Source organism: Vanellus vanellus (assembly GCF_965231255.1).
Source record: "Vanellus vanellus genome assembly, chromosome: 2".
In the NCBI taxonomy this organism is placed as follows: Eukaryota; Metazoa; Chordata; class Aves; order Charadriiformes; family Charadriidae; genus Vanellus; species Vanellus vanellus.
The window spans coordinates 141,934,474-142,006,562 of record NC_138906.1 but is presented as its reverse complement, the minus strand read 5'-3'; positions in this window follow the sequence as shown (position 1 = coordinate 142,006,562).

Here is a 72,089-nt window from a genome sequence, read left to right as displayed (position 1 = left end):
GTCTTGGGGAAAAGAAATACACACTCATGAGTGCAGATGCTGGTTTATTGTCAGCTGTTATTGACTCTGCTGTGGGCTTTGTCAGTGACCAGTCACCTCCTCCAGAGAACCCGTTAGTGACAGCTCAGTGAAATTTAGACTGTCTGGAATTTCCAGCGTCATAGCACAAGTCAGTAGGAGAAAATCTTGCTGTTACTAAACATGTAAGTTACCCCGCTTTTAGTTTAAGCTATCTAAAGAAAGGAAAGAAGTGTACAATGAACCCCCAAGAATAAGTCTGCTGAAAGTGGCTTTCTGATCTCTGTTTCTGGCTTGTCAGGGCCAATCCTTCCTTTTGCATTCTCAGCATGGTTCCATACTTTGCAATTTTAACATGTTTAAGTTATGCTTATTGCGTCTACTGACTGAGCAACAGACCATGCATATATGTACTCATAGGCAGTGGACAGAAATGAGTCTGGCTCCTTCACACTTGCCAGACAACTGGGAAAAGAGAAGAATATGCGCTCCTCTCTGACAAAGCATTTCATGTATCTCCTCCCTGGGATAGTTACAGAGAAACTGCTATACAACACCCAGGTAATATCTTTATTTTTTCCCCTACAAACTAACAAGGTGCAATGATAATACAGCCCATGACCTGCGATGAAGCTTGGTGCAGAGGAAAACAAAACGCTTCCAGCATGAGGGCAGAGTTTCATCACAGTTAGCAGAGATATTGCTGTCTGACTGGGAGCAGTGACACCGAAATAACATGGCTACATTTCCCTGAACTGCCTTGGGATAATACAACTTGGAGAGTCTTGAAACACAACAGACATTACATTGACTAAGAAAGAAAAAAAAAGGTCTCAGGACCTCTGCATCACACTTGTGATGGCCCACTACTGCAAAGATCCGTATCCACTCTATAGACCAGCTTCGTAAGCTTCATTCTCCACTATCCACTGGACCTGTCGAATCTGTGGGGCTGACATTTCCTGAATGCACGCTGTGACAGGACCCAAGTATCAGAGCCTCTCTCCTAGAGTCTGTTTCCCCTCGAAAGAAAACCTGGTAGCTTTGGCAGGGAGAGAATTAACACAACTGGGAGTCAAGGCTGCAGGGTGCTTCACGGATTATACCCGTGCTGCATTTCAGATAACATCGTTGACTCTCCAAATGCCAACACTGCTTGGAACACTATTGTTCAGAATGAGCCTACGAAAACCAGTGGCAGACAGAGACTGACCAGTTTAGGTTGGCGGGTGATTATGCTTTGACATTAATTCAATATTTGGAATTCAGTTTTGGCTACTGTATATCTCCTAGACAGTTACATGTAGTCCTTTTTGAGCTACATTTTTCCCCATCAAAATGTTTCAGCTTTTCTCATGTGACCTCTGGTTTGATATTTAGTACCAACTCTTTCATCATGGAACTACTTTTCTGTTTGGTCTAAATGCTGATTACTCATTTCTTATTTGTCCATGTTTTTGCACTTGCTAAGAAACTGTTCATTATAATGCACAGCAACACCTTTCACACTACAGGATTGATTTGTTTGTAACTGAGGCTGTTGGATGGAGCTGGTATTAGTACTTGTGTTTTGGTGTATGCCCACTAGCCCTGAATCTTGAAAGATCTTTTAATGGACACACACTGAGATCCTTTCCATTTCAATTGGCATGACTCTTGGGCACCACTTCTCAGTACTTGCCGTACCTCAAACATAAAGCGAACAAAAATCCCCAAAGCAATATCAGAACAGTAAAATTCTGGGAAATAAGCAGCAGTGTGAGACAGTGATAGGAAAATAGATCGACTATTTCAGCTGAGGGTACCTTTGTTGGTATTACACTGGAGATCAGTCTGGAATGATTTTTTTAAAATCAGGCTGATTTCATATTCTGCTCCAACATTCCTCTTAGGATACATAAAAGTAGACTGAGCACTTGTGCTTGCTTTTCAGAATGATGACTTTTTTTTTTTTTTTTTTTTTTTTTTTTGTAACTATCTATGGCTTTGTCAGTTTACAGAAATGCCCGAGGTGGAATATACCGGGGAGTCACATCTTCCTCAGATCACACCAGATTCTCACATGATTTATTTAAGTGTAGATCTAGTCCCGTACTTCTGCCAAGCATTAGGCATTTAGCATCATAAAAGTTTCGTTCCTGATTCTTTTGATCAGTGACTGTCGGCATAACTCATCTGAATAGCGCCTACTTAGCAAAACCTCCCCACAGCTCGAAGTATCAGAAAATACCATGTCTAATTCTCTTGTGTTTTTGTATTTCCTTTCATGCAGTCTGAGATCCCACCAATTTTGGAGCTATCATGAATCTTATATCTATCCCCTTCAGCTTATTATTTTATGGCATTAATGATTCCCCATAAGCTGAAGAGAAAAAAAGAAAAGAGAGAAAAAAAGATGTATTGATTCTCTAAATCATCACAAGAGAGTATTATTTCCTCTCTTTTTTTTTTTGCTTTTCTGTCCTTAAGTAATATATAAATTACTTATAAATTAGTATAACTGTGTCATTCTATACTAATCAGCAACAGTAAAACATATGCATTCCTTTAGAAACAAAAACGATTCTACAGGGTTTACACAGCATAAAGAAGAGGTTTATTTTCATTTTTTATCATTATTATTATCTCCAGATAGAATTGTAGACTTGTGTGATTCTCAGCTTATTCTTCATTAAATTCCTTTGCAAATGGTTCTATTAAGCTCATCTGCAATTGTGCTGGCATTTAGGTTCAAGAGAGGGCTAAACAAATCAGACTGCCTAGCGTTTAAGCTTTACAGACTTTGGACAGGAATAGGAACAATGTGAGCAATAGGTTTTCTATAAAAGACTCATTATGACCCCAAGTGTATTTGGGACCAGTACTAATGCCAGAGCAGAAGACGGTCCCTGCTTCCATGTATTTTTAAGTAAGCTATTGCATAAAAGCTAAAAAAAAAAAAAAGTAGATACACTGAATAGGAGTCATCGCAGCAGAAACAGTGAGTCTATACTTGTCCGTGTCATAAACATTGCTCCAGTCCACCAGTGTTCTAACACCAGAAATACTGACGAATTGTCTAAATTTCAGCAGAAAACCTCCATTTAGTAGAAGTATTAGACACAGTCTCCCACAGCATCCTCATAGGGAAGCTTAGGAAGAGTGGGTTAGATGAATGGACAGTAAGGTGGATAGAAAACTGGTTGCAAGACAGAGCTCAGAGGGTTGTGGTTAGGGGCGCAGAGTCTAGTTGGAGGTCAGTGATGAGTGGTGTTCCCCAGGGGTCAGTACTGGGTCCAGTCCTGTTCAATATATTCATCGACGACTTGTATGAGGGGATAGAGTGCACCCTCAGCAAGTTTGCTGATGATACAAAGCTGGGAGGGGTGGCTGACACACCAGAAGGCTGTGCCACCATACAGAGAGACCTGGACAGGCTGGAGAGTTGGGCGGAGAGGAATCTTATGAAATTCAATAAGGGCAAGTGTAGGGTGCTGCACCTGGGGAGGAATAACCCCATGCAGCAGTACAGGCTGGGGGCTGACCTGCTGGAGAGCAGCTCTGTAGAAAGAGACCCGGGAGTCCTGGTGGACAACAGGATGACCATGAGCCAGCAATGTGCCCTTGTGGCCAAGAAGGCCAATGGCATCCTGGGGTGCATCAAGAAGAGTGTGGCCAGCAGGTCAGGGGAAGTCATCCTCCCCCTCTACTCTGCCCTGGTGAGGCCGCACCTGGAGTACTGTGTCCAGTTCTGGGCTCCCCAGCTCAAGAAGGACAGGGAACTGCTGGAGAGGGTGCAGCATAGGGCTACCAAGATGATTAGGGGACTGGAACACCTCTCTTATGAAGAAAGACTGAGGGAATTGGGTCTCTTTAGTCTGGAAAAAAAGACGGTTGAGGGGAGACCTGATCTATGCTTATAAATACTTAAAGGGTAGGTGCCAGGAGGATGGGGCCAGGCTCTTTTCGGTGGTGCCCAGTGACAGGACAGGAGGTAACGGGCACAAACTTGAGTATAGGAAGTTCCACCTAAACATGAGGAGGAACTTCTTTACCTTGAGGGTGGTAGAGCACTGGAACAGGCTGCCCAGGGAGGTGGTGGAGTCTCCATCCCTGGAGGCATTCAAAACCCGCCTGGACGTGTTCCTGTGCAACCTGCTCTGAGGTGTCCCTGCTCTGGCAGGGTGGTTGGACTAGACGATCTCCAGAGGTCCCTTCCAGCCCTATGATTCTATGATTCTATAATTCTATGATTAGTTAAGAAGTCAAAGGAATAAAGAGGACGACGTTTAACTACAACAGTTGTTGATCCCTCCAACAAAATCTCAAGTGAGAAAGACTTTCCCTTGGGTTAGCTGTGCCATAGGTATGGGTAGCCATCTTCTGTTTGATCTGCTGAACCCTTAGAAGATTGGTTACATTGCAAGCTGATTTCTGTTTGCAATGTAGAAAGGAAGAATGTCCAATAGACCATCCTGAATTAATACTTGTGCTGTAAAGTCCCAGGACATTAACTTTTTGAAAAAATCTCTTGGAATTCATTGACTCTACTATTATAAAATACATTTTTTAAAGATGAAGTATTCAATTATGATATTGCAATCATTTTTGTTTTTCATCAGAATGTATGTGTGTTATAATGACAGAAATGGATAATTTTTGGTTAGGTTTTAGAGTTTGTTGTGTTTGGTTTTGGGTTTGTTTTGTTTTGTTTTGTTTTGTTTTCTTTTCCCACTGAAAAGCATTTTTGGAGGAAAATTTGACTGCACTTTTTTTTCAGATGGGAGCTGCACATCTTGGCCACCAAATGAACAGGACTTCTGACATGGTAGACCACATTGCAAATTTTCTTTCTAATGAGTTTTTAATCTCTGTCATTACAAAAATACAGTTATTAACTGATACCATCTACTGTTTTGTTTTTTCTTTAAACAATATAACTTGCAATTTGAGAAATAAAAATAACAAACCATGGATTATTTTACCACAGGATTATAGGAGAAAAGGAAGAGTTATGCCTTTCAACAAAGCTACTAATTTTGGTTTCTTTTTAGTAAATGCAACTTGATTTTAAGATTAATTATATTTTTAATAGAAAAGAAAATAATAGCACATTTTAATGTATTTTTTTCCTTCAGCCCATATATATCATTCCATATATGGATCTGATTTGTTGTTTTCAGAACATACAACCACCTCATATTCTTTCAAGTGAGTACAGTCAACCTATATGTAGAAAAATGTTTTCACTATTCCAGAAAGTGCAATTGATAACTTCCATTATTTTAAAACAATAAGTATACAGGTGCAGAAAATATTTTTTCTTAAGTAGGAGGGATCAGGATTTTTGTTTCTTTAAATATGAGGAAAAGTTATTTTAAAACTGCAGTTTTCATTGCACTGTCACTTGTGATTTGAAGTGACACAACTTTCTAATATAAATCTGTTTAAAATGCTGCAAAACAGCAAGTGTCATTTCCTGAGTAACATGGCATTTAAAATGCCTCTAAATAATGTGTTGTATACACTTAAAAATGCATCCAAACTTAGCAGTTAATCCTGTTAATAGTTTTGAGAAGCAGTATGAGTCTGAGCTTCAGATGAAGCTCAGGGAGCTGATGCTAGAAGGAGGCAAAATTTTCTGTTGTGTTTATATGTACAATTTATTCTTGTCTAAGCTGAATAGACAGGACAAACAAACAACCTAGACAAAAGACTTTCCTAAATTCCCTTGAAGCCAGAAATTTGGAGAAAATTTCATGCCAGAAAATGCTGATACACTGTTTCAGAAATGACTATTGCTGTGTGCCTGCTCACTGAAATTGAAATTCTTGTCAGTTGCCCATTTCTGCTATTTGTAGAGTTAAACTTGACAAGAAGAGTGATCTCACTAAGTGGTAGCCTGAGATCATGCAGTTTGTGGCCCTAGTTAAAGCCTGACTCCATGGTAGAGCAGCTGAGACCTCTGGCATGGCTAAGTGCACCCATACCATCGATGCTGGGACTCCGGCACCCTGATCCTGGGCCAACCTGGACAGGCTGGATTGCCCTGAGCTAAGGGGTCGGAAACATCTGGATCCTGGCCTTGAAGAAATCTATATGGAAGTCTGACTGAAAAACACCAGAGTAATGAGGGGAGAGAAAGGACATCAAGATCTCCAGGTCTCTAACCTGAATACAGACAGCTCACCAGATATACGGGGAGCGTGGCTACAAGAAGATGGCTTGGAAATGGGAAAACTGGAAGTACCATGCCTTTATCTCAGTGCACTGTTTTTCTGGCAGGTCTGTGTCAAAAGCTGGGATACTGAGGCAGTCCAGGAATACGTGGGAAAACTGCCTTGCCCTGTATCAATTTTTGTCAAACCCAAGATATCTATGACAAAGCGTGCTGGACTCAGTAGCATTTTCCCCATGGAATAAATTTAATCAGAAAACAGATAACCATCTGTAGTTGTTACGTATATAAAAAAAACGTTTATGAAATGGAAAAGTACCAAGGGCTAGTCAATAAAAAATGCTTACTGCATTACCAAACACCACAATTCTCAACACTTAGGGCAACAATTTCGAAATTCTGCAGTTGTGTGAAGATATAATTCTTATTTAAACAGGTGGAAACCAGGAGCAAAAATCTGACCTTGAAAGTCCAGGTACCTACAACTCAGTCATCCTGCTGTGAATGCATAGGTTTGTAAACAATGTGGAGAACTTGCAGCTTAAATCTGCTTTAAAAATGCCAGAACACAGCCGCTCAGGTTTATCAGTCAGAACTGAGGAAGAGGTATGTGTCTCCCAGGCCCAGTTTCTCTGAGAGAATTAGAAATGAAATCAGGCCACAGAACGAGATTTGACTTTACTTAGCAAACACAGCCCTTAATACTTTCCTGGAGCTGGCTATACCAACCAAAGTAAGAGCTGGTAAAAAGGCCTTCCAGGGGCTTACGGACAGACAGTGCTCTCAGGCTATGTGAGATTTGGCTTTAATTCCTTCCTCTCCCGTTTGAATTTCATCACTGATTTCCTAGGTGACTTCTGAGATATGGTTTCCTTTTCTTCAGCACCTCCTGGTAAAACTGACAGAATGACCAAGGGACCACAGCCCTCCAGCTGGGTGGTGTGAGTAATCACAGCCAAGATGGGACACCTGGATTACAGTCAGCATAGAATAAAAGACTGGCAGTAGCAAGAGTGTCCACTTGAGTAACAGGAAATTTAGGAATCAGGAGTGGAACCTGTCTTCTGCACTTGTGGCAATGATGTAACCGCTGAATGCTTGATAATATTAGGGGAAGGAGAAATACCACCTCTTTCCAGCATTTTGGAGAGGCTGCTCCTCAGTATTTGTGGCCTGCAACACCTATTACATTGGGTTCTGCAGGTGAGGTGAGTAAGAATCCTAGCAATTTTTTGAGTATCCTGGCAGGTGTACGGAGGTTTGGGCTACCCGCTTAATAATGTAAAGGATCAGGAAGTTCTAAGTGTATCCAGAAGTATGCCTAGATTACCTAGAGGAGTTTATCAGTGAAAACTTGTGTCTTCCTAGCCTTTAGGTGGACACAAGGAGGATCTACAAAGAAGGATCCAGGAAATTATAGGCCCATTAGTCTTACTTCAGTCTGCAGGAAAGTTATGGAATAAGTCTTCCTGGGGGCTATCACAAATCAAATGAAGCACGTAACTGGCAAAAGCTAGCACAGATTCACCAAGGGCGAACCATGATTGACAAACCTGATTACCTTCTACAACAAAGTAACCTGCTTGGTTGATGAGGGGTGAGCAGTGGACATTGTCTTACCTGGATTTTTCCAAGGCTTTTGATATGGTATCCCACGTCCTCCTCCTAAAATAAATGGTGAATTACAGTCTAGACAAGCGGTCTATGCAGTGGGTGGAGAACTGGCTGACAGGCTGCAGCCAGAAGGTGGTGGTAAGTAGCTGCTTTTCAACCTGGCAACTCGTCATAATTAGGGTCCCCCTGGGATTGATGTTGGGCCCAACACTGTTTAACATTTTCATAAGTGATTTGGATGATGGAATTAAGCTTACCCTGATGAAGTTTGCTCATGTTACCAAACTGAGTGGGGAACTGGGCACTTTGGAAGGGAGAGCCACCCTGCAGGAAGACCTGGGTAGGCTGGAAGAGTGGGTTAACAAGAGGTTCAACAAGGACAAGCGTAAAGTCTTGCACCTGGGAAAACATAATCCAGGAGTGCAGCACAGGCTGGGGTCTACCTGGCTGGGGAGCTGCTCTGTGGAAAGGGACCTGGGGGTCCTGGCAGACAATAACCTCAATATGAGTGAACAGTCAGCTGCTGCTGCAACAAAGAAAACCAACAGGATGCTGGGTTGCATCAACAAGGGTATCAGCAGCAGAAACAAAGAAGTCATTATCCCACTGTATTCAGACCTTGTCAGGCCACACCTGGAATACTGTGTTTGGTCCCTGCTATACAAAAAAAGATGTGGACAGGCTGGAGAGGGTCCAGAGAAGGGCCACCAACATGATCAAAGGACTGGGAAGCCTGCCATATATGAGAAGGCTGAGAGAATTGGGTTTGTTCAGCCTTGAGAAAAGAAGGCTTAGGGGAGACCTTTTCCCCATGTTCCAGTATTTAAAAGGAAGATGGAGACTCCCTTTTTACAAGGAGTCACATGAAAAGACAAGGGGTGATGGGTATAAACTGCTGCTGAAGAGATTCTGATGGGACACAAGAGGACAATTTTTCACGACGAGAACAATCAGCCATTGGAATAATCTCACCAGGAAAGTGGTAGATTCCCCAATATTGGACACTTTTAAGATTCAGCTAGACAGATTGCTGGGCGAATGTCCTGGTTTGAGGTAAAACAGAACCAATTTTGTTCAGTAACTTCGCTTCTTAGCTGGGCCTCTTCTAACAACTGAAATTAACTGCATATTGTGCAGACAGTGTTCACTCTCTCAGAGTGATAAGGCCAATTGTTTATAGCTGATGCCCAGGCATGGTATGCAGAGAGGCTCCTGCTTACACTTATTGCCATAACAGCCAAGGCCAACCAACTTTGTTATTTGCCACGTTGGAGGGTCGGAAGCAGAAAAGCATAGTGGGGTCCCACCTGCAGGGAGGAGCGGACAGGACAGGTGACCCAAAACTGACCAACAGGGTATTCCATCCCATCTGCCTCATGCTCAGTATAAAAGCTGAGGGATCAAAGGGTCATGGGCTCTTCCTTCAATGGCCGACGTCTGAGGAGGACTCTCTCTGCCTGTGATCCCAATCCTGACTCCAGATCCGGAATCCAGTTCCCGTCCGCCACTGAGTCCAGCCTGGGACTGCCCCAGTGCCAGCCGGTGACGTGATTGTCATCTCGGGAGCTTGATACAGTTTTGTATATATTTTTCATTATTTCTTTTTATTTTATTATTAATATTTCATTAAAGTAGTTTAGTTTCTTCTAAACTCGTAAGTCTCTTTTTCCTCCTCTGCCTCTCTCTTTGTAGAGGGGTAGAGGGGAGCATCTGTCGGTCCCGTCTGGGGTCCCTCGGGTCCCCAGTGGTGGATTTGGCCTAAACCACGACAGCGATCTTGCCTAGACCATGCTTTTGCCAAGAAAGTTGGGACCAGATGATCCTTGAAGTCCCTTACAACCTTCACCTTCTGTGATTCTATAATTTAGATTTTAGAAATTTCTGAGCAGCAGCTAATGGTCTCCTGAACTTGCATGTTTCTATTATGGTTTTGTATCATTATTTGAGATGGACTTTGCCTGCACAGTTTCTACACAGCTAGTTCCGCAAGGAATGGATGAGTCCCATGGTTTGGTTCAGATGTATATTTTTCTGTGATGAAGATGCTATATCATCTGGGCTAGTTATTACAGTGACTGATTGCGAAGTGTCAAAGCAAATGATGTCTGCATCCAGAAATGAGTTAAACTACCAGCCAACTTAACTCTGCATTGAAGCTGTTGTTGAGATACAACAGTTGTTATCACAAGCTATTATTTAAAGAATTCAGACTTCAAGATAAGCCACTTCCAGCCACCAAATCTACAGGTTCTTTTGCTCAGTGACACTTTGTTTAGCTGGAGCAGAATAGGGGACGCTTAAACTTGGAGTGCTTTCATAACTGACCTCAAGATGTGCCCCACTATTTATTTCAGTGTGTTGGAAAAGGTCCCACATCATCAGGAAGTCAGAAAGAAAACAGAGAAGAAAAAAGCTTAAAAGGGAAAAATTCACTTACTAAATATTCTGGTGTTTAGTCATGTTTTTGTAGACACAAATGTTCTCAGAAAACTGAACAAACTGGCTGGCAACACTGCAAGGCATAGTTAAGGCTGGTTAAGGCTCCAGTGTGTATGTGTGAGTCTTATGTGACCTAGAGAAATTCACAGTTGAGCGCTAAGATTCTCACCATGTCTGACCATTTTGATAAAGGCATGAGTGTGATAACAGTTTACACAAATGTTGTGCTGCCCATTACTCTCCTTGGCCACATTCAGCTGGCTGCGGTGATCCAACGCAGCCACCACGAGAGCTAGCTGAACGTTTGAGATGGGCTCAGCCTCACTGGAACAAAACCAATTTTCTTCCCCCTTGCTTTCTTTCAGTAGCATGGCTGATGGCTATGGGGGGGATCCAACCCTTTGAGCTGCTCTCTGGCTTTCTGTAGGGCTAAGAGTTTGTTTTCTGAAAGCGTTATGCCCCTACTCTGGACAACATAAACGCACGTCTCTTCTGTGAACCACAAACTTGACTTGTTTCCTTAGAAGAGCCAAAGTGAGGCTTTTTAGCAATCCTGAATGAATTCTAGCACTGTTTCCTTGAAAACAGAGTTGTGGTTGGGAACTACAAAACCATATTGAAGACATACTCATTTTCTGCATGTGCCCCTGGAGTCCATTGCCCAAGTACAATGAACAGCGATGTGTTTCTAAAAGCTTGTAAAATGCACATGTTTAATGTAATATTAATAGGATAGTTACTGCCTCCTAAAAAATTAAAAATTAAAATATGCATGGAGGGTGGTGAATGCAAAAGCTACGTGAAAGCTATGCAGCTCCCAGCTGTTAAATTTTCATGACAAAGAATCTAATTAAGATTTAGCATAAAGTGAAATTCTTACAATAAAGGGAGAGTTAGATTTATCACTAAAACTGAAGTTTGATATCCTAAACCCCAATATAGTGATGTACCTATGTACATTCAGAAAAAAAACTCATTGTGTGGAAATTTGGTTACATTCACATATTTACATATACACATTCAAAAAACTGCTAACAGTTTATTGAAGTTATTACTATACAAAAAAGTAGAGATCCATTTCCAGTGGATCTGAAAATTGAAAACTTTGGGAATGTTTAAAATCTGCCTACACAATAGAATTCCCTGGTGGGAATCTAAAAAAAAAAAAAAAGGCTGTGTTTTTTTGGTTTTTTTTTTTTTTTTTTTTTTTTTCTAATATTCCCAAGTAAGTGAGAAGCATGGGCAAGTTGGAAAAGCATACTGAGCTTGATAACAATATGGAGTGCACATTTCGCATTTAAGTGGCAGGATTTTTAGACTGGAAAAGTACATGACAGATTGATGGTAAGAAATGTAGCAGTTTTGAGCTGAAACATATATCTCCTGTTTGTCTTTCCTTTCAAGGCACTGGGGGCTGTGTGGCCATAGAATGTACTCACGCTCTCTTCAGAAGAAGAAAAGCTCCGTAAGGAGGGATCCAGAGATACCTGTCCTTGATGTTTTCATCAGCACGTTGGAAGACAGAATGGAAAGAATTCTTATGAAATCTGCCTTTGACCCTGATCTGAGACAGATGTGAGAACTAGAAATCAGAATATCCCAACAATCAGAAAAATGACATAGGAAAAAAGAAATGCAATTCTATTCAGAGAAAACAAGGTCTAAATGCTACTCTTAGGAAAAATCAATTACAATATCAGGAATGAGAACAATAAAGCAAGGAAACGATTTTCAGGGAAAGGACCTGAGGACCCTTGCAAATCTAGTCTGTCCCAGAACAGACTGATCATGGGTTAACAGAATCATATTGCTATCAAGACAGCAAAGAAATGGGTTAGGACTCAAAGCACGTTAAACAGACTCAATGCACAATCTAAGCCTGCTCTGCCTAGCACTGTTTGACCTCTGCTAGAGCTCTGTGTCCAGACGCGTGTCAGCTGAGAGTCCAGCACAGAGCATCAATGATATGCTGAGATCTAACAAACACCAAATCTGAGAAGGAACTGAAGAGACTGGGGCTGTTTAATCTAGACAAAATAAGATTAAGCAGAAAAAAATATACTGGTTTTCAAGTATTTAAAATGTCAGCTGCAAAGAATTAATTTCTTCACAATGCCCGGTGTCAAATAGGACAAGATACAATGGTTACTAATCTAGCTTAAGCAATATGAAAAATTTTCTAATGGCAAGATCAGTGAAGACCTGGCTGCCTGAGAAGGGGAATATGAGGAATATTCCTTATTGTCTATTTTTAAGAACTTCCATCAGGATTGTTGTAGGCATAGCTGCTCCTATGACGTGGAAGGTTGGAATCTCCTGGGGTCACTTCCACTTCCATTTTTGCAAATATCTGAAACTGTTAGGAATAACGACCATCACACAGACTTAGGTTGGAACTCAAGCTAAAAATAACCCATCCTAGGTTCTTTGAAGTCTGTGGTGTTTGAGACTTGAATTTTTACATTTCCCTGTTTAGTCTCAAACTCTCAAGTGATTACAGTTCCCCTGAAAATGAAGGGCTACCAGGGAAAAATATTGTATGACTTGTGGTAAATTCCTAAGTACTGGTCGACCTGCACTAGGTGGAAAAGTGGTGCGCACGCTGTGGAAGCAGGATTTCTTTCACATTCATCTAATTGTTTCACTTTAAGCAATAATCTCATTTTCCAATGAAAGCTCTAGTTAGAAGGAATGTCTGAAAAAAGTAAGAGAAAAATTAAATCTAGTGTCTATCCCTTAAAGTCGTTTCTAAATGCATACAAAAGTAACTTTTTAGCCATATTACTTATGCATACAAAGACAGTGATTCAGCCCTGATGCCTTTAGTTCCATATTGGAGAAATTTCCACCACCTTACTTTCTCTAACGCAGAGGGTTAAGGTGATGTGAGGGTTATTTCCCCCCCATCGCAGGGTTAATGGAGAAAAAGCCTCACAGAACTCTACCCGGCAGAGGTATCTCTGCTGTCTCTACAAAGAAAGAGGTCCTTTCCTTGCAACTACAACTTACAAGATTTGGGAATGTAAAAGAAAAAGTGATCTACTCCAATATTTGTGGTCCCTGGTAGATTCAGATTTCTGAATTAAAATATCCTGCAAAAAAAAAGTGATCAATGCTCTGCATATGTAGAGTAACTCTCCTTTTAAGATGAAATGAGTAGATCAACCTGCAGGGAATGAGCCCTGTACCTATGGGTGAATTAACTGGTGAAATTCTTTAACACTCCGAACCAGCCTGAATTGACATACCGTCATAGTTTAAACATATACAAAATTTTTCAGTGAGATGTGGTATGTATGTACCAACGAAAACACTGTTATTTTGGCTTTAGGCAAGAAAATACCACTGTGCTTCTGAACATATCAATGTTACTTTCTGATGACTTTTAAAAAACTAATTTAGATAATAGTCTCTATTTTTACAGTGCTGACTTCATGGGGAAAGATGTTAACAAGTCTGATAAGGAAAATTATTTTTGAACTCTATAGGAATACTCTATCCATCTACTGAATACCTGTCTTAATTAGTTGATTCATTTTATTCAAGTGATTTTCCAAATTTTCCAAATCCTTACCTAATAAAAAGGCCCTCAACTTTTCACTGCCACTAAGAAATTTTATCCTGGCATCACCCATTCTGATACCGGGAAATTTTATTCCCAATTTATGAAGGATGAACGCTGACAGAAGTGATGAATTTAGTAGAGTAGGTCGTTTGTCCAAGGTGACAAAGAAAGTCTGTAGCAGAACACAGTACAGTAACATCCATGGTACTAAGTTATTTTAGTTAGAACCCAAAAAAACGAACATGAGCAAAAACATTTCTAAGGATATGAATGGACAGTATGCTAACAAATGCAATTGAATTCTGATTTATGCAGCAAATAATGCAAATTGGAATGAATAATTTGTTATACATTTTGAGCATTTTCCTAATGCAAGAAGGGGGAATCAATGAAGTTCAAAGGAGAAGCAGATTAAAATTGGTCAAAAGTATTATTTAACATGCTTAATGTCTAATCAGAGCAACTCACTGCTGCAAGAAATAAAGACCAAGTAATGAGCAGGATTTTAAAACTAATTATGCAGAAAGGCAGTTTTGCTTACTCAACTTAATATATATGTGTACTGTAATGCAAATAACTCCCGATTGACAGAAATCCCATTTCCCATGTCTATACCCCTAAGTGTAGTCTGTTTGCAGTTGTCTGAAACTTGGACTGGCTTTTAAAACATGTGGACTGTGGCACCCACTAGTCAGAAACGGTAGAGAATGAGATGGACCTCTGATGTGAACTGACACGGCTCTTACTTCCACTTGGTGGCACTGCTCTCACCTTATAATCTACACCTAACTTTTGCTGTTAATAGTCACCTTCTTTTACATCCTTCTGAAGCCCTATATCACAGCGACTTTTTAAAAAATAAGAATATAGACATCACTTTTTCTAAGTTGTTACAGAAATCACAATACGGTACCATGTCTTGATATATTTGATCCCTAATATAATGGCATTCTTCTTTCATTTTCTGTTATTGAAGAAGCATGATAAATAAGGATTACTATGAGAGTATTTGAACTGCAAAGAGTGTTTTGGTTTAAGTCCTAATACATTCAAAATTTTATGCGGCTTGGCTTTATTGCTTGATTCCCAATAATAAATTTCAGATTGGCATTTCAGATTGATGGCTATTGAAAACATGGAACAAGTTGGCAAGGCAATATTTATATCTTTTTTTTTTCCTTATTTTCAGGCTTTTTATATGTATATTTTTCAATATTCTCAGTTGCCGTGTATTCTAAATACTGAGCAAGTCCTGGGAGTTAAACAGAACCATTGTTATTGAATGTAAAAAGTGCATTTGCTGTTGTATAACTGTCAGCGTTGTCTATGACAAGGAAGATGGATTTAAATGTTATTTTGCTGTGAATATCCATCCACCTTGTAGACAGCAAGAAAAAACCTTCCAAATTGTACCTACAAAGGAGGGAAAGTGGAGGCTGAGTCAACAATTTGAACTGAAAGTCCATGAGATATAAGAAATAATTAGAAACCCTGTTCCCCACGCCTGTGAGTCAATGTGATTACTTGCAGGAGGCTCCAAGCTATAGTTTCTGCATACTCCCACCTTCAGGTCCACTGTCTGATGCAGTGCCACTCATCCCAGTACATTCCGTGCTTCTCCTATCATATAGGCCAATTTCTGCTTAGTTTTCAATTTTAGAGCTTTAATGAGTGACCCACTTTATTATATTCCTCTGTAAGAATTCCTTTGTGGATATCTTCCTCAATACCTCCCAGATGGTTTAGTATCAGAACATGGTAGAAGCCAATGGGAGCAGATGTGACCTAGAAAACTTTCAAATTGAGTAAGTGGAGAAATACATTCGCTCATGTTATTTGTTTCTTCTCCTGTTGACTTAGATAAACAAAACAAAATAGCAGTAGTTGCAAGGATTCCTTTGTGGCTAATGGAGTTGATAAAAGATTGTCTGGATCAGGAAAATGCTGGTAAGGAAAGAACAGAGATTTCAGAACCCTTCAGCATCTTCGCCTTTAACATCTTACCGCTCAGAGACTGAATATCTGCACCCTCAGGAGATGCAGGCAATGAAAATCTCCTGATTTATGTGAATGCTTTTGCCACCATGGGCATTTTACATCATCTGATATGCAAAACTCATTGCCATACTCTGTGTTTTCTGTGGTGCTTAGCCTCTGCCTTGCTCATGACTACACTGGAGGCTTTACATTGACCCAGGTGGGAGCAACTACATCTCTTATAAACATTTAAATTGTGTGTTTTACTGCTCGAACAGCACAACTTAGTGTCATTAGAATGTGGACAGGTATGTGTCCTACAGGCAAAGTGAGACACCCCCCTACCATCAGTGGTCTAAGGGCTGGCCACCGCTAGTCGTTTGCATGATTTATAGCTAACTGCATTGTGCAGTAAAAGGAGTGACTTGCCGCCCAGGAGTACGGAGGAAAGGGCCCATTAGCCTAGTCTCTGAATTTTTAGACAGCTGCATTTAAAGAAATCCCGCTGTTAGCTTTCACGGCCATTAGAATTCAATACAAACATTTCCTTTTTGACAGCATGGACATTTGCTAGCAAACGTATAAAGCTGTTTCTGACCTGCATGCTGTGGGTTGTTATTAAAAAAGCCTGGCATTCCTCAAAATATTTTTTTTTTTTTATTCAATGGCTGAAATTACTGGTTTTAAAGATTAAGACTAAGGTCTTTGTCTTTGCTTAGTGTGATTTTTCAAGAAATTCAATAAAACATCTAGCGGCTCTGCAATGTTTTAACAGCAAACACGATGAAGAAATATTTAGCACAGCGAAAAACTGTATTGTATTGGTGACAGTTTTAATTTCGTGGTTAGATTGCTAGGAACATTAGCTGCTGGAAAACTCAGTTCTGGCATCAACAATTTGGTAGTAAACGTGTCTTAACTGCAAGTGGCAAACTGAAATACTTTCTCAGAAAAGGAAGCACTTTGGAGCATTGCGTGACTCACAGGAGCACAAGGAGGACTTAGAACTTTTCACCTGTATAGTAGTGTTATGACTGCAAAAGAGCAGCTGAAAGCTGTTTGGCGAAAATGATTTTGGACATCTTGATAGGGCTTTTACAATGGTTTGAAGTAATTTAAAATGTCTGTGTTGTTGTTGCTGACAACATTAGGGAAAAAAAGGACACTATTTTGGCAGTTCCCCAGCTTAGAGAATAAAAGCCATTGCAGTACCCTTTCCTTTTGAGCTGATTCTGAACAGAAGCCCTCATTGATTGTTTCCACTTATGTTGTCTTTACATTCTCTTCCCCAAAGAAATGTGCACCTGGCTTTATAGCACTTGATAAGCTTTATTTTTATCACACTAGTATAAATACTGTCCTGTCCAACTTGTCAATGTGTTTTGCTGTGATATTTGTGAGCACTTCAGGGAAGAAACCATTTTTACACCTTTAATAAAAAAACTGTATGGTATGTTCCTACCCATAGCCAATGTTTTTGGGTATTCTGCCAGGAGAAATATATACTTGAAAAATACTTTATTAATCAATCCAAGATTTGAGCATTTGTGGCTTTTTTTTTTTTTTTTTTTTTTTTTTAAGATTACTAGTAGGTAGACAGCTCTTGAAAGACAGGTATCTTATTTTCTACCCATTTCTACCTGAGTTATCCCTAAACTCAAGATATAAAAGTTGAACAAATTGTCCAACACAGAAGAGTGTGTCATCACTGCAACCAATGTAGCACAGATTCTAGAAAAAGAGTGATGGTCAAAGATTTGGTTGGGCTTTGACGGATCAGGGTTAAAACAAAAAGTCTCAGATGATGTGTTTCTATGTACATGACATGCTGAAAACTTATTTAAGATCTGGAAAAGTCCGTTTCCACTTTTAGTTCCTTGCTTAATGCTAAGCTATGCTATGTTGTTTGTAGTTAAGGGGTGGGGGGACAGATTTTTCAATGAGCTATGTCTTCTGAGAGGTGTCTGTTATCTTCACGTCACTTTGGTGCCATCAGGAATGCTCTATACTATCTGCACTCTTGCACTGTGGGGTCCCTGAGATGGTACCATGTGAATCACCAGTTCTGCTTGTAACACCATCCAAGCCACTACTGATAAGCAGGGTTGAGAATGTAGATTTATTTTCCTTCTACATCACCAGTAACAGAATGAACTGAGGCAGGCAGATACTTCTTTTCAACAAAGAAAACTATTCTGTAATTTCAGTTGGTGGCAATCTCCAAGGACTGAGAACAAATTATTTGCATTCTACTGAAAAGTCTCAAGATTGGCTCAGCAAACCGTAACTTGATTCCTCTACTTTTACTAATCTTGCGAGAAGACATAAGTGGAGCAACTTGTTTCAGAAGATATATCTCAACCTAAGACAGGTTGACATATAATTCTGTTAAATATAAAGATGCGTGAATGTGTGACTTGGAGGCACCACCTGGTTACTGTGTCAAGGCCTGTAAAATCATATACAGGGATGAAATATGTATCTACTTTTCCAGGGTTCACAGAGTTTCTACGCTGAATACTACCACTAAATAACACTTAGCAGCAGCCTGCAACAAATTCAGCATTGAAGGACTTAAAATAACAAGGAGGGTTATTTTGTATGTGCTGAAGGAAGGGAGCAGGAGAAATCAAAGGAGGGTGCCACATTGCCAGATGATGTTAGAAAGGGACAGTGGTCAGACTAAGGAGAAAGAGAAATCCCTTTATGACCCCTGGTAATTTGATTTAGAAAACCCCCCCCGACCTGACCCTAAGTCCTCAGTTTGGCTTAATTCTGGAAATCACAACAGGACACGTACATTGCACCTACAGGATGGATGTAATGCATTAACACTATTGGCTCACTGTGTCTACACTGTGAAGCTGTGGACAACCTCCAGAGCTTCTGAGAAAGCAAACGGCTTTACAGAAACTTGACTATGCACTAAAGGCAGAGGTGAGCAAATCCTGCCTAACCACTGAAGAAGAATAGCGATAGCCTTGCAGCATGGGATATAGCAGAAACATAGGATGGATAAAAAGTCTTCTTTCGGTCCTGCTTGGCTGCATTAGCGCTACTGAAATCCAAGGATTCAGCGTGGCTATCGCTAACCAGCCACACACATGTGACAGAACTCCTCCCAGAAGCTATTTGTCCATCACTAATGTTGTGCTCACATGTATAATGCATTGCTCTAGGGAGGTTTTAGTTCAAGTCCCAGGTGCTGAGTAGCCATGTTAGAGCAGAGATGGTGGAGAGGCCTCATTACCCCGGGAAGAGCACCGTGCTGACCCCATACAGCTCTTCCACCACTACAGCTCCTAGGACATGGCAACACCCAGGGCTCTGCTACTCTCACAAGGAGTTAAAACAAGGATTTAGTGGCACCTGGGAACGTTGCACAGCAAAATAAATCAAGTCCCCTTGCCGGGAGTAGTGCTTAATTGGAAATTTGTGGATGTCCCTTTGTAGCCAGTGAGACTTAAGCACAGGATTCAAGTTTTTTCCTGAAATGAGGTGGATATAATGATGTGCTAATTTTTTACTCAAGGGGTTATATAACAGATATATAAATGTAATGACAGGAGGCTCTAAATGGGTATAACTTTCAAAGAAGGTATTTTACTGTATTACTAATGCCCTTTTTTCCCCCCAAATTGTATTGGCTTTTTTTCTGAAATGATCAATCTTATAAATGACTGTACTCTCTTGCTACTTGTTATTTTCACTCCCCTCACTTCTGATTGAACCTCATAGACGCAGATCCATAGTGAACTTCAGTGCAGTCTTTCTTACGTACTTCCTTCAGCGTCAGGTTTGGTTCCCGGCACTACGTTCTGAGCTGAGCCACGTAGCCCGACTGCTCTTATGGTGAACATTAGGCTACGGTCTTCTTCTGCCAGCCAGGATAATTCAACCAACCCAGCTGGACTTAGCACCTGTTATCCATTTTCCTCCAGGAACTGAGCACTGGCCTGATTAGACTCGCTTGAAAAGGCAGCATTGTCAAAACACCAGCCATGTTAATTGCCATCAGAAATAATGCCTCAGGGGAAAATGGTTTAATCCAACAAATACCACTAACCACATATCTAGCCATGTGTTTCCCTACATTAGCAATTTTTTTTTTTTTTTTTAATCTGCTTCAGTTTATTTTCACTTCAGGGCTGGAGAATTAGGCCTGCTTGCTGCCATCCCAGTATGTGTGCTGGTTGTGTATCAGACTCTTCTGACAGCACACTTGCACGCTCCTTTTTTCCTTCCTGAGGCTAGCATGCTTAATCCTAAACACATACAATAATTCCAGGCTTCCATGGATGAATTCCAGCTGGTTTTTTTCATTGGTCTTCTTATGGTTTTAGAATCAAGTCTAGGTTTGCTCCCAGATGTAAGTCTAACAGCCAGTTGCTTTCGGCAACAAATTGCTGACAAAGAAGGAGAGAGGGGAGAGAGATTAGTAAAAACACTGCAGCCAAAGTTCTTTCTAGCTAGCTGGTGAACCAATGCCAGCTGGTGTACCATGGTACTCTGAATACCGAAATTCAGAATCTCCTAAGCAATGGCCCAGCCACCTTTAGCTGAACTATTTTGAAGGAGTTTATTACAACTTTCTTAAATTTAGTTCTGTTTTATACCTTGACAATTCTTTCCTTTCCAGTCTACTTAAACTCTGCTGCATATATTTTAATATGGAGTATTAAACAGAGGTATGCACTGTTACATGAACTTTCAACCGTTCTTGATAAGCATCTAGAAGGTCGAGGAAGTGACTGGAAATAAACTATATATGTATGGGTTATATATATAAAAATAACATGTATATGTGTGTTATATATATGTTAACTACAATTATGCCCCAGCAGCATGGTGTCCTCCAAGCTTAATCTGGAACATATTAATCTGAATGGAAAATTCCTTTTGGAGAGAAAACTGCTGTTACTGAATGATAGCGTAATTGCTTTCTGAAGCACCTAGATGTTCATTAAAAATCCCCACTCCAAATGTCAGTTAAGCAGAGCTCTGGTTAGCCAATGAAACCTGAAATGAGCTGACTTCTAAATCATCGTGTTACAGTTTAATTCAAATGTACATTAAAGCCCTGATCCAGCAAAGCATTTAAGCATATGTTGAAGTCAATGGGATTACTCGCACATTAAAATTTAAGCATATGTTTTAATACTCTGGTGCACTAGATTAGCCTATATTCTGTTTCCTCTCCTGTTGGCCAAAACTTTGCATTTATCTTTCTACCTTTCATTTCCAATCCCTTCCTGTTTCCACTCACTCGAGATTAGTAGCTTTCAATTAACTCGGTCTGAATTTTTCTCTAGGGTAGGTATATTTCATCATATCAAACCCTCCAGCTTCTCTACGGGCCTTGCTGCTGCGCGTCTGACACCAGCACTCCTTGAGGTAGCCACCAGCCTTGTCAGCTGGCTCCTCACACTGTTTGCGTTGTATTGTAAGTGCCCTCCCTGGCTGTGTTTGCGCTGCTTCGTGCTGCTGTGACAGCTCTACTCCGCACTGCTCGGGCCACTGCCCTCTCTTTTTGAGGGTAGCTATCGAGGGCTTTCAGCGCTGGTCTTGCTGCTCTCAGTTGTTCTGCTGTCTTTTCTGTTCCTTGCTGGTACATTTCTTTTTTAACGAAGGAGAAAAGGTTTTAAGTATTTAAGGGTCAGACCCCATGTAAAGGGTGAGGGCTACTTCGACGTTAACCAGCTATCCATGGTGAGGCATTTTAGTTTATGACCAAACTGCATGAAGACTTTTATAAACTTACATGATTGCCCTAGGAGTCCCTGGATTGCTGCCATTCTATAAATGCCCTACTGCTTCATATGTTCATTTGCTCATCATGTTTTTGAATATTTCGATCTCATTTCCATTTTTTCACAAGACACACAGACTTTCTGTTACAAGATATCAAAATCAAGCAAAAGAGCAAACCATGGAAATGAAACTTCTAGAAATCCTGGGAATTTTTTGTTTGAGGTCCTCAGATTTATTTATGTGCATACACAGAAAAAATAGCATCAGTGCGTGCCTCGAAAATCAAATTTTGTTAAGCCAGTGAACCACCTTAGTAAATAAATTAAATTTACATCATGAAGCCAGAGAAGATAAAGTTTAATAAGACACATTAAATCTGCTAGTGGAAAGCTGACCTCTGCAATATTTACGAAAATATGTCTGGTGACTACAGCCCAGGAGAAAGGCTTCCACAGTTGCCTTTGGGAGACAACTGTGTCAATTTAATACACAGAACTGAAGTGATGAAGAAGGACAGGGGCAGAAAATTGTGGGGAATCATGAGGTCACCACCTTGGTGGCTTGGTACCTATTGTAGGTCATTTATGGTATCTGACACATGAGAGTTGTCTGCCAGAAGGAAACATCAAGTACAAAAAAGAAAGAACAATGACTTTGTTCAAATTGAGCTACTGGAGTTCGTGACCCACATACTATTTTTGAAAAAGTAGTTATGCAAATGAAAGAGCTGCATTTCACACTGTTTCAAGGACAGACAAGCAAGGGAGATAATATCACAGCTATACTAAGGTTGCATTCAGTTTATATTGCCTTCGACACAGGACATCAGTCTGGGAAAGTCCAGCATCCATCCTGCCGTGCATTTCCCCTTGACAAAAAGCTTTTTATTGTAAAGGGAAAAAAAGGAGCAAGTCTGAAAGTGGCATTTGTGGCAGCTAACTTTAAGGGCTACAACACAAGTTTCTACATCTGAGCTGGTTGTGTAGGCTTCCATCGCAGTCAACAAAATTTTTGTTAGTGTAGTCAGTGGAGTTTAGGGTATGATTCATGTGACAAAACGTAGGTGTCTACTTTAGGCTGAGATAAATTGTATCCTGTTGGGTGAAAATTCTGGGAAGCCTGAGAGTGAATGGCTCAGATGTAAACACCTGTGTTGCAAACACTCACGCCCAGTAAAATGTAAGCCATCCCAGCTGACATTGAGAGAATCTGGGAGCTTTCAAAAAAGAATACTGGGTAGCTGTGTAATAAGTTGTCAAAACCTAGTATGGAAAAAAACAAAGGGACATGTCATATTTCTCCGGTGATTCAAAGATGACAAAGATCCATCACAGACTGGAGGCATAAGTGAGGATGTGGAGGAAGATTCTTTGGCCAAGAACAGATCCAGCTCAAAGGAAAAAAAAAAAAAAAAAAAGAAAAGAAAACACAAAGTTGCAAGAAAGCAGCATGACAAGATTTCTTCTAATCATATTCCACAGATAGCATCATTATCAATAACTGGGGGACAAAGGGAAAGGTGGAGAAAAACAGTGCTTGATGGAAGAGAGAATAGTCCTAGAATGCATGAACAGAAAAATTCTCAGTTAGGGAAGAAAGATTGCGAAGAGAAGCCAGAAAGGCTGCTGGCATGAATACCATAGGAGGTGGATGCTTTGAGGATAAAAGACAGTTTATAAATGTCCACCATCTCCCTTTTCTGCAGCTTTGCGCTTACTCTATACTCTATACTTGGCTTCACTATGAGGGATGGTACCTTTTCTTTCATACACTGCAGATGGAATCTATGGCAAATTTATGACTGTGGCCTTCAGTATCTTCCATTCCTTTGCTAGGGAAACTATCAAAGGAGATGCATGGACTATTTTTCATGTTTGAAGCAAACACATTTGATTAGTTTGGGAGTGCTGTTCCACACAGACAAGAAGTTGTCTCAACATGTCCATTTGCATAGGATAAAAGGTTACTACTAGACAGACTGTATAATTTGGAGAAATAGAATGAGTACCATGAGTACCAATGAGTGCCACCAGCTCCTCTGAGTGGCACTTCTGGTTTTCTACCACTAGGAAATTAAGTGACATTTAAACTTCAGAGGGCTAGGAAGGAGAGGGACATGGTGCAATGCCATCCTTATGTAGAAGTAAGACTCAAAACACAAGTTCATTTAGCCTCAAAGACTGTTCTAGTTGTGTATGGCAAAAAGACATGTTTCAGAAGCTGTGGGTCAAAGGAGTGCAACAACAGCCAGGCTTTTGCCTTGCTTTCAAGGTGCTTCAGCTGGGGAAACAGAATGGAAGAGAAAGGGTGGATTCAGGTCTATCTGATCTTTCCACCTCTCCTCTTGGTAATTTCCTTGCATTGGAGAGGTCCCTGAGTAACAGACTACACCAACCTTCTGTCTGCCATGGGTTGTCTTATGGCTGCAAGCAATGGGAGGAATCACAAGTGATATGACCTTCCAGTATTTTAATTAAGTTAATAACCTACTCCACAGAAGGAACATCTAAAGTAGACTGTAGGGATTTCCATAATACTCTGTTTCCTGTGGCACCAGGAGCAGAAGGCAAGGTTTTAAGCAAAAGTCGACCAAATGTGAGGAAAAGTTGAGGTTAATAAAAAGGGAGTATAGTGGTTTATGGTATTGACCTCTGCAGTTGTATTAATGATGATTTTTAATTACAATTTTTAATAATAAAGCTATTGCAGATAACAGCTTTAATTGTATTTTTAAATGACCTAATGATTAAGAAAAACTTCAGAAACACTTTCTTATTCTCATTTTGTGGGCTTCAATTGTCAGATATAATGGATAAAAGCTGCAGTTTTTTGCTTTAAGGAAGGGCTCCTTGTGAGTTCCTGTAGCTTTTCCTTTCCTGTTTTCAAAGATTTACTGTCACAAGAAATGTGAGAGAAATCAGACATCTCTGAGTACAATTTGTCTTACATTTCTGCTTAATACATGTGTGGTAGGACAAAATGGGCAACATAATTCATGTTGGCAGCATAATAGCCTAATATAGAATACCCACGGGTGGCAACATCACCAAAATGACCACAGGAATGTATCCCACAGGTCTACCTCCTTCAGCCCTGGGAATGACCCTCTACATTGGGGCTTTGTGTTCGGAGACATCAGAGGAGGCAGGAAGTCATCAAAGGATCCCCTTTGTATGGGATTTTTCTTCTCCCCTGTATAGCTATGAGGATTCCCATTCTTAGAGTGGAACACAGCATTTGCCACTTGTTCAAAACATCTGCCTAACGTAGTGAAACAATTTTGCACAGTGTAAAATAGCAAGTATGCATTTTGCAAATTAATTCTACTTTGGATTTTTTCACCCATAGAAGAGGAAAAATATCAAATTTGTAATTAGCGTGATGAACACCATTAAGTTTTGCCTCAAGTGGCAGTTTTATGGCAGGATTCAGACTAGTACTTTTGCCCTTTCCTCCTGAGTTCAACACGACCATATAAAAGAATAACTGTCTGGGGGCAACTATGTCCTTTCAAGGACCAAAAAGAACAAACTCATTCATTCCTATTCCATAAATCAACCTTCATGGAAAAACAATATCTAACTGTTCAGCATAATAGCTGGCAGTTCACCATGTCCGGAAAGAACCACTTTTCACATTGAACAGTTTAAAACACTTTTTTTGTAACTGTCTTTGTCACATCTGATTCTGATGCAGAGGGAGCTGTTTGTTATGAGATGAAGCTATCTTGGTGGTAGAAGAAGAAGTGGTAAGTATCTATCTCCAGCTCTATGATAATGGTTTCACATTAGGGAAGATAAGCTGTCTGCTGTTTAAGCAACTTCAGTCCAAAAGTTGGATTTTGACCAGCATTTTCTAATTGGCATGTTGGGTTGGTTTTGGACTTTGAGGATTTTTTTTTTTTGAGTACAGTATTATTATTTTTTTTAATTATTATTATCTGTCTTGATATCTCTGAATTTCAGAAAAAAAGAATCTTTCTGGCATTTAGGGTAAGTGCTCCAAATAATATTAACAGAAATTACTGAAATAACTTTTTAAAATTATGGCGACTGTATCCTTTTGCTTTCACAAGCATTAAAATCCTTTAAAGTGACTGGTATTTCCAGGTATGCTTAGCTAAATTTGAGAAAAACATGACATTTCCTAACCAGTTAGGGAAGTGAATAGCCTTACATCAGACAAATTGTCCTAAAGAAGTTAATTCAATAAATAAAGAAAAAGCCATGCCACTTTCGTTTTGAAAATGAGAATAATAGAAAAAAAAAATCATGTTTTCTAGTTAATCCACAATAGAAAATTCTTTCACATTCTACACCTTTATTAGGGCCATTACTATTTCTAAGTTAGGACATATCACTGACCATCTATGGTCATAGCTAGTGGGTATAGCTAATGAGCTTGAGGGCTATGTCTGTATTAGGAAAGCAAATGGGACCAGAATATCATCTCTGGTGCTGAGGCCAACTGGCATGGGACTGTCTCTATAACATCAAGCCCACGTCCAAAACAGCATGGCCTCATGTAAACTACTTACTGCGAATAGCCCCTAGTCTGCCTCTAGTCTATGCTATCTCCTTAACCATGCCCAGGGATTGTTTACGTTGCTGTCATTTGTACCTTACCCAAACGTGTCCTGGAGACTGTTCTCACAGTCCAAGCGCAAATACAACCATGGTGCTCAGGAAGGTTTCTGACACTGCTTAACATTTTAGCATAGATATAGACAAGACTCAGCAGCATGAAAGACAACTATTTTTTTTCGCTCCTTAAAATACTCATTACAGACCATAAGCTTGTCCTTTGTTAGAGTGTAAGGGAAGCCTACTGCATCGACAGTCTCCAAGAGTATTTGAAATCCTGTGGCCAGGATGGCTTTTCTTGTGCATCATTTTGTGTGCAGTCCCACTTTTCCGAGCCAACCCAGTCTTCAGGATCTCTGACCAGACTATACTGTCAACACCATAAACGACATAACTATTGAGCAAGTTGTCTCCAACCCACTGCCTGGTCAGGAAAATGGCAAATAAATACGTCTTTCTCTGTGGAATCCAGTTCTCAGCTTAATTACACTGAGATGGTTTGGTTTTTTCTCCCACCTTTAGGACATTCAGATTGCTGGAATAAACAAAGTGGTTCCCTTAATCATGCAGAAAATGTTATCTCAATTGATGTGTAATGAAATAGTTGAAACAAAGACTAAATATCAGCATTTTAGCCTAGATCTGCATATAGTGCAGAACATCACACGGCCTCCAAAGGGAATGAAAACAAAATTGGCTTGTTTGGACTTTCCTAGAGCCATCCCCTTTCCTCTCTACTCTTCAAGTCTGGCACGAGCTAAAAGGCATATGGGCCAACAATTATGCATGTGATTGACATGCATGGTAGACAGTAAATTATCCATGGCCCAGCAATGTGCCCTTGTTGCCAAAAAGGCCAATGGAATCCTGGGCTGCATAGGGAAGACTGTGGCCAGTAGGTCGAAGGAGGTCATTCTCCCCCTCTACTCTGCACTGGTGAGGCCACAACTGGAATACTGTGTCCAGTTTTGGACTCCCCAGTTCAAGAGGGACAGGGAACTGCTGGAGCGAGTCCAGCAAAGGGCAACTAAGATGATTAAGGGATTGGAGCATCTGCCTTATGAGGAAAGGCTGAGAGAGCTGGGACTCTTTAGCCTGGAGAAGAGAAGGCTGAGGGGAGACCTTATTATGGCATACAAGTATTTAAAGGGTGGGTTGAAGGAGGATGGAGCCAGGCTCTTTTCAATGGTTCCCAGTGACAGGACGAGGGGTAATGGGCACAAGTTAGAACACAGGAAGTTCCGTTCAAATACACGGAAACAGTTCTTTACGGTTCGGGTGACAGAGCACTGGCACAGGCTGCCCAGGGAGGTTGTGGAGTCCCCTTCTCTGGAGATTTTCAAGACCCGCCTGGATGCAGTCCTGAGTAATGTGCTCTAGGCAATCCTGCTTTAGCAGGGGAGTTGGACTAGATGATCTCTAGAGGTCCCTTCCAACTCTTAAAATTCCATGATTCCGTGATTCCATGATTTAACTAGAAGCTGCTAGCTCAGGACTTTAGAAAAATTGAGATGTAAAAAATGTAGACACAAAATTTGGGACCTTATTCTTGAAAAAGTTTTCCTGATTCTTTATTTCTGGTACAGTTGTTAGATACCATTTTACAGCACTGATTGATTTATTGTCATTCTGTCAAGATTTAAGGTTTTACCACATCCCATTCAACTCACTAAGTTGTAAAATACACAACTGAATACCAATATTTAAGCTTTCTTCCTCATGGGCTCTTAAGAATTTGTAACATAATTTAATAGTGAAGATTCCAAATCAGACATTTTATGACCAGTACTGTAAAAGAATAGTGTAACTCGTAACTAATGCATTGCAAGCCTCCATTCCACTTTTTATCTCATATTGTGACTACCAGGGGGTAACTTAGAATCAAAGTTAATATTAAAATATAGTTCAGCTATAAACAGAGAAAAAAAATGTTTCATGGTGTATAAGCACCAAATTTATGTTTACTTCTCACCAACACTTCATCTGTATTGGTCCAAAAATTATGTCTGAAGTACAAAGTACTTGTGAGCAAAATGCTCACAAGCAGCTCTGCCAGATATAGATGGAATTATTGACATAAGTTTCATGTTCTAATTCCATTCTTGATGAATCAGTCTGTATTTAATTTTCCTATGAATAACACACAGTTCCATTCCTTATCCTTAAACGTTTCCACTCCATACGCGTGTGTGTCTAGAATTATTGTTTTGGACATGCATGATGTTCAAAAAAGCCATTTGAAGGCAAAAACTCATGCTGAAATACAGGCATACAAATGTTCATGGTTTGTTCATGATCCAAAGAGGGACTGTCTTCATGTGGGAAATGGCAGAAAAAATCATTTGCTCTATGTTAGATGGCAGCCTAGCAAAAAGAGGGGATGAAAAACTGAAGTCCATAGATCTCACAAGCAGCAACAGAACAAAGATGCATGCTTTAGCATAAAGAACCTACACAGTTTTTTCTTGACTCTGTATCTGTATATTAAAGGTATTTGTATTTCTTAAATATCATTTTGCTTTGCCTCATTCTAGATATCTTGAAGATAGCAAGTAAAATTTCTAGTCAAGAGAAATAATCTCCAGATTTTTAAGGTATGACTGACTGTATGCATGCAAGTCACGCCTTATTTGTGCGGAGCATTGCTATGCCTGAAATTGTGTCTCCTGTATAAGAGCTATTTCTCCCTAAATAAGTTAGGGAAAATAAGCTGATACGAAATTTGTTGATGTGTTGGATGGATCGACTAAGTAAGTTGATATGAAATTTGACATTTTCTAGGTATGATCAGAAGTAGAACTAAAACAAAATATTTTTTTTTTTTTTTACATCCAAGGAGACTGCATTTTAGAGAAGAAAATATATGAGGACAAATGAGGTGTTTTTTCTTGAATCACACACAGCTTTCTGTGCTGTGCATTTCAAACTACGGGGCATAGAGTTTTAGATCCACTCACAGCTATCTGTAGCATTTATTATGCCCATATGTAAACACTCAAAAAGAGAACTGACAAGATTCAGGGAAAACTGCCAAGTTATATAAGACTTAAAATGACAAACTGTTGACATAGTCTACAATTAAGGTTCAGATTGTCCCTGGCAATTGAATTTGTGCAGTGGAAGGACTTGGGGGAGGGAAAGGGTACAAATATTCGCATATGTGTGCTCCATGCAAAGATCAGAGAAACGGTATTCTCAGCAGATGCTCCGTCTGGAAGGTTTTCTGTGACATTCCTGATACCTAAAAGCAACAGGGAGGGGATGGGATATGATGTTGCTTTCCCTGTGCTTCCCCCCTACCAATGCACTTGTTGACAAAGACCAGATGAATGAGAGGAACTTAGTGTATTTCCACCATGCATAACCTCTGCATATCAACTCAGAAGACTTTTCATATTCTAGCTTATGCATATTCTTACCACCTCCCATCTTTTTTCCATGGAATAATTTTATTGAGCTCTGCTCCCAGGTCTCACTTTCCCTATGTGTAAATGCCTGCTGTAGGCTCATAAAGAACCTAGATGACTTATTTTGTCTGCACCAAAATGCAGTAATTGACCAACTTCACTATCTTGCCAATATGAATCTTCCCTGTCACACACTCCACACATATGCTTTCCAAGGCAGACATGATTTTATTTCCCCAATGTATAAACACTTAGATCATCATGGGTACATTCTGACTTCAATAAACCTTATTGTAAGTATGTATCCTTATAGTAAAGAGAATGGCTTTGGCAGCCCATGGATGCAAGACGAAAAATATCTGCTGGTAGTTCCCTCTCTTCCACAGGGATTCAGATACCTGCACTGATCTTTGTTGTCAACGCTGAACAGCATAGCAAGGTCACTGTTCTCCATATCACCGTATCTGAAAGTATTTATAATTTTATACATTAAAATTAGCACCTTGCACTTCAGAAACTGTCTGAATGGGTACCATAGTTTCCATGAAAATTTGTACATCTGCCATCTTCTCGTTTAAATCCCATCTCAGTCATGACAACACTACCATCTGGCAGAAATTAAAGAAAAGGTAAGCTAAACCAAATGATTTTCTGCTGAGCTTTATGTTTTAGGTTACCTCACCCTCCAACCCTTGAGGCAACCCTGTTTCTGCTTCATCTGCCCCAGCAGTATGTCTTATATGCAGCACTTGCACACACAAGCAAACATTAAAGAACAGTGTTTTGCTTTAATATGTTATATTTGAACAGTGTTTGTTCTTGTGGGATTTAAACAGCTTATTTTCTGAAAGATATTGCTCAAAGTTGTGGGTTTTTCTCTGATGGATTTTTCTTCACAATCAAGGCACCATGTTTTCAGTAGATATCTGGGGTCAATGCTCTGTTGCTAGGCAGTGGGGATTAGCGGCTCTTTATCATGCTGGATTACAGGAAACCTCATGGAATCAGCTGCAATTTGGGAATCTGGAGTCAGTCCCACCACTCCTTCTGCTCCGTTGTGTAGTTGCCTGGTTGCAGCACTATTTTCAATTTTCTGTGTTTCATAAACATTTTCCAACTGCTGCCAGACTCGATGCAGGAAGCGCAGCTGAGCACTATTATCCCAGTGATAACTACTATGAAAAGAATATTTCAGGTGTTTTGGCAATTGTTCAAGTTACATGCTTTTGAATCAAATTAAACTTCCTTACTGGTTTAGCTGCTCTTGGAAACAGAAGAAAAGGGTGGACTGGGCATCTCCTTCTGCTTCCTCTTGAACTTCCTTTGTCAGCCTCATGGATCAGGGGAGTGCTGCGCACTTGGGATGACCAGAGACAGCTAAAGGTCTTTAAGTTGCTTATTTCAGGAAACAATTATTTAATTTGCTTTTTGAACTACAGCAGTTAGCATTGACCAGACACATTTCCTTCTCTATTAAGAACTGTGTGAGCGACATTATTTGGAAGCTAATAGTCAATAGCTGATCACACAGATGATGAAAAATTAGCAACCTGTCAGATGTCTGGATCTTCAGTGTATGCTATGTGGGACTGAGCTAGAAAAAGTCTAAAGGGCTTACTACACAGGGGTGGACAATTCTGTCATCCACTGTGATATTTTTGTATTTACCAAACACATCTCCCCATAGCTGTACCAAGGACAAAGATTTCCTCACTATGTGTTCTGAGGATAACAGTAATGCAAGATGTTGTATTTAATGACCGTGACGTTCCTGTCCCTGTGGCTTCATGGTAAGTCCAAAGTTGCTCCTCTGGATGCCTGTGCAGTGTATTGAGGAGAGTTTGACCTTATAAGGTAATTTTGTCTTGTTCACTGGATGCTACTGCCTGTGCAGGCATGCACTGTGGCGATTTATCAGGGAAATCTTTATTTAAGGTCCTCAGAGCATGTGCATGTGTTGGAAACAGGACTGAGAGTCCAGTGTTTGTCTTTAGAGTTTCTGCCATGGCTTCAGTGTCACATGTCTCAGGAAATACCTTTCCTTCTTCATTTGTCTGCTAGCAGTTTATAGATGTGGAAATCTCACTGACAAGTGGTAAAACGAGACGGAACATACTCTATCTTGTAAGGCAAGATACTCCAGGGTTTCTTCATGAGGCTGAACATAAACAGATAATGTCAAGTCAGGAACAAACTCAGAGTCTATGCACTTGCTGTCAAGATGAAGTCACAAGTGGATCCTGATTATGCACCAGTATTTAAGCAGGATGGAGTTACTCTATTCGGATAAAACCGGAACAGTAGAGAACATGTAGTAAGCAACCAGCAATTGGGATTGGGAGTACAGTAAGGACAGTTTTGAAATATTTATTCAAAATAGAGATGCATCAGCACAAATCTTATAGTGGACTACTGATTTTGAAATATGGTTGTGGATTTTTTAAAGCAGAAGTTAAAACTCAAGATAAAATTAGAAAAGGTTATCTAAATGTGAATATGAAACAGATTATTCACATAAAGCCAATACGTATTGATTTATACTGAAGCTAACATTCTTTTGTAAATAAGGCCCTAGATTGTAGGGTCTACACACCTAGAATCAGATATGTCCTGTTTACTAGTAGTGTCTATATAACTTATAATAATAAAGAACTGATAGATTCACTACAGTTACTGAGACATAGCATAACATACATGTGAATAAAGAGATCAAACAAAACAAGACAAATAGTAAACAAATGTAATAGATCCTCCAAGAACCTCAAGTTTTAGTTTAGTAAAGGATCTGCTTGCTATTGTTTTTATTTTTCAGGGTGATGTATTTATATTGGAAATATAAAATATAAAATATTAACTATAAATAGCTGAGGAAGGACTTTTTACTAGGGCATGTAGTGATAGGACAAGGGGGAATGGCTTTAAAATGGAAGAGGGCAGGTTTAGATTAAACATTAGGAAGAAATTTTTCACTTTGAGGGTGGTAAGGCACTGGAAGAGGTTGCCCAGAGAGGTTGTTGAGGCCCCATCCCTGGAGGTGTTCAAGGCCAGGCTGGACGTGGCCTTGGGCAACCTGGTCTAGTAGGAGGTGTCCCTGCCCATGGCAGGGGGGTTGGAACTGGATGATCTTCAAGGTCCCTTCCAACCTAAACCATTCTATGATTCTATGATTTTGTGAAATATATATACAACACGGGTTTGCTGTTCTGTTTTTCCCTCCTCTACAGCAGAAACAGCAGCTCTCATTTAGTAATCCTATTCATAAATTAGCATCTTTCCCTTTTTTCATTGGTGAAATTATGTCCAGGAGCATTGATCTGCTACTGTACATTCTATATAGATATAGATGGAAAAATATCACATTCACTATAACTGAGTTCTTTACCTCAGTTTGAATATCAAGAAATTATTTCTGATACTTTCCTGCTATGCATTTCATTAAAACAATATCCACTAATGAATTTCTACCATAAGAGCAGATGGCTTGCTGGCATAAAGGAAATTTTGCAAGAAATAATTTCCTCTTCTGTCCCACCCAGTTTCAATCTACCTCTTATGATCATTTTTAGATACACTTAATAAATAGCACGATTATAATCCTTTATCATTTAATTGATAAGATTACTTCTGTAGTCCCAGGCAATTGAATTCAGATAATTGCAGTTTAGAATAATCTCAGGTTTCCAGCTCCCCACATGGTCTGACATCCCAGGCCAGCCTTGTCCCACCCTTGTCCCCAGGGAGGTGCCTGACCAGAGGGGCTGCCCCCCGCCTGCCCTGCTCCTTGGCTGGGGCAGTGGGACGGGACGGGCTGCCTGGCCCTGCCATGCCACCCTGGGAAGCCCTGCCACTCCTAGTCCCCAGGGAGACCCTATCCCATACAGTACCTTGATATGACGATATTGACATGGGCACTTTTCATTATTTCAGCATGTGTCCATCTTTCATCTGATGTTCTTGAAGTTATACTCAAAATAGGAGAGGAACACCCTTTCTTGCAAAAACCGTATTAAGGGTCAAGCAGCTCCATGCTGGAATAATGTACCATTAGCAAGCACGTGATGGAGTGCTGTGGCAGCAGAGAAGGTATGTGACCATCTGATTTGTCTCATCAGCCTATGCCTTCATAGAAATCATGGAAAGTACAGCTAAAATAATGTAAAAAATATTACCTCCTCAGGTTTCCCAATGCAAATTTGGATATTCTGTTCTTAATCTCAACAGATACTTTTTTTAAGAAACTCCAAGTGCTAGTCCACAAATTCCCTAATCAACCTGTCCAGATATTTTTCCGCTCACACAGTTAGAAAGATTTCTCAGAATATAGCCTACATGTCTTTTACTCTTTTTAAGCCAGCTGCCCTTTATCCTACTTATAATTACCTCTTTTGACAAGTCTGGTGTTTCTACTGTTGGCAGACATTCATCTTGCTTTGCTACAATACATCCAAAATGACAAACAAAGCCCCCAAGTCCCATCCCAAAAGTCCATAAAGTTGGCCACTTATAACTTACAATACAGTATGTAGGCATTCTACAAATATTGCTCTTCCATGTAGGCTATCAGACAGGAAGAAGCATGGAGAAGAAATCTGGGTACTTAAAATGGACAATGTTTTCTGATTCATCTTCCTCCTGGAAGACAGAATTTGCTTACCTTGATGGAGATCACATCAGTTCTCACACTTAAATAGAAATCTAATGGAGAGAATCATTGTACTACATACTAAGCTCTTTACCAGACAGCTTATCAATGCCTCTGGAGCTCCACTATTACCCTTGACTCTATGGTTATTCCCAGATATAGAATTCTATTAAAGGGAGAGGAAGGGCAAACAAGTAGTACAAAGTATCAGGGAGAAAAAATCTTATCTGTAGGGCCAGCACATATACCTTCTCAATTTTTTTTTCCTTTGAGGAGTTCTGTGCATTTTCAGATGAGCTTCCTGGTTGGTTTGCTGTTGGAAACTTAAGTGTCTTCTTTGTGTTCCTGCCTATAGAACCATTTTCTTTGTCAAATTTCTTCACCTCTCTTCCTTACTCTTTTCACAACTTCAGTGTGATGAACATCTCTAGCCCCATTAGAAAAGATGTAAAAGCTTACAACAGAAGATTTTCAGTGGAGTGGAACATTTTAATTTTAATTTTGCAATCCATAAGATTTTGAATTTATCAAGAAATTTTACCTTTCTCTTGCTTCTTTAACTATGTTCATTCGTGCTTCAGCATCAATATTTCCTGTTCATTATTACCTTTATTCCCATGATTATTTTTTTTCTATACTGTGAATAAGGTCAAAGCGAGTCCTTCTGGTCAGCATATAAAACACCTATTAAAGTCTCCTAAATTAAAATTCATTTTTGTTTTAAAATTATTGCAGTCTTTCTCATGAATATAGTTCTTCCTGTTTAGATTGTTAGTGACCTGCCTTAAGCTCAGCTGGTGCATGGCTGCAAAATGTAGTATCTTTTCTCTCTCTTAATTGGATGGGCTATGAAACTGACCAATAACATGTAAATTGCAAAGATATGAATTTTATGCAGAAGATACTCTGTGATATTAAGTCTTAGTTAATAATGCATATATTAGTTCAACCATTTCTGCTTGCAAATGGAGCTCAAATATTCCACTGGTCGTTGACTCTGCAGTAGGGAAGTTTCCACAGTCAGATGAAAACACTTCAAAATTTTAATTAATGAAACATTAATGATTTTTCCTAATATTTTTTCATTTCTTGCTATTAGACAAATTCTTACAGATCAAATCTACAAGTGATGTACTCCAAAGCACATTCTTTGACTCGACTGAAACAGTGTTTGTTTGTATCAGTCAAAGACTTGGCTCATATCTTTGGAAATTCCCATACTGGCAGAACAGTCAGATTTCTCAAGAACTTTGAAACAATTACTTCTCTTTCTTGCTCTGACATTTCTGTTTAATCATTTCCTTGCCTCTCTATAATACCTCAGTAGGATGGCTTCTGCAGCAGTTGCCCAGTCTTCGCATGGAATGGCCTTAAACCCCTCTTCCTGCAGTTATTCTGACTTGTACTTCAATCACAGAATTGCAGAACTGATGAGGTTGGAAGGCATGTCTTGAGATCTTCTGGTCCAACGTGCCACTGCTCAAGCAGGGTTGCCTAGAGCAGCTATATACAGTTGGATTTGAATATCTCCATGAATGGAGACTCCATGACCTCATTGGGCAACCAGTTCCAGCATGTTTTACTGTGAACATTTTACAGTCTCACAATAACCTTTTTCTTTTTGGGTTCAGATAGACTTTCATGTTTTCTAATTCTTGCTATTGCCTCTTGTGCTGTCACCGGGCACCACTGGCTCCATTTTCTTCATTCCCTCCCATCAAGTATTTATACATACAGATAAGACCCTTGTCTTCTTCAGGCTGAACAGTCCCAAGTCTCTCAGCCTCTCCTCATATGAAAGACTCTCTAGTCCCTTATGCATCTTCACGGCAGTTTCCCAAGTTGCTAATTTTCTGGTCCACAATTACAATCCCTGCCTAAAAAAATATTTCCTACTTGCATTACCTCTTTGGAATCAAAACTTAAGCAATTTTTTTTTTCTTCTGTAGTTGATTCCTTGTTTAATGTTTGGGCTTTTTTTAAAGTTTGTAATAAAACCCTTGAAACATAAAGAACTGTTTGCATGAAAGAGTATTAACAGCATTGCAGCTAAAACAGTGTCCAGAGATACACAGTACATAACCAGATGCTGCCAGATTTTCATTTTTCGAGCTAAAAAGTAAAATTATGTTTTATTTTCATTAACCATTTGATTGCAGCCTCCCTGCATCAATGGCCACATGCTATTATCAATGGCAAAAAACCTGAAGCTTATTAGATTGGCAACATTATGAACTAGATGACTTCAGGATGTACAGCAAAACACAGTCTTCAGGAAAAAGAGGAAAGAAAGCATTTTAAAAGCCTCAAACAGTGTTTTGTCTTCCCTGAAGCAGCCTAATCTTAATTACACTCACTTAATTTAATTAAAACTATTATTCAAATGTGCTATCTTGCAATGGAGTTAAGAAGATGGAATGTACCTCTTTTATTTTTTTTTTTTTCCTCTTTTCTTCAAATTAACTACTGTACTTGGGTTATGCTGATCAAATAACTGAGCACTGTGCCCAGTTATTGTGAGATCAGCACTGTGGGATTCATTAGGGGTGTACTGTATTTCTGCTGGAAAAGCTATTATCGCATGCCTTGAAATACAGTGGCATCCAGAATAAATCCTTGGCGCAGCCTGACTCCCACAGATTTTGAGAACCATGTCAGACCGGCCACTTGAGAACAGCCTGTTCTGCACAGTGGGCTGCCCATCACCATCAGTTAGAAATCTTTAAATAATGGGCTGATGCCAAGGTAGTATAATCAGACAAGAACAGCTGCAGGGCTCTGCTGGCAGCTTCTACACATCCTCCTTGTTTCTTCATCAGGTTACGGGTATGAAGAATTATGCGCAGGCAAGAGCTTAGCATAGGAAATTGCACATTGACGTTCAAGTTTACTTGTCAGAAACGGGTGATTTTGCTCTGTCAAAACAGGAGCGTGTGCAATAATCATTAGGAGGAAATATCTATTCTCCAGCGAAGTAGGCTTCCTAATGCACATTCTGCTGGATGAAGGGTAACTACTGCAAACTCCATTTGAAACACGCTGCCTTTGCTGGAGCAAGACATTGTAACTGGAGATGCATATAAGCATCTGGTAACTGTCTCACTGATTTCCTGGGGTCTTGGAAAAGGCTTCAAGCAGTAAGCCCTTTTTTAGGAGGGGGGAGGGGAGGAAAACTGGCAGACGCTACACAGACTTTTAGGAACTGTGCTCCCTACAGCACTTGGTAGGTTATCAGATCTAACCGGAATTAATAAATAAAAGTACTTATTATCTGATTGCTTTACAGCTTATGCCAGCATGGGATGAGTGAAAAATCCCTTAACTCTGCTTCCTAGGTTGTTTCTGTTTCTTTATCTCTTACTCTAGAACCCTCTAAAGGTACAAAATTTCCTCCCCAAACTGTTTCTTCTTTCTGTTGCGCAATTCTTCAGCTGCATGCACTGACCAGGTACTGTTTTGGACTACGAAAAACTCAATAACTGCAATTGTTCCAAGCTACGGCTTTTTGTGAAACTTAAGAGAGACATAAACATACACTTATACACATATTTAAAAGCAATCATGGCTTTTACATCAGCATCACTCCCAGTCAGTCACTGCTTCCCTTCCACTCTACTACATGTTTAAAATTTCTTCACAGCTCCCTTGTTACGGCTCTGCTGGAAAGGTTCAGCGCCTGTCATTGCCAGTTCACAGTGCAACAGAGGTTAAAGAAACGATTTAGCATTTACATTGCTTTATTCAAAATTGTGATGCTGGCTTACAGCATAGCATCTGATGTGAAAAAAAAAAAAAAAAAAAAAAAAAAAAAGAATTCCCAGGAAAAATCAAGTCCTGGCAGCAATAATTGCCCGTCAGAAATTGGCATTTGGCATTGAAAACAGTTTGGGGAAAATTGGTTCTCAGACTAGAATTGACACAATCTTCCTTCTTCTGAAGGTTATCCTGATTACCTTAATTGGAGGTAGACAGATGAACTGTAATTTTCTTTCTCTCTCACACCAATGGAAATATACTCGCAGTCAGACACAAATTTCACCTTTGATGAATTATGAACCATTTAAAATGAAACTTGTCTAACGAGTGAAAATAAACTGAAGGGAAAAACAGCTGTAATGGGCTTTTGTCTATTAATAACAACAAAGCAAGATCATACTCAATAACTTGGAAAACACTTAGGTCTCTTGAAACAGGAGATTGCTTAATTGAGTCAACACATTTATCTTACTTTCTAAGTACCCCAGTGGAGAATATTTACATCAAAGAAGATCCAAAACCTGTTTGTGTGTTTTTCAAATGCCTATTACAAGGTAACCCACAAAGGACCAGCTAGACCTTAAAGACTCATTTTTCTGCCACAGACTAAAAGGATGACATCACACCCAACCCTGCTTGTACAAACCATGGAGAACTGGGAATTCGCTTCTTGTAGATGACTGCTGATTCGTAGGCATTGGATTTTAAGTCACAAAGTGTAAGAGTTTCTGTAGATATTGCTCAATATACCTAGACAGCCACTTCCAGAGTTACTTTTAGAAAAAGTTTTATAAAGTACAATTTCTTTCTTGGATGTTGTTACTTTATTGAGCAGTTAACTTATTGTTCCTCTTGCATGGACAGCGATTGATTACAATCCTGTTAGTAACAAATTTTCATAATAAATGGAGGGCTGATGAATCTTTTTTCTAGATGAAATACACACGATTCTCTCAACAGCTTTCTAGTATGTTACATTTACAAATTATTTTAGTAGTCTTGCTCTTTTTCAGACTCTCCTTTATTTCCTTATATTTCTTGTGGTCTGAGGTAATGAAAATTAAACAAAAAAATTCTGTCTGAAATCTCACTGGTACAGAGGAACTGATTCCTGTATTTTAATGCATCCTTGAAAGAGTTATGTCTTTTTTTTTTTTCCTGACATCTCCACAAATTGATAATTTGCTTCTCGTCCAGTATTCACCTCACATCATTTCCTGCAGCACTGTTGCTTAAATAGGGGAATTCACTGTCCATTTAGTTTCCCTTCCATAACTGCAATCACCGCAATGAAAAGAATTTTGTCATTTTCAGACTCTCTAATTTTTCAAGATCCTCTGGTATTCTTAGAACACCTTCATGATCATTCATATTTTTATGCCATTTCCATATTTTATAAACATATTTCCCAGTTCTTCCTCCAAATTATTACTGAAAAGAGTGGGCATGGGCCCTGGAAAAAGTTGAGCTCTGGATAGATTCTTGGAGAATTCTACTTTGATATGCTCCTAATTTGACAGTCAAATACCAATAGCACTTTTGAGAGTAATCTCCCAACCAGTTGTGTTCCCATTAATGGTAATAACACCTAAAACAAAATTTCTCATCTTGATTAGAAAAATATTATATGAGAATATCCTGTACCAAACCCCTGATTAAGCATTTACTGTTTCTCCACACAGACTAAACAATTTACCCTGTCAAGGAATTAATTTAGATTAGTTTGATATAACAAACCCATGCTAGCTTTTTATATTGCCTTATTATCTTCTAGATATCTGCTTTTAACTATTTGTTCAGAAATATTTCATAGAATCATAGAATCATAGAATCATAGAATCATAGAATGGTTTATGTTGGAAGGGACCTTGAAGATCATCGAGTTCCAACCCCCTGCCATAGGCAGGGACACCTCCAACTAGACCAGGTTGCCCAAGGCCATGTCCAGCCTGGCCTTGAACACCCCCAGGGATGGGGCCTCAACAACCTCTCTGGGCAACCTGCTCCAGTGCCTTACCACCCTCAAAGTGAAAAACTTCTTCCTAATGTTTAATCAGAACCTGCCTTCTTCCTGTTTAAAGCCATTCCCCCTTGTCCTATCACTACATGCCCTTGTAGAAAGTCTTTCCCCAGCTCTCCTGTAGACCCCTTTAGGTACTGGAAAGTCGCAATAAGATCTCCCCGGAGCCTTCTCCTCTCTGGGCTAAAAAACTCCAAGTCTCTCAACCTCTCCTCATAGGAGAGGTGCTACAGTGGACCAAAGTTAGGTTGACTGTTCTATAATACCTTGAGTTCTCCTTTTCCCTTTTAAAAGATAAAATCTACATTTATCCTGCTCCTCTGAGGCCTTACTGATCTTCCATGATTTTCAGATATAATTGATTATGGCTCAGATATTGCTTTGGCTAGTTCTGAGATGGATTTCGTCAGGCCTTGCTAGCTTGAACACATCTATCTTATTTGAGTGTTATTTAGCTTGTCCTTCTATTCTTCTGGCTTGAATGTCTACCCCTTCATTGAAATTAATTTTTAAAATTCTGGTCACAGTTAACCTTTCTAGTGAAGACTGAAGCAAAGAAACTCATCTTCAGCCTCCTCTGTGGCATTTGCTCTCCTTTTTCTGCCAGGTCCTAGAAGTCCCATTTTCATACTCTTCAGACTTATTCCTGAAACCTTAGCTTACTGATTTTGCATGCCTATTTTCTTTTGCTTTAATTTGGTCATTATTTTGGTTTTATGTTCAGGTTTCTGCAGAAATTGTATTTTTGTGCTCCTATAGAGTACTTCTGAGCAAACATTTAAACCACCTATTTCTAATCTTTTAGTCACAGAGTCACGGAATCACAGAGTTCTCAGAGTTGGAAGGGACCTCTAGAGATCATCTAGTCCAACTCCCCTGCCAAAGCAGGATTGCCTAAAGCACATTACTCAGGACTGCATCCAGGCGGGTCTGGAAAATCTCTAGAGAAGGGGACTCCACAACCTCCCTGGGCAGCCTGTGCCAGTGCTCTGTCACCCTCACTGTAAAGAAGTTTTTCCATGTGTTTGAACGGAACTTCCTGTGTTCTAACTTGTGCCCATTACCCCTCGTCCTGTCACTGGGAACCATTGAAAAGAGCCTGGCTCCATCCTCCTTCAACCCACCCTTTAGATACTTGTATGCCATAATAAGGTCTCCCCTCAGCCTTCTCTTCTCCAGGCTAAAGAGTCCCAGCTCTCTCAGCCTTTCCTCATAAGGCAGATGCTCCAATCCCTTAATCATCTTAGTTGCCCTTTGCTGGACTCGCTCCAGCAGTTCCCTGTCCCTCTTGAACTGGGGAGCCCAAAACTGGACACAGTATTCCAGTTGTGGCCTCACGAGTGCAGAGTAGAGGGGGAGAATGACCTCCTTCGACCTACTGGCCACACTCTTCCCTATGCAGCCCAGGATTCCATTGGCCTTTTTGGCAACAAGGGCCCATTGCTGGCTCATAGATAATTTACTGTCTTCTAGGGCCCCCAGATCCTTATCCTCAGAGCTACTTCCCAGCAGGTCCGCCCCTAACCTATACTGGTGCTTTATATTCTTCCTCCCCAGGTGCTGGACCCTGCACTTGCTTTTGTTGAACCTCATTAGGTTCTTCTCTGCCCAGGTCTCCAGCCTGTCCAGGTCATGCTGGATGGCAGCATGGCCTTCTGGGGTGTCAGCCACCCCACCCCGTTTGGTATAGTCAGCAAACTTGCTGAGGATACACTCTGTCCCCTCATCCAGATCATTAATGAATATATTGAACAAAATTGGATCGAGTATTGACCCCTGGGGGACACTGCTGGCTACAGCCCTCCAACTAGACTCTGTGCCGCTGATCACAATGCTCTGAGTTCTGTCACACAGTCAACTCTCAATCCACCTCATTGTCACCTCATCTAGCACATATTTCCTCAGCTTCCTGATGAGGATGTTATGGGAGACAGTGTCAAAAGCCTTGCTAAAGTCAAGGAGGATGACATCTGTGGCTCTCCCCTCATCCAGCCAACCAGTTATAACATCATAGAAAGCTATCAGATCGGTCAAGCACGATTTACCCTTGATAAATCCATGTTGACCACTTCCAATAACTTCCTGTTCCTCAACGTGTTTGGAGATGACATCCAGAGTGAGTCGCTCCATTACCTTCCCAGGGACAGAGGTGAGACTAACCGGCCTGTAGTTCCCTGGGTCCTCCTTCTTGTCTTTTCTGAAGATCGGAGTGATGTCAGCCTTCCTCCAGTCCTCAGGCACCTCTCCTGTTCTCCATGACCTTTCAAAGATGATGGAGAGTGGTCTAGCAATAACATCTGCCAGCTCTCTCAGCACTTGCGGATGCATGCCATCAGGGCCCACGGACTTATGGATGTCCAGCTCGGCCAAGTGGTCTCTGACCCAGTCCTCCTCAACTGAGGGAAAATCTTCCTCTCTCCAGACCTTCCGCCTTGCCTTCAGAGTATGGGATTCGTGAGGGACAGCTCACGAATAATTATTATTTGTAGATCTTTTAGTATTTTCATGAGGGACAGCTCACAAATGATTATTATTTGTAGATCTTTAAGTATTTTCCAGTGAAGACACAGAACCCTTGTGTAGCAAAATGTAGATTACTGACAAAAAAGAGGGTTACCTTTCATTAACTCTCCAGAAGCAGTCCATGTATCTCAGGGTTGAAAATCAGTAATCTAAAATTACTTTGTATATAGTCCCAGTTCTTTTGACTATCGATTCCATTGACACTTGAATACATATAGCTATATCTTTCTGTTTTGATTTCAAATACCAGGAAAATTCGTGTTTGATGTTCACTATTCCAGTATTTTACAGTGCAGTTCAAACCAGTATAGGACTGGATTAAGCTTGCTGCAGTCCTCAAACTGTATATTTTTCTCCACTGGCAAAGTCTTCTAGTAGTTTCATCTCTGTCTTTGAGTAGCGTCATAACAAATTCTTGCACTTTACCTTTCAAAATGCTGCTACTTGCTATGAGTTAGTGTTGTGGTTTAAGCAAAACAGGACTAATTTCTTCTCTAATCCGTGGGAAAACTGCACTTTTAGAAGACTCTAATGTCTGAATTTGTGAAAAAAAATTACTTTATAGCCAGCTATGGTATGTGGGTTTCAAGATCCCGGTGTTTCTGAGTTAGCCAGGTGCAGTGATGAGGAGGAGTGAGACCCGGGCACTTGACCCAAGCTGGCCAACAGGATTATTTCATACCATGAACGTCACATTTAATATAAATTAGAAAGTTTGCTAAGAAGTTCTGTCTCCTCTTTGATGGCTGTGATCCTGAGAACTTCTTGCCCTGGTGCCGGACCCCTGAGGCCTTCCCTTCCTCCTGAAGCTGTAGCGCTCGCAGTGTCCGACATTTGCTGTCCACTCCTGGGAGTGCACAGCTTCCTACTGATAGAATTGGCTATCATCCTTGTATATTTTATATTGGTATCGGTATCAATATTGGTTCCTTAGTGTTATTAATGTTAATTATCTAGTCTTATTCTATTAAATCTGTATACATTCGAACCCTTGGGTTTCCTTGGTTTTCCTGATTCCCCTTGCTGGTTGGGGAAGGGTCACTGGGAGATAGAATGATTGTCTAAATGACAATAAATGATTGTGGGTTTCTCAAACCCTAACAGTTAGTATAAGAGCTCCTGGGTAACATTCATCCTTCTTCCTTCCTTTGATTTTTCTTAAAGAGAAGATTTCAGCGCATTCCAGAGGTATTCCACAAAAGACAATTAGATTGTTTTACTTCAGTGGAAGTTTAGAAGATCAATATGCAGATGCATATTTTCCTTCATTGATAACGTCTGCTCTTTATTTAGAACAGATCTTTGCAGTAAATAATTAATGCCTTGTATGGGATGTGACCACCTGTCCAGATTTCCAAGCTAGCAGAAGAATTTTCTCCCCACAGATTCAGCTCTTATATTCAGATTTTGGTTCTGAGAGTGTCTGGAAAAGATCATGGCCTATTCAAAACTTTTCCTTCTCCATTAAAATGAGTGCACTTGGCACTAGGACACCTCGAAGATGGAAAAGGGAGGCAATGCACCATGCCATTTGTACTCCCAGGAGTGAAAGAAATTCATTTTACTCAGGGGAATCTTACAGAAGCCCTTCTTTCAGAGGTCCTCGCCATCTACCTGGATATAGCAGCAAAAGGCCCCTTTTGACAAAGGATACTTACCTCAAGAAATGTTATGAAGAGTGACTTATTACTGTATGAATAGCTTCAATGCTGGCCAAAATGTATAAAAGAGATGGCTGTGCATTATATGCTGATCCTTGGAAACAATCACATGAAATTCTGAAATGCTGTAGGAATGCAGACAAAATAGCTAGTGTTCTTGGGTGGTAACATTCCCTACGTATGCTATTTATCAGTTGACTCAAGCCATCAAAGAAGAAAGATTATGTCAATTCCCAGGAAACTGTGCCTAAGCAAAAATGCAAATATAACATAGGCCTTCATAACTAATGGAGACACACACCTTCACTTTGAAGACGTTTAGAGGTACATGCTAAGAATGGGAAAAAAGAAGGGTTTGGGTGATATTATATAGTGGCTTACAGGTGGGCTTCATGTATAGCAAAGAGACAGAATTATTTTGATTCCCGGAGAGACTAAGAATGTAAATTGTTTTGTTCTCTGAATTGACAGCTGTTCTTGAGAGAGAGACTTTTAAAATTTTTTTTTTTAATTGTAGGCAGGAATTTGATTTTTACAGTCTACTTGCATGTGTGTGTACTATTATCAATTGGTAAGAAGTTACAACAGTTTGTAAAAAAACAGAATGTAATTTATAGAGTTTGGTTGGGATAGGTACGGTACAAAGATGATGCTATAGGTCTTGCCTCAATTACAATATGGCACTAAACTCCAGTGATTCCAATCGACAGCGTAAGCAATCCTGTGCAACCACTCTGAATCCATCAACATCCCATGCACAGAAATCAGAACTGCAAAAACATGTCTTCATGGAGACTTTGGTCTTTACTTGAGACTCTAATCTTTACTCAGTTGCGATAACGTAGGACTGGCAGACTTTGGAAACTTGTTGCAAAATTTCTTAGAGAACGAGTAAAATTTTATTGTCTTTATAGAGGAACAGGAGAGTAAGTTTTAAGAATGATTATGTTTGGGACTCAGAGGGGCTGTGGCCAAATGTGTTACTGAAAAGAGTGAGCACAAACTGAGGGGAATAACTTTGGTTAGTAGCAGACTGAAAGAAGTCCATCAGTTGCAATTAAATAAGAACAGATCCACCTCATTTTGTTAAGTCTATAGTAATTTTGCATGTATTCTAGTTTGGGTATTTTGCTTTTTAAAATTTATTCTGTGATGATTGGTAATTACAGCTCTGGTATATGCAATGGCAGCTGGAAATTATTCTCGGGCTTGTTGAGTCTGAAAGGTAGTTTTCTCCAGCTGCATATTAACATATGATCTCTCATTAAATTATACCAAAAAAGATAAACACTGATCAAAAACATCTGCCGACACTTAAAAGGTCCTGTCTTTCCAACTTCATTTTGTATTCAGTGTAATAACAGTAATTAAAATGAATTTGTGCGGTATTCATCATCTTTTATATAGGTGCTGCATTGTAATTTAGTGCTAATTAATGGACACGTTATAGAAATTCCATACTGCACTGATATTCTATATGCAAGAAACAGCCATGAGACATTTGGTCTTTTGAGCTGGATACTTATTACAGGAGCTGTTGTAATGTGAATAAATTCTTTTGGGGCCATAAAAAACCTGAGTGCATGAATATGAATAACAGATGATTCAACTACTATAACATCCAGAATACGGCTGAAGAATATGAATACGCAGCTTGGTTGACTCAGATTAGTTTTATCTAAAGAACACAAAAACTGGTGAATTCAGGACTGATGTACTTGAATCAGGACAGCCAATAAGAGGAAATGGAAAAGATCCTCGGAGGATTATGGAAGGGTCTTCGGCCTTATGACACAGCTTATAGAGTTAATTCTTGAACTAAAATAAAGAATGTTTGGCCTTCCAAGAGAGATAAATGTCTGAGATATTGCACGCTGCCCTGTTCCACTCTGGTGCATTGGGCAGGATGGTACGTGTCTGAGGTGATCAGAGCTTCCAGAGTCCTAACGAGACAAATATAATCATTGAACCAGACTGCAATTTTTTTTTTTTTTATTCAGTGTTATGCAACTGTACACCTGGCTTTGGATTGTGGCTGGGAACTGTGAAGATTGTTTTTAGGAGAGAGAGTTAACGTATAAATTGGATTAAGCCACAGGGTAATTGGAGGAGACGAAATGCTGTGGACACTCCTTAGGTGGAGTGCCCCAACATGCTGCACACCCAGTGGCTGCACACACCTGTGGGCTAAACCTGAGGCATAATTGTCATGTAACCTGTAGGAATTTACTTTTCCCACATTCCAGGGTTTGTGTGACATTAATTAAAGCCTCATGCTATACCATCTTTCTTTTTCCTTTTTAAATTTTCATTAAATATGTGCTGTTGCTTTTACAAGTTCGATGTTTCTGATTGCATATAATTGTAATACACAAGGGGACTGAGTTTGCGCCTTCCCTTGCTGCCTCCGAAAAATCTGCCTGCAAATGACTGGCAGAGGCATAGACATATGTCTAGCAGAGACCTGAACCTGACATCAGAAACTGATTCTCAATCAATCTAGAATACATAAGAGGTCTCCAGCCAGCTTGGGGTTCAGCAGTTAGCTTTCTGAAACTGTGCTGGATTATTAAACAACACAAAGGACACAAATTTTCCAATCTAATGGACATTTTCTTTCTGTTTAGTTCCTAAAGCATCTTAGATATTATCTCCTTTGTGATTCAGACTAAATCCTGTTTGTCCACCTACTCCCTTCTTTATTGAGCAAATAAGACTTTATTAACTTTCCAGCTCTTATTGGTACTTACAAAGTACTCCTGCTTCATTCACCCAGGGCTCAGTGAGACATACCTGGCAATGTACTTGCAGATTATAAATACATAATAAACTTGATACATTTTTTGTCCTTTTCAACACATTTATGGCAATTCCTATGAAAAAAAAAAAAAACTTATGTTCAGTCATTTTCAAACTATTAAGCACAGGCAGAAAGATTAGATAGTGCAACATTAATTTAATCCAAAACCCAAGATCTATTGCAATTTTGTAATTAGCTGAATTGGAGTTCTGTGGTTTATGATATCTGTTCAGTCTCTGACTAACAACCCCTTGCTCCACTGAGATCTGCGTACCGAGTAAAACAGTTGTCATTATTCATGGAGAATAACAAAAAAACTCCCTGGCTGTATATCCAAATATATTAAATCATTGTTTCAAATAACTTTTGCACTTACACCCAAATAAAAGTCAACAATCAAATGCATTCTGTATGGCTCTGTAAGTAGCTATCTTATGGCCCACAGAGAGATGATGTAGAGCTCAGCTAGAAGTCATGTTGTCTGACCAAGGGCCTTTTCTGAACCCTTTTCGCTCTGCAGACTTACTCCTCCATCCGTGATTGTGCTCTTAGAGCACAATCTAAAAGCAACAGACCAGAGGAGTACCCCTACACAATCAGAGTGATCTACTCAGGTAATTATAACAAAAATTGCCTGGATGGGGCTAAAATGGTTTATCTTTCAAAACAATTTTGATAGGTAAAAGAGAATTTGAACAGACTTTTTTTGACAAACAAACAATATAAGTTTACTGTAAGATTTGTAGTTTTTGTTAGTTAACAGGAAAATTCTAAACAATGATTTTTTTCAAATTTTTTTTTTTTTTTTTAATAAAAAATTAAGTTTGACCTGAAGGGAAAAATACAACAGTACGGTAACTACAAAACACTCAGCTCTGCCTAGCTATTCAAAGTTTAATAATTTTTTTCTTCTTTGCAGAATCTAGGGAAATGGATAGTCTTTGAACTAAAAACTTGATCTGAGGAAGGAGAACATATTCTAAAATATAGGAGTCACGACTATTCTGTGAGACATGTGCTGCAACAGAGTACAGCAGGAGAAACATAACTCAGTGTCAGAGTTGCTCTGTCACTTCTGCAGATCCCAGGGCAAGTGGGGTTTATGAGCTTAGTGTTCTGTCGTGCTCTTCCAGGGCTAGGTCTTCCAGCATTTTGGGAAGGATGCCTTTTACAATTTAACAGTTGGCTGGATGCTGGATTAAATGCTAATCCTGCATAGGAGGACTGTGGGCCAAGCTTGGATGGAGGAATTGGGATAGGGAGTCTGTAAATGCTGGACTTGCGAAAAGTGGTAGAAATCATTGCAGACAGGTTTTTGGGCTGCTGTAGAAACTCGCAGGCTGCTGTTCTTTCTTTTGATACTAAAACCACTTACACTAGGTCTAAATTTTGCTTAAAGTATTTGCACATGTCATCCTGGGCACATAGTCCATACACATTCATGAAAAGACAACATACTTTCCGGTTCTTTATATCTTTACTTATCTCTTCAGCTTCTGGAAAATTAGACCGTATTTTCCTGACAGGTAAAAAAGACATATTGCAAACAGGGTGCGTTTTTAGCTTTGTCTGTCTTTGTCTGAAATTCCTGATAGATACTTTTGGGACATATATACTGCTCTCCAGAAGCTTTAATTTCAGAGTAAGTGGTTGGGCAACTAACCTACTGTGAGTTTTCCGCATGCAATATTTTCAGTTTATGTGGCTGCTCTATGAATGACTTGCTCCTTTGTTGTCATACACTGTGCTTGGGTGAAAGATGGTTTTACTAAACCTCAAAAGTGTCACCTAGGGGAAGTATTTAAAAACATAAATAGTGTATCAGAGGAAGCAGCTGTTTGTATTAGCCACCGTATCACAGAATCACAGAATGGTCAGGGTCGGAAGGGACATCTGGAGATCATCTAGTCCAACCCCCCTGCCAGAGCAGGGTCACCTACAACAGGTTGCACAGGTCAGCGTCCAGGTGGGCTTTGAATATCTCCAGAGAAGGGGACTCCACAACCTCTCTGGGCAGCCTGTTCCAGTGCTCTGCCACCCTCCAAGTAAAGAAGTTCTTCCTCATGTTAAGATGGAACTTCCTATGCTCAAGTTTGTGCCCATTACCTCTTGTCCTATCACTGGGCACCACTGAAAAAAGACTGTTCCCATCCCCCTGGCACCCTCCCTTCAAGTATTTATAAGCATTAATAAGATCCTCCCTCAGTCTTCTTTTCTCTAATATAGTATAATTACTATACTAATATTAGTATAGCAGCTAAGAGCTTTGGGTTGTCACATGGTTAATTTATGAGTTCCACTGTATGAAATACATGACTCATAGTGTCTTATGGTGTGCGCCAGTAGATATAATGGCTGTGTAATGTATGTGGTGCTTGTAAGGAGAGTTCAAATGTGTTGTGGTTCAGTGAGCTACTGACCAGGCGTATTATTGTCATTACCTTTGGCATAACGTTATAACAGATCTAATTTCTTTGTCTTACAGTTATCATAGTTCTTCATAGTTTAGGGAACTGCCTTGATATCGGAGTGGGGGGTTGGTATCAACAGGAGAAAGTATGTCCTTTCCTTTTGCAAATGATTATGTGCAGCTCAATTTCACCCTCTAATCCTCCTACATAATTACCAGTCTGACCTCCCCTCAGAACCTCGTTGTTCTTGCCCACTAAGCACCAGCGTCTTTGTTGTTATAATCCAGTATGTCTGTAGCTGAAATAAGTCATTCATCGATGGCACACAAACATTAAAAATGCTAAAACAATTGTTTTAAAATTTAAAGGAGTAATGATTCACTGAGATGCATTATTAATAAACATAAATTATTGAGTTGGCTCAGTACTGCAGCTACAGTTTAGAGATGGACTCGTGGTCCCTTGAGGGGCTGTGGTCCCATGTAGAAGTGTGCTGGGCCAGCTGGCAGAGCAGCAATATTGTGTCAGCGGTGAGAGCAGAGTTACCGATGCCAGGCTGTAGGAGCGCGAGCAGGAGGCGGTGGACTGTGCATGCTTTCGAATGTGCGATATACTTGGGGAATAAAACATGAAAAAAAGATTGTGATTACTTTTGAGAAATTGGAAGAGGACACCCCAGTGATAGTACCTCCTTTTTAACGGAAATTGAACAGACATAAACCAATTTTTTCCATGTCTGTGACTCTGCTGTTTTTTCCCCTCCTTCCTTCTAAATAGTTTTGTGTTATCTACGTACCCATCTTTCCTCATTTCGTTGATGCAATTAGGCACACTGAGAAATGTATTTTCTTGTGCTTCTACATTGTTCTATGCATTAAGCTAGTCTAAATTGTGCACCCCCCAGACAATTTCTCCTAAGAAACAGTTTAAACTCTAGGGATGAAATTCTGCTCCAGATGAAGTCAGTTGGATTACTTGTTCTAATTGCAATGATGCTGAGACTTTACCAAGAATGATTTCCTTTCAGTAGAAACAGTTGTTGAAAAGGAGTTCACAGATCATGATTCAGGAGACCAATGGTCCTGATTTAAATGTCATATTTAGACGTAATCTCTACAGAAGCAACAGAACTTATGTTCAGCTAAGGGTGGGATCGTCATTTATTTGAAGTCATACCTTTCAAATATCACTGGTACAAAGATTATCATGCATTTTAGACCAAAGCTACCTACTTATTTCCCAGACAAATGTGGAGTCCCTTTGCTTTTAAAGAGAAATAAAGAACCTCCAGAAACGCAAAATCATGCAACTGAAGATGTAGTTTCCTTGATGCACCCGGAATGACTCCCACAATGTGCACCATTCTCTGAATGCATGGTGTGCTTCAGTCCTTCATTTTGCCTGATTGTCAGACACTGCATCTAATAGCTGATCCCTGGAACAGATCTGATCTTTATACGTGTTACGGGTTCCAGTGACCTCTCTGGAACTGCTGTTATGGTCATACACAGCTTTGCAACTGTCAACGAAAGCAATCCAATCTTGCAAGCAGAATCCCATTCTCATTTGCAAACAACTTAAAGGTAAATTCCACTAGCTACTAATCAATAGTCCTAAGCTTACCCTAATGGAACTGAATGTGACCTAAAAACACACATCGAGTTTGTTGTAGTAGAACAGACAGATGCTTTGGTTTCTCCTGTGAAAAGTTGCCCAAGAAGCTGGAATAGTTTTGATGATGGAAAGATTATCGTGATGATGCATTTTGCTGCATCTCCTACACATTAGAGCAGAATATAAGGTGCAATAGACTATAAATCTCTTCTTTGTATCGCTTAGCTATGCATCTAGTTGTATTGAAAGCAGAAAATATTGATTATAGGTTAAAGGCAATTAAAATAATGGACATGTAGCTGGCAGAAACTGCCAAAGGGTTCTTGGCACTGACAGCATTTACCACATAAGCAATGACTGTCAAATTTAATGAGCAAACATATTTTCCAGGAATAAGCATTTAATATTCACCCAAGTCTATTTTACAGAATGCAATTTTTATTAAATTTGTGAGCAGACTCTTTTTTTAAAGGGTCAAAAGAAAGGGTAACAAGGGCTGTAATTACAGGTGAAAGTGATTCAATGTAAAGGAATCACGTAACCACCGGATTACAATGTAGCATGAGAGAAGATACTGTCGTGGGCTACCTGTAATGGAAAGCCCTGGCTTTCTGCAGAAATCTCAGGATATCAGTGTAAACAGCCGAGGCAGCTTTTTTATTTTTGTTGTGTCTGTGCTTAGACTAGCCCTATCTAACACGAGCCAAGGCTTTTAGCTGAGCTTGCTGCCAGCACAGCTAATTGCACAGTTAAAAGTGGCTTTGTCACAAGCCTTTGGGTGGCACATAGCTGAACTGCCTTGGCATAAGCTGGGAAGAAAGCTTCGGTTCCAAGAACCAAAATTTTTTCCGGCTTTTCCTCTGATGCAAGAGTGAACCCTTTGCCAGAGCCATGCATGACTCAGCCAGAACCCCCAGGTGCCGATGAGGCCACACTTCCTCTGCTAACTAAAAAGTGAAACCATGTCTTGGGTCATTTCTTAGTCTTCCTCCACATCCACTCAAGGTATGTGGAGCAGGGGAACTTATTCTGCCCTCAGTGACTCTTTTTCATCCTGAGTTGCTGCCCGACATTTGCCAATCAGGAGGGAGAAGGAAAGGAACAAACTGTACGTCATTCCACCTCCTGAACATCATTGCAAGCTTGCACAATGGGCCACCACCAGGTCTTTACAGAACTGGCCTCTTTAAATGATTACCTGCTGTTACAGTTCTAAAGCAAGTTCAAAGAAAGACAAGCAGATATTCACAGTCTTCATTTTGCTCCTTTGAAAATATCAATGTCATAGGCAAAAGAGAAGGAACGGGGGTCTGTGGAAAGCATTTCACTGGCACAGAGGGAGAAGAAAAATAGAGGGAGTGACCATGAAAAATGCGCTTTTTGGGAGGCATATTTAAATGCATGTTCTCTCACAATTATTTATTTTTCTAGTGGGGTAGAGGGGCTAAAGTCTTGGCTATTTTCCCTGCTTGATGGTAGTGCATGAATGGTATCAGTTTCAGCAATTGTCGGAACCCTGCTGACTATAGCCCCAAGGTTTTACAGCTGCCATTCACATACCCCAGAAGATGCATTTTTTATGAAGTTTCACAAGGGTGCCATCTTCATACAGTCCCTGTTTTCTTGCAAGACCAGTAACTCACATCCAGATTCTTCTGCAAGACTGACAGCTGCAGTGCTTCCTCAAATGAAGGTGGTCAACATATGCATCATTCCTTCTTGTTTGTCCTCCTGTAGAATTCAGCTGCTTCATCCCTTCATGAATGCCTGGAATGTATCCACTCAGAATAGTGCCTGCTCTGTTTTCAATGTGCTGTGAAGGGATTTGATGTTATCCATGATGCAATAATTGTGTTACCATGGCTTTCTGAACTGGCAGCTGAGATTAAATTTAGTAACAAATGAGTTCACATCTTAGTCCATAACCGACCAGACCAAGCTACATGGCTTTCTGTGCAAAAGCACCTTATGTCTTTGGGGACAACAAATTGAGACTTTTTACTAAATCAGGCAGTAAAATTGTTACCATTTTACTATTCATTATTGTTTCATTTATTTATGTGAGAAACAATAAAAGTAAGCTCAGCTCTGCAGGAGCCAGCAAAATTAAAATAACTTTACTGTCTAAAAGAAACAGAAAGATGGAGGTAACTCATTCGGAATTCTTAGCCATAAATGTTGATAAGAAGTTTGTCAAAGGCAGCATCATGGAAAGCTGTTTAAACAATCTTCCTCAAGGTTTATTTGCATGTAAAAATATACTAAGTATGAGAAGTATATGTAATAATAAAACATCTTCTCAAAGTGAAAGAAGTCTGAAACATGATCTATTGATAAAGTGAACAGACTGATTATTTCCATTCAGTTTGTGCATATGGCAAGACCTTTCCTATAAACTAAATAATTCTATTCAAAACACTACTGCCTCATAAAGCCGTAGCATCCTTGTATTACACTTTAAATAACAAGTTTGAATGGAACAAATGAATCCTGGGTAAAACTCCACTGACCTCAATAGCTTTACACTAGGGATAAATTTTGACTGATATGTTTAGAAGACATATGCTATATAGATATCAAAACATGAATGAGAGTCTAATATTTTTTTTACAATGCTGTGATGAAATGTAAAAGGAATCTTGTAATGAACCTTACCATACCATATATCTGTCCTTATTAATAAAATATTGTTTATCTATATTTTTCTTTACTATGTTACTTAGATTTTCTTTAAACAATAATTTCATGTGTCTATGAAATGCAAATTATTGAATTATAAGATGCCTCATGAGCATTACAGGTGACAGGTAAATGAGAGCAAAGAAAATCTAAGCATACCAAATCAGATGATTTGTAATTCAATTATAAGTACTTCCAGAATCCATATAGTCACAATATAATAAAGGATGGGTTTTATTTTAAGTAAAAATACATTTGGTTCTCTAAGATATGGAGATAAGAACTCGGATAATGTACTTTAATTTTTATGCTACTTTATAAAATATGAGCAGTTGTACCAGATCAGAGCAGAGAATAGCTGATTTTTATACCTGTAAGCTCAAGTTCAAGCAGCTACTTACAAATGGCTGCAATTTAAGCACTTGGACAAAGTAACTTCTCTAACTACATTCTTGCCAATTTTTGTTGCATTATCACAGGTCTTTGTATCTGGTGCTTTTCTAAAGCCACAAAAGCTTCTGGTTTTATTTGATTGCCTAACAATCTTAACAATATCGTATCTGAAAAAGAAAAGGAAGCTGCTGACCTGCATGCTTTGATAAAAAAGTTTGACCAATTAAGATGAAAGTCTGTCTGTATATTTTTTTTTAATCTACTCTAAATTTTTTTAAGACTTACACCTGATTTTTAGCAACAGTTAAATAGGTCCTTGATATACTGTACCATATGCTGTTAGAAATGGCGTTGATCAGTGATCAGTGACACTTTTTAACCAGCTCACCGTCTTTGAAATGGGACTGAGCTTTTCGACCTTAGCTCATGCCATTTTACAAGTTACCCTCCCTACTCCTCCTTCCAGTCTGATCCTGACCCTACAGTCGCAAGGGACATAAAGTATTCCCAAGACCAACTGGGAAGAGCAGCCCTGTGCTAGTGCCTTTGGCACAGCAGGATTTCTTCAGCCACTGGACAATGCAGAAGCCCTGGTTCAAAGCCTTTTGGGGCAATTCCATCTTGTGGCTGATGTGGGCATAGAGTGATGCTGCCATTGCCACCTGTCTACAGTTCTAACGTAGGTTTCTGGCAATGCCATGGTGGGGAAATGCGTGATTTGGAAGTGGATGAGAATAGATGTGAAACTGATAAATCCCTGATAATGCCCTAATAAGTACAGGTCTATGAAGTAACCTATGGAGAAGTTGGAGGGGGACTTACATACTGTCAAGAATGAAGGACTTGAAGGAGAAGTATCAGAAAGCCGTTTCTAACACAGACTCCTTGTTAGGGACCGCTGCAACAGCTTTGTAAATTGTTTGTTAACAAAAGACTTTTTAATTAAAGTTATCTCCTCTGAAACAACCAACATTTAGCTTCTGTTTCCTGTTTCTCTTACAGTTGCAGCAACTCGAAAAGGGTCTAAGTGGAAAATGGGAAACCCTTTAAATGTTAATTCATGAGTGAAATGCAATATCTGCCCTGTAATTGAAATAATTGAAGTAATTGAAATCCTGCACAGTTTTGTCTGAAGTTTTTTCTGAAGTTGTTTTGTCCAAAGGATTCTGTTCGTCCAAGCACATCATTTCAGTGGCCAAAATACAGCAGGCAGGTGTGTCCAAAGCACGACTATATTGCCAGGCAGACCTCCAAAGTCTTTGTTTTAGATGCCTGGACTTGTAAACTGCCTATAATAAAATGAATGACATTTTTGCAATTTACTGTCTGTGAGAGTTTGGTCAGGGTCCAGATTCCAGTTTTCCAGCAGACCTTTGTGATTCTAAGCAAAAGTGTATGCCAAGAGGTCTGAGGATATCTTGACCAGATTTCTCCAGGACCTTCAGCTTAGGCAGTGAAATTTCTCTCCATGGATGGCAAACCATCTCTTAGAGTCCCATGTATATTTTCAAAAATGTTACAAAAATAAGCTGTGGATATTGGGGAGGAAAAGGAATATTCTACTTGTGTAGTGTTTGTATGATTCCAAAGACGTTACCAGAGGTCACTCAAGTCTCCTAGCATTTCTGTTATGATCAGATATTACATGAAACATGTTTAACAACAAATTCATATCAAGATTCTTATTCATTTTCACACAGTCTGAAGAAACCTCTCCCAGGTTAAAGTTTACAAGAAGCAAATCTGCTGAAATCATATGCAGGTGAGCCCTGTGTATGATGACAGGATTTACTTTCTGCTCTGACACTATATGAAGGGGATTAGGGTGATATATTGCTGCTACAGCTAGGATTTCCAAAATGTCATTTTATCGTAAAGGAAACTTCTTTCAATGCACTGCAACACTTCAGGATAAGCAAGTCCTCTCTCCTATCCCTGTTTTCAATTGTATGGAAGGAGAATACCACTCTCTGCCAGTGTCACAGGTTTCTGGTTTCAATGTCTTCCCGTACTGGTGGTCCAAACCTAGGAAGAAAATATGCATTTCACTGGTAATTTTAGTGGTTGTTTGATTAGGCAATTAGTCCTTAGCTGCTTACAGGACAGGTAGGGATCACACTTGTGTAAATTCATAGCACCGCCGCTCCAAAAACTAAACAGATTTCCTTCAGATAGATATAGATTGGTAGAAATCAAATTTGAAACTTGATTACTTGTAGAGGCATATCATGCTATATTCATCCATTGTACAGTTCAGGAGAATTATATCACTGCTAAGTTGTGCTCAAGGGGGCAAAATTTGATTGCAAAGAGATCAGATTAACAGACTGCTCTGATTCCACCTGTCCTTAATGTTTATGTATCTATGAATGGACGGGCACAGGCTGAATAGAGCCCTTCTTAATATTTACAACACCACATTAGATATTATGGCAACCAAATCTCTGGTAAATCTGGTAGTATATTGTTTTATAACCACTTTCTAAACCCTTTACAGCTTTTGGGTTAACTGGGAAAAAAATGATTTAGAAGTGTCAGCAATAAACTTTCTCTGCATCTTTGTTTTATGGCACCGGGCGTGTGGTATTTAGAAGCATGCAATGCATGTGTGTCAGGCATTAAAATATAGTAGCATAAAATGGGTTTATACTGCTGTGAACATGTGTTCTTCACTAGCATCATCTCCAATGCTGGATGATAATAGCTAGGGGAGAAAAATGCCCTTTGTCCCAGAAATGGCACTGGTTTCAAGCTAATGTAAATATTTGAAATGGTAAGCTAGAGTTATAGGGCTTGTACGAATGTACTGTACAATCATTAAGAGTCAAGAAAATCTGCATTTCCATCAGGGATTCGACTCTGGGGGTCAGATCTACTGATCTGCCAGGTGATGAGTGTAGAGAGAAGAACAACTGAGTTGTCTAAAGCTTTTGAATTATATTCTTGAACATATCATTGTTTACTACAGTTTTTATTGGTAAATGTTTCATATGGGGGAATAACACGGATTTTTGAGACTATGTCCTGAGACATCCATACACCTTCAGTAACACTTTAATACTCAATTAGAACCAGGATTTTATTTGGCCAGAACATTACATATTTATGCCATAACATTATAGAAATAATGGAATCATGGAAAAGTCTAGGTTGGAGGGGACCCCTGGAGATCATCTGGTTGAGCCTTCTGTTGAAGGCCTGACCTGAAATGAGGTTACCCAGGGCCCTGTCAAACGGAGTCTTGAAAATACCCAGTGAGGGAGATTTTATCACTTCTTTGGGAAACCTATTTCAGTGTTTACTTGTTCTCATGGTGAAGAGGGTTTTTTTAGAATATCAAGACAGAATTTCCTCTGAAACAACTTGTGCCTGTTGCTATTGTTCTGCCAATGTGTGTCCTTGTGAAGACAGTACATCAGTCTTCTCTATAACTAACTATAAAGTGTTGAAAGACTGTAATTAGATACCCCTTGAGACAACTCTATGCTGAACAAACCAAATTTCCTCCACCTTTCGACATACGTCAGGTCCTCCAACCCTCTCATCATCTTGGTGACCCTCTGTGGGACCCTATCCAACTTTTCAGCTTCTCTCTTCAACTGTGTAATCAAAACTGGACACAAAAATCCAGTTAGTCTAACAATTTTTAATTGAATTGAAATAATCGCATCCTTTAATCTGCAGTTTAGTCCCTCTTGCTAATGCAACCCTGAGCACAGTTTCTCTTCTGTGTGCAAGTTCTTTTAAGTCCTCATAGAGCTTTGATTAAATGTCACCTGTGGAGCCCAAGATGGATCTTTGGACATACTGTATGTGGAATTACATAGGTACATAGGATTTGTGTGAATTTGGGGTCAGGAAATTAAATGGAGTCTCTGTATCAAGGCAATATGTCTTGCAGCTTGCTAACTTGTGGCACTGTTTCCTTATCTCCCCTTTGGTGACAAAGTATTAGCTCTTCCAAGAGCATTTGAAAAAAAAATTAGCTTGACCACCAACTAGAAAAGAGAGAGAATTAAGAACCTACAAATGTCTGTGCATATGTGTGCCTGCATGGTGTATGTGAATAACCAAAACCACCTGATAGTTCGGATTTGAATTATTTAGCTAGCGTATTTGTAGGAGAATTGTGTGATCAACCACAGAGAAAAACCAGAATGGAAAACAATTCACTGAATCAATTCAAATAATGAATACTTTCAAGAAAATACTGACCTGCTTACAACTGTACTGAGAACAGAAATAGTGATTAAGTATATTGAGCAAATTATTCACTTAAAGCTATTTACTCCTCTCTAAAAGTCTTATTTCCAAAAGCCATGAGGGCTTTGAAAACATAAATCTATTCTCTTTTTGTGAGACATGGCTCCCAGAGTACATCCCCAACACAATACAATTTGCTTTCCTACATAGGGAAAGTTTCTGAAACAAGCTGAAATATGAATTTACATTGCACAAACTATATTGTCCTATATTCCCATGTGGATGTTTTTGGCGAGAGCAAGGTGGCTTACTCCATTACCAGAGCTTACAGTGGTGATTCCAGGGTGAATCTACCTAATTCTATAGTTGCACATCAAAAATGTGCCCACAAAGAAGTAGCGTGTTGCGGACAATGTACCGTCTCATTCACAACCATCTTGTGATATAGGCAACTCCTCTATGAGCGTTTCCCTTTCTCAGGAGGAACCTTGACTTTATGGATTATTGTCCTATATGGATTGCTCTGATTCGTCTTTGACTTGGAAGGTGTCCAAGAACCTCCTGTCCTTTTTTTTTTTTTTACTGTGGTACCTACTCATCAGGCCTTAATCACTTTTAAGAGGGACATTCCACCATGCTGCTTGGGGTATGCTCCCCTTAAGCTCTTAAGGACTTGGAAAGCCTCCAGTTGATAAAGTCATTAATCTTAAACATTTATAGAGGATTCATCTACCATTCGGAAGTAAGAATCCTCACCATCTCAAAGCTTCCAAAAATTCAGAAGCAGGCAATCATAGTTGCCCTTTTCCTAATGCACAGCTGCTTAGCACACCTGGTACAATATGGATGGCTTTCCAGGGAAATGTGAGGGAATTAGCGTTCAAATATCTATCCAGTCCACCAAGAGTAAGAAACAGGTTATAAAAATGTTAAGTCTTATGAGGAAATGCCAAATGCATGATGTTCAAACAAATGTTAACCACAATGCATTCCTGCCATCTGTAAGGTAAAAAATATTGTGTCTTAACATAACAAACATTTTTGCACATCTGTACTATGACCTCTATAGTATTTTCAAGGAAAAAAAAAATGATTTTTTTCTCCTTGATATCTTGTAGCAACACATTTTTTACATCTTGAAAATACCTCCAGTGTGTGAGGATGTAAGTTATTTTTGTTAGTAAAAGACCCTTAGAGAAGCAATCAATATACTGAGCTCATAATCTAAAGTGTTGATGATATTTAAGACACTAAGTGGTAACAGATGCACCTTAAAGAACTAATTGCTCACATCAGTCACATTAACTTTGTTGTTTATATTTGCCAAATAAAGAACTGGTTAGAAGTGAATGCAGGTAAAATCAAGGAGAAGATAAAGTTGAACCTATGAAGAAGGATCTTACATGGCTCCAGGACCCCTGAAACAACCACAGTCTTTTTTCCCTTGCCCGGCATATGCATTTTTCCCTTAATTCCCAGCTCCTTGTTCAGTCAAATCTGGCACATTTTTCTAATTTCTCATCTAATAGGTATTTCTGCTCTCTCTCTGGCCTCTCATGTCCCACTTGTATTCTTGGAACTGGAGCTTCTTCATCCGAATCTGTGTTGTCTCTGTCCGGTTTCAGTATACACCATGGCTCTTGCTCTTGCTGTCTGTTTTTCCAGTGAGTCTGTGTATTGCTCAGAAGCCTCAGTTTTCAAGCTCCAGGACATCCTGCCTGTCTTCCATTGGGCTTCTTGCTCTGCACCCGAGTCATGAGTCTCACTCTCATTTCCACCGTACAGGGGCTGGGCACCCAGTGGACCTGGGTGCAAGGTCCCAGGGGCAGGGGAGAGAAGGTGCCCTGCTATTGACCATCTGGTGGGGAGCTGCGGAAGCCTTTGTCTTTCCCTGTACATTTTTACTAGCAGCAGATTTGACCTTCAGTATTAGTCTAACTTGCTTAGTAACAATTTCCCCAGGAAAAACTCAACATCTGAAGGACTAATTGTATTAATTTATCTTTGACATAATTTGTCCCTGTCAGTATTATTTGTGAAGACCATAAATGTGCAGTATTTCTCTTCTGTACTCCAGGAACTTAGATATTTTGGAGAGCATTGCTCTGAAAACACCCGTAGGGACCATGATTATGCTGTGCCCTTTCAGAGGGGGTTGCTGTGTCTGCACGAGCTTGTGGAAATGCCGACATTAACATCTCTATACATCAGAGTTTATCCATTTGGAAGATCAACATAATAAAAAATACCACCCAGGAGGGTGGTGAGGCTGAGTTCACACATGCAAAATAAATTATGTTAAAAAATAATGAAAATAACTGCAAAAGCAAACCAAACTCTGGATAATGATTTTCTTCTACAACTCCTCTGCATTTTATAAATAAAATCCCCTTTATTATCTGTAATTTTGTTACAGAAAAACTTAGACACGGGGAAGATATCTGACATGTAATAAATGTATTAATAGAATCAAGACTTGAACCCTGACACCAAAGTCCAACCCACAAACTCGTCAAAACATTATTCTTATAACGCCTTCTTTTACTGTTTTTATACCAGCAATCTTCAATCATAATTAAAGCAGAACCATGGTCAAAGCAACACCTGCTGAGTTCCTGCTGTCTCTATCAAGGTGGTGGTGGTTCTGAGGCGGTAAATATGTTAACTATATCAAAACCCAACACTCATGCATTTTAAATTGCTAGTTCATTCATGCTCTCATTAATTTAAAAGTGGAATCCAATCTGACTTTACGAAAACAGAGGCTGTCTTAAGGAGAAAGATCAACTTTTTCCTGTTTTTTTCTCTGGCAAAAGGTTAAGGGGAAAGATCAACTATTTCTTGTTTTATCTCTGAAAGAAAGTTTAAAAATCACCATTGTGCAGCATTTCCACATAAATAACCAGATGAATTCTGATTTTTCACCATGTTTTCTATTCTTTACCTTCAAATTGTTCTCAGCACTTCCAAGGTGGATTCACTCATATTACAGATACCATTGTGCAGGTAACTGTCATGACTCAAAATTGAATGTATATGTTTTTCCTTATATGCATATATATTTCCTTATATGCATATATGTTAAATATAACCATTTCAGCATAAACCAGGTAAGAATTAGTCTGGTGTTTCCAAGAGATAAGATTGCATATTTTTAAGTATTCAAATGATAATACAGAAATGATCTTCATTTCCATTGTATTAAAATGTAGGTGAATGTTAAGAAGCAAAAAAAATTACGTACCACAGAAAGTAGGAACCACATGTTAGCAGACTACAGTGTGACAAAATTTTCCTCGTAGTAACCCAAGTATTCATATAACACTGATTTGAAGAAAAGTGAGTGGATTTTAAATCCTCATTTTATGGTAATTGTATTTCAGTGCCCTGCTGGACGAAATTGTAAAGAATTATAGAAAAGAAAAGAATTATAGAAAAGAAATCTGAAGCACAATTTGAGAGGATAAGATTTGGGATTATGAAAATACTGGCTCTGATTTAGGATTGGTAACACTTGATCCGGTGTGGTGTAGTTCCCTTTCATGACCCAATGATGTAATGAGGAACAGTTCCTTCTTCATTATTTGTTTCTCCTACTTGTCAAAGAAAGCTTTTCCTGCAAGCATTTACTATTCTTCAGCTTATTTAATCACTCTAAAAACATTTTAGGGCATTTTATTATTCTTGAATATAAAACATTCCCCTTGCATATCAGATTTCTGCTATTTTTAAAACCCTCCACCATAAGTTGAACGACCTGCAATCTGCAAAACAATAAATAACTTGATATGTTATTTTGGTGGCAAATTTATGAGAAGCACAGTGGGAGTTAGTGAGTAAAATGTCAAATATAGTATTTTTCAGCTTAACACTGATGAGAGCCACATATCCTATGTATTCTCTTTACTCATCACTATAAACCATCGGCTTCTAGTTTTCTCTCTGAATGCGGTGGAAATGAGATCAAACCTTGCAGAGAAACTGTGTGGTGTTTGCCTTTTAGCGGGTATGGTACTACCCCAGAATGCTTGCAGTAAGCCCGAGACTGCTTCTTTTAACTCTGACTGGTTTGTCTGTGGTACATACAAACTGATATAAATCAAATATACCTATCATCAAAAAATAAGATTTCATCACAGTTTTAAAGACAGAGTGATAATCCTGAAAATAAAGCTGGTTCGTAAATACATCACAGGGATCTATTGTCCCTGATTTTTTTTTATTTTGCAGATCTAACATTACAGAGAAATAGAACCACAGAATTGTGAAATCACAGGACAATTCAGCTTTAAGGGACTTCTGGAGGTCACCTAGTCCAACCTCCCTCTCAAAGCAAGGATAGCTTTTGTCAGATCTGGCTGTTTAGGGTCATATTCAGATAACTTCTGGAAATCTCCAGGGATGGAGACTCCAAAACCTCCTTGGGCAAACTGTTTCTGTATTTGATCATCCTCATGTCAGCATTTTTTCTTTATATCCAACTGGAATTTTCTTTGTTGCAACTTTTGTCTGTTGCCTCTTGTCCTATTGCTGTGCACCTCCTACAAGTGTCTGGCTTCAGTGTCTATAAAACCCTCTCTAAGTAAAGGAAGATTGCAATTAGGTTTCTCCTCAGCTTTCTCTTCTGCTAAATAAACCTGGTTCCCTTGGCCTCACCAAGGTTCCAGCTCCCTGCTGATCTTAATAGTCCTCCACTGAATTCGCTCCTGTTTTTTGATACAGCTCTTGCACTAGGGGAAAAAAACTGGATGCTTTATTCCAGGTTTTCCCTCCAAAGGACTGAAATAGGAGTAATAATCACTTTCCTTGACCTGATGGCTATGTTTTTGCTAACGTAACCCATTATTCAGTTAGCACAATCAGTACAAACATGCATCTAACTCTTGCTCAGCAGCAGAGACCAGGTCTACCAGGACCCTCAGGTCCTTTCCTGTTGAGCTGTTTTCCAGCCAGACAGTTCTGCAGGACACCAAGGCCACTCTCACCTCAGTGTCTCATGCTATACTCCCAGGACTTCTAGATCTTGAGATAGCCAACTTGCAAACTCGTTCATTTCTGCCTCTCAAAGAACTCACATAAAATGTCATTATCACTTTATTCCGGTTGTGTTTGGAAGATGCATTTCTGAAAAACAGGAAGGAGATAGAGAAATGAAATATATATGGAACATATAAAAGATATCACAGCAAGTCATTATTACTCTGTGAAGAATGTTTTTATGTACTCTGGAAGGACATTGCCAAGTAATTTTCTCAAATATACTTCATGTTTTATTGTTATTTTAGGCAACATAAAAAATTAACATACAGCCACACAAAAGCTCTTAGATTCGAAATTGCAAGCGTTACATTGCAAATGATAAATGAAAGAACTTTCCTTTCCTTTAAATTGCCTGTAATATTCTCTTAAAGCCTGAACTTCACTGTCGGATCAAGCTTCTCTTTGTTCCTAGTGAGCCTCATCTGTAGATCTGTTTGGGTTTTTGTTTCCGCGTGGTAAATTTTTGTTATCTAATTTCTAATAAATCTTCTTTCATGGCACTCACTATCTAGTACCAGCAACTTTTACAGCCTTTTATTTTAACACTCAGTTGTTTTACAGTCCATTGTCCAATTGACCTCTAAGGTGTCCACAATATATACTGTTTTGTGCACTGCTACTTTGTTCAGTCTTTTACAACTGTAAAATCAATATACAGTTATGGTACTCAGTTTTCTGAAGAACATGCACGTGGTGTTTCCCACCCTCCTGAAACATGTTGTCAATTCGAGCAACTGCGTTAGAGATCTCACTTTCTCATTTTCCTTATCAAAGAATACCTAAAATACAACCATAAATAAGCTCACTGCTTTGACAAACTGCATACTGATTCGCTTGCTTGTGATTTCCCAACTTTCCATTCAGTTTGTTAAGAAATTGACACATTTTTTATTCCAGAAGATTGGTGTTTGCTTCTTAAATTGTTCAAGGCCAAGAAGCTTTGAGGGGAAGTACTGTCATATGCATTTATTGACCCATGATATTTACATTTCTTCAGTCTTATAAACTCCCTTCAAATGGTCACTTCTGTGAGGAACTGCCTCTCTTGATTAACATGGCCCTAGTTTTACAAGGATAAAAGAGAATTAACAAGCATGTCTGAGCACTGAAACCCGAGTGTCCCATGTTGTTTAGCTTCTCAGCCTGTTAATTGGATATGTTTTGGAACTCTCTTACTATCTCTCTCTGAAACAAATCCCGGGACCTGGCAATTAATCATAGAATCATAGAATGGTTTAGGTTGCAAAGGAACTTGAAGATCATCGAGTTCCAACCCCCTGCCATAGGCAGGGACACCTCCCACTAGACCAGGTTACCCAAGGCCACGTCCAGCCTGGCCTTGAACACCTCCAGGGATGGGAACTCAACAACCTCTCTAGGCAACCTCTTCCAGTGCCTTACCACCCTCAAAGTGAAAAACTTCTTCCTAATGGTTAAACTGAACCTGCCCTCTTCCAGTTTATAGCCATTCCCCCTTGTCCTGTCACTACGTGCCCTAGTAAAAAGTCCTTCCCCAGCTCTCCTGTAGGCCCCCTTTAGGTACTGGAAGGCCACAATAAGATCTCCCCGAAGCCTTCTCTTCTCCAGGCTGAACAGCTCCAACTCTTTCAGCCTCTCCTCATAGGAGAGGTGCTCCAGCCCTCGGATCATCCTCGTGACTCTCCTCTGGACATGCTCCAGTGGGTCCATGTCCTTCTTATGTTGGGAACTGCAGAGCTGGATGCAGTACTCCAGGTGGGGTCTCACAAGAGTGGAGTAGAGGGGCAGAATCACCTTCTTTGACCTGCTGGCCACACTTCTGATGCAGCCCAGGATATGGTTGGTCTTCTGGGCTGCGATCGCACACTGCTGGCTCATGTTGAGCTTCTCGTCAATCAGCACCTCCAGGTCCTTCTCCTCAGGGCTGCTCTCCAGCCATTCCCCGCCAAGCCTGTATTTGTGCTTGGGATTGCCCCGACCCAGATGTAAGACCTTGCACTTGGCCTTGTTGAACTGCAATAATTCAATTTCAGCAGTGTGGTTTATTATAGCCATTATAATTGCCTATAGGAAAGGATTTTTTGCAAGACAGAGTTTACAGTGAACCACCTACTGAAGCCACACTTTGCTTCGGTTGTGGAGATAAATTCATTATATATAACCTGAATTACAAATATATTTTAGTGTGTCTTTTCCTTATAAACTTCAGAAAATTCCTGTACTGTGCAGTTGTATGCTTATTTCCCGATCTTAACTTCCAAGTCCTCTTCCCATCATTGTATTTTTTTTTCAGTAAGACAAGCAGAATGGAAGCATGTAGTACTAGGTATTCCTCTTCATGACATGGAGCTACATTGACCCTCTAAATTTTGACAGTTTTGCAAAGATATTTTTCAGTGATCTTATCTCTGAATTTGAGGGCTTAATGCAACACTGTAGTGGAACATAACTAGCAAACTCTGAGAAGTTTGTTGTTTGTTGGTTGGTTTGTTTGTTGTTTTTTTTTTTTTTTTTTTTAAGTTTAGAATGAGGTATCACAAGATTTCATTCTTCTGGTATCATGTGCACTTACTGAATAGAGTGGGAAGTTATTCTTCTTTGTTTCATTGTCTTAAAATATTCTAAAACCTCTTTCACCTATAGTTATTAATCCAATCATGTTAATAGTCAATTTTCTATTTGTTATAAGGTACCATGCTTGTCTAACTTTAAGTTATCTAATACAAAACCACTCATATTCCTTTTCCTTGGAGAGCCAGTAGAGTTTCTCATTCTTTTGAACACTAAGTCAGTTGCAATGTTTGTCACTGGCTACATTTTAACCATGCACTGCTTTTTACTTTCTTTTTTGTCTTCTTGTCTTACTTTTACCACGCTTATAGTTGCCTGTGTGTGGAGGAATTCCTGAGGGAGAGAGGTCCAATGAGCAACCCAGGATTTTAGCCAGGCGGAGAGGCCTACGTGCGTTGTCCTTGAAGTCTATTTTGAACAACGTGGGAGCAAACTTGGTCCAGGAGCGAAACTGCAGAAGGGAAAACAATCAGCGTGTGCTATGTCCATGGGCATAGGTTGAGGGGCGTTACGTGTAAGCAAGAGGTTTAAACCAATCACCATGTTGTTTATGTGTGCTATTTCTGTAAATATATATATATTCACCATGTTGTTTGTGTGTGCTATTTTTGTAAGCCTTTATATACTCTGCTACTAGCAAGCCTATACATACTCTGCTAAAGCACCTAATATACGAGAACAACCATACTCACATTGAGGCTACATCATTACTCTGGGACACAATCACACTCTGACACCTGTGTAGCATTATTTCATAGCTAATCTGAGCTGATTATTTCAGTTGAGAATACCATTACCAGTTTCACTGTTCATCTAACTGAGCACTCCTTAAGTTATATCTCCTAAGATGCAATGTATCTCCTTCAGAATAAATGATTTAAAAAATCAAATTGTTTTTTACTGGGTACCTCCATACACCACATGTTCAGTGGCTACATATTCAGAAGCTGTGAATTGCTTCCTGCTTGAAAGTTTTTTCATAAATACCTTTAAGTTTTTTATTATTAACACTCTCAAGAAAGATACTTAACAAATCTAAACCTTTACTGAGTTTTAGATTCACAGATTTCTCTCTGGTTACATGGAATCACGGAAAAAAAATCAAGCGAACTGGGGATACGTTGTAAATGCAATGTCAGCAAACAGAATTGCATACACTAAATATATTGTAGACTACCTAACCAAGTTACTATAATTTACAAATGCTCATAAAAATTATCAATTTAACAGTTAAAAAGCACGTTTAGAAAGAACAGAAACTGTTTTTCCAGTCATTGCTGAGGCATATATTGTATTTACTAAATTTGATTCTGTTTGTTAAAGTAATATTTACCTTATAATTTCACCAGGGACATAGTGCTGTTAAAGATTAATGCTTTTGGTGTTAGTGTTGGGTAAGATTAATGTGTGGATTGTGCTAAAAACCTGAGATTTATAATAAACATTTGAAGTGAAAACATCACCGCTTACTTGTTTATAAATGATTTTAAATTATCAGTAGGTAAAAAAGTAATTGCTGTTATTACTTCATCAGTAGAAACCATTGCTGTTATTACTTCCTTAGTATAAACCATTGAGTCATAGAACTGAGTTTGGAAGGGGCCTCAGCAAGTCAGCCCCCTGCTCAAAACAGGACTAATGAAGTTAGGTTAGATTGATCAGGGCTGTATCCAGGATCATATGATACTGAATTATTCATAGAATCTCTACATTAAATTATTATATGTTTATGTCCCTTTTCTGTCCAAAGTCCAGATATGTGTGTTATAGAAAGTATATTAGCGTCATCTTGTAAAATCCGTACAAAGTCATAGCATGAACAAGAATATAATGATAGAATCAGAGGTTACTTAGTGCTAACAGACCAGAAGGAGGCTTGGTATTTGGACCCTGTAGCACTTACCTGCCACCAGTGATAGACTTGCACTGCTGCTCCACAGTATTTGAAGCTTTTCTACAGTGTATCATTCTTGAAAATATGAGCTTTTGCAGGAACATCTTTCATTTATTTCTTCCTTTTGGTTTGTGGAATACATCTCCCTGTCAAAATCCTACCAACCAATTTGAAAATAAATCCATATTGTTTTGATATAACTTGTAATTTTTCATGCTTTTTTTTTTTCTTTTTTTTTTGAGGTTTAATTAATGACTTAAATGCTTGGCATTGACACACTAAGAACTACCACAGGCAAGAGAGGAATAGTGCATTCTTATTCTGGTTTGGTATTAAATTAGTAAACAGATTTTTTATTTTTTTCTTCACAAAGGAACATTACAAGAAAAACATGCTTAGCAGGGAAACTGTCAGGTGAATGAAAATCTACCAAACATTAATTTTACAGCTAAAAACTTTTCTGGAACCTCTTAGTGACTGTAAATTTTAAAACTTTATTTTTATTTTGACAAGCTTTTGAACTTTCTGGTGCCATCTGAAAAGATACTTTTTGTCATGAATTTTCTAGTTAAATTTTATTTTCAGAGTAAGTATATAAGTTTCCTCAACAGTACCTGAAGTGATCAGACCACTCCTCAATACTTGTCTTAAATTAAAGCCAGAAGCACTCTGACAATCGACAGCTTCTGAGAGGCGGGGGCAAGGATGGCTCTTCTATTTTGACCTAACTCTGACTTGGGAATATTTGTTTGATCTTTTATATCAAGGAACGTGGATCCAGGTGATATATAAGCTCAATAACAAAATATTGTAATAGTAGAGGGAAAGAAAATAAAGCAAGTAAGTTGATATCTTTTGAGCACATTCATAATTCAAATGTATCTGTACAATTTTTTTAATGAGTTAATAAAATTATCTTTCTAAAACAATGAGTTTTACTTTGGTTGTAGTCTGTGTACTCTTATCTAATATTTCTTATGTGATGTTATTTCAAACACATGGAGATATTTCAACTGACTATAATAGGAATTCATTCAGCCTGCTGGGCAAAATAATACACTGCCTTTCTTAATTTAATCAGATATATCACTGCTAGCATGGACAAAACTTCTGGAATTGGATATTTTTTTTTTAATGTTTTATGCCCTACCTAATTGAAAAACATATTTAATAGCTAAACTAAAAGACTGTCCACTAGGCCAAATCCATATAACACTGTAATCCAAAGGAAATGATCATGAACTTAAAGCAAGAAGTCACAGCATGGAGATCTATCAAAGAATGCTAAAAAATAGTATTACATAATGCCACCTTGTGGATGCTTCACAGACCTCTTAGAGAGGGGATAGAGTAAGAGCTAGACAAAGCAACAGCTTCCACGTTGTTCAGTTTGTGAACCCTTTAAAGGTTTCCAAAGAAGATAGGTAGTAGTAGTAACTTCAGATAAATTTGAGCTTGATTTTCCCCAAGACTGACTGCTTAAATACTTCATCAACACCTTGGAGATTTTGAAAACAGAGAAACTGAGTCTGAAGGATTTTCAGTGTGTTAATAATCTTTTAAAAAAATATAGTGTGATTCAGTGTTTTGGTGTGACTGCTTGATAATAGCATTAAACAAATACCCTTGAAAACATTAATATTTGAAACACTGAGATTTTCTAAGTTTGCTGCAAAGGGTCTATCAAAAGCTATTATTACAACGCTTGCTGAAAGAAAATACAGAGAAGTAGAGAAGTTCTTGAGTTACTTCTACAAGGAACAAGAATTTCACTTGCAAAGGACAGAGAGGACACAATTGCAGGAGACAGAATGAAAATAGTCTTTGAGTGTTTATGAGACACATAAACTAAAATAATGTTTTTCAGATATATTATTGAAAAAAAATGTTGTTACCTGAAATTTATTTAAGCATTTTGTGCTTGTATGCAGAAAAATATCACTTTCAACAAATGTCATAATTTGAACTAAAAAAGATCTCTTTGAAGATTATGACAAAATACTTTCATCTATATTTTCTAAATGCAATATTATATCTTTTCCAACAAAATATTATATCTTTCCCAATACACTATTTTTGTTTTGGAAGGCAATTAATGAATAGAGATTGAATCCAACTGAAAATCCCAAGTAAAATAAAGAGAAAAGTTAAAAAGCGAAACACGTGTTTTAAAATTACCAAGGTGTTTTAACTGACACAATCAAAATTATATTTTCATCTCATTTTCCAATTTGAAAAACTTGTTGTTATTTGGGTTTTCTGATTTTTTTTCTGCTGAGGAAGATCGTTTCTTCCTCACCTACTCTGTGGCAACACTATGAAGGTCGCTGGTTTGTTTAAGTCTAGACTAACTCACTGCCCTGTGAATACAGAATACTTAGAGGAGGCATCTAGGCTGACCACTATAAAACTGCTCTCCTCTCTACTGCCTTCTGGAAACAGATAGGGTCCTTCATTTCTACCAGGGTTTTCTTGCTAAGGGAATGACCTGATTTAGCTGAGACTGATATCTACATACGAACCTATCTGCATAGTGTGTAGACAGGGAGCTGAGTACTTTGGAGCTAAACGAGAAATGACTCAATCTCATAGCACAGACACACCCTCATGGTCTTTTTGTATGAATTTTCTACGGATCTGGGGTCTCAAATCAGGCTTAGACAAAGTCTCAGTGGTGAAAAAACATACGGAATAAAGAAGAATCATAAATTAAATTCAGTGTACTCTGTTTTGTTTGTATCCATAACGCCCTTTTGACTTTTAACAGTTATCTAGCATAAAAGGGGCAAGTCTGAAAAAAACCCAAAAATTAATTTCATGAAAAACTAAGAGTATAGACTTAGTCTATACTAAGAGTATAGACAATGTCTGTAAGATTTTTAAACTAAGGTTTTGTTGAGCGTTTCCTAAAGCATAATTAACTATCAGGTATGAAAGTCTGTGGTCAGCTCGAAAGCTAAAATAAATGCCGTGAGTTACAGTGTGTTTGAAAAGTATACATGGAGTCAGGTATATAGGGTACTTTACAGGACTTAAGAACACATAAATTTGTTTGTGAATATACTTCAAAATCATAAGGTGCCTTGGAGAAGTAGTTTATAATCTCAGCAACTCAATTTTCCTGTCTATAAAATGATAATGTTGGCCAAAGTGCAATCTTTTTTGAAATCTATGGATGAAAAAAATTATTTCAGTAAAAAATAAATGATAGGTAGTACATAGGTATTGCAATCATTTTCTCAGGGGGGTTATGAATTGTACCAAATCCATGCACAGATCAAAAAAAGAGAATCTCAGTTTTATAGTAGACATCTGAACAGACAAATAATGTGATAGGTATATATATGGCCTTACAGATGTTGTAGAAAAAATGGTCCTATAAACTACTTAACTTTTCTGAATCATCCTTTTTAGCGAGACAAAATGTTAGTATACAAATCATGAGTATTTGGGATTTCTGTAGTATATTTTGTTATGTAGCATATGGTTAAGCAGGAACCCAGGAAATACCACACACAATTTTCAGATATCTAGATAGAAAATACAGGGAATTAACAGTCAAGTTTGATCTGACTAGGAAGAAGCACATGTACTAATGACTGTTTCCTTGGCTAGCCAGATGTATAAGTTCTGTGATGGAGGGTTTTCTTTTTATGAATGATATTTCTGATAGAATTATGTTGTAAAATTATATGTATTCATCCGTAAGGTTCTGTCCTTCACTTTCAGATAAATGACTTGTCATTTGTGTCTGTCAGGGAGTCTCAGGGCAAGGCTATTTAAGCTGTCAGCACCAGTGACATGGTAAAATCATCATATCAAACATAGGCAAACTTTCCATATGGATCTAGAAGTATAGTTTTCATGCTTGTTAAAAGCTGAAAGGTTTCCATCGTTTTCAATATTTTATCTTGTACTGATTCATCCATAACTGGTGACAAGGAATGACAACATGGGCTCAATATTCAAAAAAATGACATTGATATGAAGAGTTGGCTTGAGAGTAGTGATGTGCTCTACAAATGCAGATACTGTTCTTTGAAGGCTGCTTATGTTTCAACAACTCAGCCATGACCTAAAAAGTGACCTATATAGTGACGTTATACATGATGGGGAGACTGACAAAGTTCTGTTGCGTGTATCTGCAAAAAGTCAGAGAACTCTGAACTTTGTGGTGATCATCTGACAACTTGGAGACTGATATTATTCTGTTATTTGTCATGCTATGATATTCACTCATGGGGAAACACTAACAGTCATTCATTGTACTGATTATAGTTTACAGAAAAGCCATCATCTTAGTTGTGGTATTGTTGAAAATGATATTTCAATCCATAAAATACAGATTTTGTGGATGCTGACACACCATCCAGAAACAGAAGCTATCCATGA